Below are 72089 nucleotides of genomic sequence, written 5' to 3' on the forward strand. Positions count from 1 at the left end.
TAAGTAGGAAAAGAAATCCGCAACTACACAGCTATACCATTGATGACAAGCACCTGGAAATAGCATATGCCGTAAAATATCCGATAGGCGTAACTATCCAGAGCGACCTTAAGTGGTATGACCACGTAAAAGAAATAATGGGAAAAGCAGACACCAGACTCCTATTTCCTTACGATTCTTGCGATCAGTCTAACTCAGCAACGAACGAAGTGGTTTATAAGGCGCTTGTTCGCCCGATTCTTGAGTATTGTCCATCCATCTGGGATCCCTGTCAGTTAGGACAGAAGTTCCAACGAAGAGCGTCGCGTTTCGTCACGGGATCGTTTAGCTGGCGAGAGACCATCACGGAGATGCTAAACAAACTCCATTGGCAGACGTTACAAAAGAGGCGTTGTGCATCACGGAGAGATTTACTACTGAAATTTCGGGACAGCACTTTTCAGGAGGAGTCGGACAACATATTACTTCCCTCCACATACCACGCGGAGAAAATTACAGATCTTAGAGCCAATACAGAGGCTTACAGCCAATCATTCTGCCCACGCAGTATTCGCGAGTGGAACAGGGCTGGAGGGATCAGATAGTGGTACCGTAAGTACCCCCCGTCACACACAATTTGGTGGCTTGCGCAGTATGATGTAGACGTAGACGAAAATCTGAGTTTCTATCATTAAACACGATGTGAAGAGGAGCTGACATTTGCAGTTATTCTCATTTGTAATTAAAAATCAAGCACTCATTTTAACAACTGAACGAATTATATTAGTATTACTCTTGTAATACGTAGTTAGTGTAATTTTTACGAAATTCGTAGTTTTAATGCGATTATTAAAGTTTTTACATCTGGCCAGGTGAAACGTATTGACAGTCCTTTTTACAGGCGACACAGCTACAGTTCTACAATGATTTCCTGGTTCTTGTTTCATTATGGGCCATTAGTTCACTGCTTCCGCAACAGTAGAAGAGAGAATGTTAGTTTGGCAGGAAGAATAGTTTCCTGACGATTCCTGAAAAATGTTTTTCACCCTTTTGTAACAAATGAGTCTCCCTTTCTGTCCACAGCGTCTGGTTCTTACACAAAGAGAGCGTTTATGTTTTACGACTTTTACTTACTCCAATGCATACACGGAAACATTATCAAGACAAGGTCTTCATATAAGGGTTGATCAAAATGTTTCTGTTCGAAGGCCGTACAATCCAGAAACGATATTTCAATCCGGCGAAATCCCCGTCAGCATTGAGGTACTCGCCCCATCGGTGCACCATGTTGATGAAACACGGTGTCCTGCTGCGTGAAGAAGTCCGTTGCTGCGTGCTACACATCGTCCATCCTTCAGTGGCTTTTCTGAAGGGACGAAAGGTATGACAATCACATGGGGCAGAGATCAGTAGTTGGCACAAATGCGTCACGGCATGTGCAATGTGGAGACGTACGTTATCGTGAAGCACCAGCAGCCCTTAGCGCACGCATTCTTCATTCTCTGAAGGGCGTCTACCGCTGCTTATCCTTCGGCAGTGAAGGAAACAATAACAGCACGTTGGTCCCTTTTCGACGCATTTGGTAATATGCCACGTTTAGACATTTACCGAACACACGTCGGATAGAAAGGGATACCACACTAATCCCTTGCCTGCATCTTACTGTTTATATACCCACATATACGTCAAGTTACGTTATATATATGCTGCAGCAACGCCCTAAAACGGAACTTTTTGGTCGACTCATATTATACAGAGTGTTACAAAAAGGTAAGGCCAAACTTTCAGGAAACATTCCTCACACACAAATAAAGAAAAGATCTTATGTGGACATCTGTCCGGAAACGCTTAATTTCCATGTTAGAGTTCATTTTAGTTTCGTACTTCCTCTATTCACCGCCATGATTTCATATGGGATACTGTGCTGTTCGAACACGTGCCTTTACAAGTACGACACAACATGTGGTTCATGCAATATGGAGTTCCTGCACATTTCAGTCGAAGTGTTCGTACGCTTCTCAACAACAGATTCGGTGACCGATGGATTGGTAGAAGCGGACCAATTCCATGGCCTCCACGCTCTCCTGACCTCAACCCTCTTGACTTTCATTTATGGGGGCATTTGAAAGCTCTTGTCTACCAAATATACAGACTCTTCGTGCTCGAATTGCGGACGGATGTGATACAATACGCCATTCTCCAGGGCTGCATCAGCGCACCAGGGATTCCATGCGACGGAGGGTGGATGCATGTATCCTCGCTAACGGAGGTTATTTTGAACATTTCCTGTAACAAAGTGTTTGAAGGTACGCTGGTACGTTCTGTTGCTGTGTGTTTCCATTCCATGATTAATGTGATTTGAAGAGAAGTAATAAAATGAGCTCTAACATGGAAAGTAAGCGTTTCCGGACACATGTCCACATAATATATAATCTTTCTTTGTGTGTGATGAATGTTTCCTGAAAGTTTGGCCGTACCTTTTTGTAACACCCTGTATATATTATACAACGTTCGTTATGGAGCAAACCTTCTAATGAGTTACATATTAACATGTTGTTGTCTTACGATCCTCGTCATTCCCGGAGGTTTAGATCTGAGTACCAACATAGCAATCTCCAAGCCGTGTAAATATCTCTACAAGCACTGTGAAATACTGAAATTTATTCCTGAAATTCAACTTAACTGTAAAAGGTATAGATGTACTACCGATGCGACATTTGAAAATCTGATACCAGGGCCGGCATAAATTTGTTTACAAGGTGTACAACTTTGCTTCCCCCGTTTTTCCCCAACATTTGAGGCTTTAGAGACAAAAATTGATTACACTTGTATCATTCAAGGTATTTTCGACCGGTGGCCAATACGTTCTCCCATCTTTCGGGCACTGTACGAATCCAGCGTCGAAAAAGTTGTTCATCTTTTGAAACGTTCCAAGAATAGATCCAATTTCCTACTTCTTCACGAGTTCAGAACTTTTCGTCAGCCAGGCCATGCGCCATTGATCTAAACAGGTGATAGAGGGAGCAATGTGTGAAGAATACGGCGAGTGGGGTAGGACCTCCCATTTTAACGTTTCCAAGTACATTTTGACCTCCTTTACAACGTGGGTCGAGGGTTGTCGTGCTGCAAAATCACTTTATCGTGCCTCTCGCTCTATTGCGGCCGTTTCTCTTTAAATGCTCTGCTCAAACGCATTAACTGCGTTCGATAACGAGCACCTGTGATTGTTTCACTTGATTTTAACACCTCATACTGCACCACACGACGCCGAGCTGGTTCCACCAAATGCAGAGCATGATCTCGGAGTCGTGAATATTCGGTTTGGACGAGATATCCCCATGATTTTCTGCCTTTAGGTTATCGTAATGAACCCATTTTTCGTCCCCGGTCACAATGCGATGCAGATCCCTTCCGTTTTTGTCTCTGAAGCAACTATTCACACAAAAACGCCGTTCAACATCTCTCGGTTTCAGTTCACAGGGGATCCACGTTCTTTCTTTCTGAATCGTGCCCATAGCCTTGAGACGTTTTGAAATATCTTGCTGTGTCACTCCCACTAATCGTGCCAATTCTTCTTAAGTTTGACGAGAGTCTTCACTCAGCAATGCCTCCGATTCTGCATCTTCGAAAACATTCTCTATTCCACCACTATGCCGGTCTAAGACGTTAAAATCACCGCTCTTGAATCGTTGAAACCACTCACGCAACGTTCTTTCACTAATAGCGTCCTTACCATACGTGCTTGAGAACATTCGATGAGACTCGCCGCTGTTTTGTTCATATTGAAACAAAACAGTAACACCTCCCGCAAATGACGAGAATTAGGATCGTAAACTGACTTTATTACGCAGACACAAATCGACTAATGTCTGAATGAGGTTATGTTGACCGAGGTCAAGGCTAACTGCCTGACGTCTGCGATCTGTTTCTCTCGACCGCTACTTATCGTTGCCGCCACCTATCGGCAAACGGCGGAAGCAAAGTTGAACACCTTATATATTACAGTTAAGTTGAATTTAAGAACTAAGTTTCTGTGTTTGAAACTGTAGTTCGTCATCAAATATGAATTCAGAAATATTTTTGCTGCTTTGACGTTTAGCTTAAAATTATATTTTCAAAATAAGGGTCCAACCATTCCTTCGCACTTCAACTGTGGGAGAACCGTAACCAGAGTTAAGATTACTCAAGTGCGGTGAACAGGAAACAGTAAAAAAGAAAAGACCTTGTAATTTATTTTTCATATTTCATTAATATCTGCAGGTACTTTTACGAAATAGACATTTGATAACCCTTATCAATCAGTTTCCAATTGTAACTGCTAGGTTCCAGATTTTCATTGTGTGAGTATGTGATCCTTACGGAAGCTTGTACAAGACTCGAGAATAAACTATCGGTAGTAGACAGTGGGGAGCGAGATTGTCGCGCAGTGCGGATACTAGTTGAAAATAACATGTGGAGTGGATTCTGACCGACCGCAGGAGAACAGTGACATTGCATTGCATTGTACTGTATGTTAACCGGGAACCTAGAAACGACGGAGAGGCTCCGTCCCGGCCGCAGCCGCAGTGGTTCACAACCCCACGACGACTACCGCAGTCCACTTCAGCGCTCCGCCGCCCCACACCGAACCCAGGGTTATTGTGCGGTTCGGCCCCTGGTGGACCTCCCAGGGAACGTCTCGCACCAGACGAGTGTAGCCCCTATGTTTGCGTGGTAGAGTAATGGTGATGTACGCGTACGTGGAGAACTGTTTTGCGCAGTAATCGCCGACATAGTGTAGCTGAGGCGGAATAAGAGGAACCAGCCCGCATTCGCCGAGGCAGACGGAAAGCCGCCTGAAAACCATCCACAGACTGGCCGGCTCACCGGACCTCGACACAAGTCCGCCGGGCGGATTCGTGCCGCGGACCAGGCGCTCCTTCCCGCCCGAAGACGTGCGTTAGACCGCACGGCCAACCGGGCGGGCGAACACTGACATAGTCGGATTAAAGTTTACATTGTCACGGTGAATTAAATACGTTAGGTCGTCTACTCGCAGTTGAAACAATTTTGGAGTAATATTAATAATGACAGCACGAAACAGATTAGTAACTGCAATGCTGTCGGCAATAAAGCTAACATGACACAAATCGAAACTCAGAGTGAGTTTGATGGATATCAGAAATCAAACTTGACAGTGCCGCCCATGACTTGAGTTGGGAACTGTCGCAGAGCTCGAACTCTGGCTGTGTCGATTGGCTAGGGTATGAGAGAGTGCTGCAATTAGGTGCCAAACTGATTCTTATAAACCGGATCCAATCCCCGCGAGTAACCCTTTCGCTACGATGAACTTCTGTAGAAGTCGGGAGCGAATGTGGCGCTCAACCGGTGGACTGGTGCAGCAGTTCCGCTTCGCGTCATACTTCTCCGCTTCACTACGCTCGACTTGTGTGGAAGCTTGACCTATGCACCATCTAGCGGCTTTGTTCAACGTCTGTAGTTAACAACAGTCGCTAGATGCAGTTGCAATCACTTTCAAAGTGTTTGTTTCGCTCATTTCCCGCCTTGATTCTGATCTGAAGTGACGTGTTGTTAACTTCTGTTTCTACTAGAAGTGATATGGCAGGTAATCGATATACTGTGGATGAAACTCTTTCTCACATACTGGATAGTGACTCTGAAGGTGAAAGGGAATCATCGTCCGAATCTGACGATTAATATGGAACACTTATGAGTGATTTGTATAAATCTTGCCTAATAAATATATAGTACAAAGTCCAATAATGGCGACAGCACTACGAGTGTGAAAGCAGGACAGAGCAGAGCTGCAGGGCGCGCAAAAAATGCGGCGTGCAGCGGGCACTGGTGCTCGGCCACAGCGCACGGCGCCGGCATCAAAGGCTGAATATGAACTGCACTCACATAACGCACCAAACACACCACAAAGTTAATCCTTTTCTCAACATTCATTCCCACGGTACCATTTTTCTGGCAATTTTTGAAGCAGTACATATACACGTGAACTAATATTTAATGCGGATAACAAAACTGTCATGTTACAATTATGCATGTAATAGATATTTTTAACGGAATTCGTGTACGTCTCCAATGTAACAACACTTTTTAGTTTCTGTGATGTGTAAAGTGTAAAACTAACTTGCAGAGACGTTAATCAGCCACACTCAAACTAAATTGGAGGACCGAATAAAATAGTAGAAGTAGACGAATCTTATATATATTAGACGAAAGAACCAGAGAGGACGGCCTTCTAAAAGTGAAGTAGATCATATTTGGGTTATCGGTGGAACAGAAAGGGTGTCCAAATAAAATGGCTCTGAGCGCTATGGGACTTAACATCTATGGTCATCAGTCCCCTAGAACTTAGAACTACTTAAACCTAACTAACCTAAGGACATCACACAACACCCAGCCATCACGAGGCAGAGAAAATCCCTGACCCCGCCGGGAATCGAACCCGGGAACCCGGGCGTGGAAAGCGAGAACGCTACCGCACGACCACGAGATGCGGGCAAAGAGAGTACCGCAAGTGTTGTGAGGGTATTGTCCCGAGACAAGTTGAGTTTAATCGGTCTCATAAAACACTTCATACTGCCTCGAACAAAAGTAATCACACAAGATTTCAGTCGTACCAGACTCTGAAGGCTGAAGGGTTCTACCACGAATTTGTGAACCACTCTAGCGTCTTCCAAAGAGACAAACTCCACAGTGTCCACACCCAGAATATAGAATGGCTGTGGAAGTCTGTCAAGTCTCCCATAAAAAGAGAAGGGCGTCCAGGACAGAGGAACGGACTGTACTCCTTCCAGTACCTGTACTTCCACAACTTGGCGTTTGCAGGGAAAAGTCGATGCATGCGACACTCTTCCGATATTCCTGCGCGATATTGGCAGAGTTTATCCTGGCCACAGGAAAATGGAATTGCCCCTGTACTTTATACATCACACGTTCTGTTACAAGACGATAACACCAACGACGAGTAAGGTAAGTCGTCTCCTTTGAATTTACAAATGCTTCTCCAACACTTTTCTTTGGTCGTTTTTGTAGTGACAACTTGAAACATACTCATAACGCCCGCCACGAGACTTCCGTAATCGATTTACTATCGCACGTTCGATATGTATCGTTTGGACCCCACCAACTTCGATAGGCAATCATTCTTGGGAATTACCAAAATTTCAGTATCTGTGCACGTACCGGAGACGTCAATATATGAATCTATTTTATACACAAAAATTAGGGCTAACATCCTGAGCAGTGAATCTGACAGACTATATTTTATTTTTCAGATCAGCAAAATTTTATGGAGAAGGTCTGTACACGGCATATAATCTGATATAACAACTAGCATTTTTCTATTATTGCAGTTAATGGTGCCGAATTTAGCGCACGGTCTGTCAAAGATCATTATAAACAGTGAGCTACTCAGCGAGGAAGGCTTTCCGTTGAGATGTCAGTGAGGAAGAAGTTCACCTGAGAAAGTAAGTCGTCGTTCTTTTCGTTGTCTAAACAAAACTGTTGCACCCATCGTATGAAAAACAAAGAACAGATACGTAGATGCCCTACACAGAGTTATCATCAATTATCGAAAAGCTTACTGAAGGCTTACAATAAATATTAACTAGATGACGTGAAGTGTTAAAAGTACAACAAAAAAGACAGTTTCAACACAGGAATGTAGATCGTCACTATTGTGTTTTAATTTAACGGTATTTCTCGCAGCTGATACTGAGTAAATGATTTAGATTTATTTGATAATTCGCGTTACTCGACTCGAAGCTATCAATTTAATTTTGTGATTTTCTCGTGTTACATTAGTTGTGTGATGAAGGCGTTGTATGAGAGTTTGATTTATTGGTGACAGACAATGATAGTTCAGTCTAGCTAAACGAATCACGATGCACTGAAGTACGATTCTTTCCTTTTTTGGCAGTATAGACTTGGTGGATCGAATATTAACACTCGATTGCAGCCCAAGTTGCAAAGAAGACGTGTGTGAAGTATAAAAGCGTATGTATATTGAACAATTGTTACCAGTAAGCTGGTTTGTTAATCGTTTTAGTTCAAAATTAATTGTTGACAACTTAAATTTTGTTAAACTGTCTCGGGAGGGTGCAGTACATGAGTGGCAGAAGACGCAGTTGAACCAAAAATGGATCCATACCTGAGGCGAAAAAAATTAGTTAACAAGTTGAGAGACTGTGTAGATGATATAAACTGAAAACGGAAGAAAATTGACTCTTTAATAGTTTATAAGTTACATAGCCACTTTTGTATCGGAATATTTAAACAACTCCACAAAATATATAAAAGAGTGTATGTGTCGATGATTACACATTAACAATGAGCGTTTTAATAAAATACCAGCGCGAAAATAATGAGTAATGAAAGAGAGACTGACGACACACATGAAATACTTCCACTTTTAACTGAGTAAGCTTGGTGTCCGCCATTATAAGTGATGCGCGCTAACTTTCCATTACCTGTCATGTGTTCTTGTAGCTTTATAACTGCACCACGTGCTGCATTAGTTTGGCAGCCAGTGGACATCTTTTTTTATTTTTTTTACATTACGTGGGGTGTTTACGTTTACATAATAGGTATTTTCTCGTTAGCTAATATACATTAAACCATATTATCGATCCGTACTTGTACTGTATGCCTGTAGTCAACTAACTTCAATGCCACCTAATAATAATAAAATATATTTTGGGTTCTATGTTTTTATGGGTGATGGGCTGTTTAGGCTCTTTGAATAAGACCAGTGTACGACTAGCGCAATAATTTCATTTCTTTGTTATGTTATACGTGGAACTGTTTCATGTTTGACTAACATATTCAAACAGAAAGATTTTAAACAAAACGAGCTTTGGTCACCACTTTTATACTGTCAATCATACTATTAAAAAACTACATCGAACATGCCATTGTGTTAAAATCCTATATCGATCCTATGTGACAACATATAAAACTAACTGACAAGTTCATTTGTAAAATGAAATGAAATGTCGTGTGACGAGGTCCTCCAGTCGGGTAGACCGTTCGCCTGATGCAAGTCTTTCGATTTGACGCCACTTCGGCGACTTGCGCGTCGATGAGGATGAAATGATGATGATTAGGACAACACAATACCCAGTCCCTGAGCGGAGAAAATCTCCGACCCAGCCGGGAATCGAACCCGGGCCCTTTGGATTGACAGTCTGTCGCGCTGACCACTATTTTTTAATTTTTATTTTTATTTCTTTTAACAGTAAGGAACAGAAAACTAGTAAGTGCACTCGTTGCGTCGAGTTGGGGACGCACGTAACTAAAACCATACTAATAGTTGTAGAAAAGGGCATAAAGAAAGAGAGCAAAGTGCGGGGCGAAGGAAACCATGAAACAAAACTGAAGGGTGGAATCCATACCACCATTAACCAGTGCTACATCTTGCACCGGATGGGAAAACTAAAACTGCGAAGACCTTTTTGCACCGGGGACAAAAAGAGGAAATGGGACAAATACTGCTACAGAGTGTGAGGGTTCCCAACGAAACTCTCCATCTGCTGTATCATCCAGGTATGACTTCTCTTAATGATGAAAGTAGATCCCACCTTGTACCGTGTAGTGTTCTATTATCGTATTGTAATTTTAGCTTCTCTTACCCGTGATGTTCCAGCTACCTGGAGGGTCGTGGAACGCACTCCACAAAAAATTGGAAAAATATTGTCGATACTTTGGGTTACGGAGGATCTTGCAATGCCGTTCCTGCAAATAGTTCCAAAAGTCTAAAGTGTCCTTAGTGCCGTCTTGAAACAAATAGTGCACTGCATGTCCACGAAGCCACGTCGTTGCATTAGTTTTAGTGCGTGGGTAATACGTTTCATCCGGGTATAAGATAGTCTTGGGGTCGATATGATGCGGCGTTACCCGAAGGAAGTATGCTGACATTTGCCTCACTAAGTGCCACACTGCTGTAGACTCGCCACAGCTGAGACGGTGTTCATCGTTGTCTTGAACGCCACAGCTCGTGCACATGGGTGAGTCTACCATGTGGATCGCATGAAGCCTTGATCTGGTCACCTGCTTACCGTTGATAGTGATATACCACATCGCCGTGACGTCAGTGTCTAGTGTTACGTGGTGAATTGTCCTCAACACTACTCGCTAGTTGACGTTTGGGTGCTTCCTCTCCACGACGTTATCGGGTCGTCCACGTTGCAGGACCCTACAAAGAGTCTTTGCCGTCGCCAGTTGAGTCGCTGGTAAGGCAAGTCGAACGTAACTGAGTTCGAGGTAAAAGACACCGATGTAGAAGAGCGAAGAGGGGACGTGGTGTATTGGCACAGGCGGCAACAGGGAGGGCGGTGCTAGTTCTTCTATTAACAAACTGGTCAGACTGTCCGGACGGCGGTGCCATAGTTTGACTAATGTGCTGACAAATAGGGCGACCGCTTTGTCATAAACGTGATAAAGGCCAAGCCCTCCCCGATCCGGGGGAAGGGTGAGAGTCTCATATTTGATCTTGAAAAGCATTCCAGAACTCACGAAGGACCCAAAAGCCGCAAGTATACGGCGAGCTAACATCACCGGTATAGGTAATATCTGGGCGTAGTGCGGAATGCGTGACGCTAAATGTGTGTTGACATACTGGGTCCGTTGGACGATATCCAGGGCTCGTAGGCGGTTGTTGGCAATTCCAGTCCGAACATTTCGTAAAAGCCTTCGAAAGTTGTGAGCAGCGGTCCGTCGTATATCGTCTGTAAAATCAATGCCGAGACATTTCAAACTATCACTGAGCTGTAAGGGGGTGACACTGTTCTCAGACAATCCGACCCCGATGTTCATCGCCACCAATTTTGCGACGTTGATACGACTACCAGTGGCCATGCCATATTTCGCTATCCAAGTTAGTGCGCTAGCGGTGTCGTCACCGTTGCGGATGACAATCACCAGGTCGTCAGCGTACGCTTTACATCGGAAAGTGTGGCCTCGTAACGTCATACCCGTTAGTCGTTGGCGCAGGCCGCAGAGGAGAGGTTCTGTGGCCACAGCGTAAAGTATAAGTGGACAGAGGGCAGCTTTGGCGTATCGATCGAGAAATGGTGAGGGGCTGCGTAGGTCGGCCGTTGACTATCACCTTGGACGTCGCGCCGCGGAGTAGTCGCATGACGACAGTGACGAATGGCTGTGGGTACCGCATATGTTGGAGGACCGCTTCGAAATAGTTGTGGTCGAAAGCTTGACTAAAATCGATGGTCGCCAGTGCACCCTTCAGACTACATGCCCTCGCCAGTGAGATCAAGTCACGATATTCGCTGAGTGCCGTTTGAATATTATTGTCGCCTCCCAATGACGTCTGATCGGGTGAGATAACATTGCGTAGCGTCTGGCGTATCCGCGCCGCCAACAGTCGAGAAAAGATCTTAAAGTCGCAGTTCAATAGCGTCAACGGGCGGTAGTCCTGCAGTCGTGAGCCACCGGACGGTTTGTGAATAGGAATAATCATCCCTTCCACAAGGGCCGCAGGGAGCGGCACGTAAGGGGATAGTAGTTCGCGACAGATGTCCGTCCATCGGGAGGCTAATAAATATTGAAAAGTCCGGTAAAATTCCAAGGGGAGCCCATCAGGACCCGGAGACTTGTTGACAGCCCCTTTTCTAATGGCGTTGATCACTTCTTCTTCTGTAATTTCTTCCATCAAGGCCGCTTCTATTACCGGGGTGACGGTGCCGTAAATCGTCTGAGAGACGTCCTCCAGTGCTGTCGGATCAGGGGTCTGTGCGGAATTGAGCTGGGATTAATGATTGTAGAACGCTGTGTTTATGTCTTGTTGCGTGGTGAGGCGATGACCGTCCTCCGTGTCGATGAAGCGTATCAGCGCTCGTTGGCGTCGTTTACGTTCACGAAGGACGTGGAACATTGACGGGCGTTCGCTAGACATCCGATCCTACGTCCTCGAGCGGATGACTACCCCCCCTAGGTGGCGTCACATATGAACGAGAATATGAGCCTTGGCACGGTGGACCGCCGTTTGTCGTTCCGGAGACGGCGCCATAGTATCGCAGTCGCGCTGGACCCGGAAGTAAAAGTCGAGTGTATGTCTTCGCCAAGTAGCGTGGTCGCGACCGTAGGTTATCAACGTTCGCCTCAGTGACGGTATGGCGCAGTCCAACCACCAGCGGATCGTTGTGGGATATGCACGGAGGGGATTTTCACACGAATGCCACGTATCCTCAACGGCTTGGCGGCAATCCGGGTACGACAGGTGAGCGATGTTTAATTTCCACGGGCTGCGGCTTCTCCACACTTGTTGCCGCCGCAGGGTGACGGCACAAATGTAAGCTGAGTGGTCCGAGAATGCTGCAGGCCACAGTTCCGCATCTTGTGTTCCAGCGGCGAGAGAGCGTCAGACATAAATCCTGTCGATACGACTGGAAGAGTGACTCGTGAAGTGCGTGAATCCCGGTCGGTGGCTGTGAAGATGTTCCCAAGTGTCCACCATCTGCAGGTCTCGAATTAGCGTCTCCAGTTCCGGGCAAGGATTATGTCGTGGGAGTTGGTCTCTGGGCGCCAGTACGCAATTTTAGTCACCTCCAAACGACAGATGGACGTGGGGGCCTTGGAAGAGCGGGGCGACGTCTTCCGCAAAGAATCGTGAACGTTCGCGACGTTTGTCCGTCCCGGAAGGTGCGTAGATATTGATAAGGCGGACACCCAGTACTGTGAGTGCCGTTCCTCTTGCCCCAGGCAGAAACAGGATATCGTCTGCCACTACCCCTTCCCGAAGAAGTACAGCGACACCGCTGCCTTTTGGGGAAGCTGGAGAGACGCAAGCATCGTAACCGTACATGTCTGGGAAGTCGTCGACGTACACTTCCTGGAGGAGGGCTATGTCGATGGAAGCCGAGTTCAACATATCCTGAAGCAATGATAACTTAGCGCGCGTCCGTATAGTGTTGATGTTTATATTTGCAATGCGATAAGTTTGAGGTCTATCCACAGCATCTGTGTTGGCCATCAGTACCCCTGTAAGGCTGTCTCGTCACTCTACCTAATGGCGGGAAAGCGTCAGCACTGGTGGGATAAATTTCCCCCCGTGTCGTCCGACACGATGGGCAAGGAGTGTGCCTCACAGTCGTCTGCCCAGTCGCCATGAAATACCATCGGCTGTTGGTGGCTGTTAGTGGCTGCTGTGGCACTCGGCGCTGACTCCATCGGCTCTTCTGGCTGGGAATCGGCAGCGGCTGTCTGCTTGTGATCCTGCTGTTCTGTGGGGTCGGAGGGGCTGAAGCCGTCACCACGGCGATCTGTTGAGTTTAAAGTTACAGCGGCCTCTGTACCGCCGGTACCGTCGTCGGAATTTCCACAGTCCATGGCAGACGATTGCTGCAAACACTCGTCCGATGGAGCACGCCGCCGTCTCTTGTGTTTTCGCGGGGAACGCTGTTTACGGACGTGTGCTTCAGTATCTGAATGTGGGTAGATTTCTTCAGCTGCTCCGGTGTCTGGAAGAAAAGCTGCTGTCGGCACAACCCGTGGGTCAATGTCCATCCTGGCATCTACGCCTTCTTGCAAGGTCGGTCGGTGATTATCTTCAGGTGGGGGTGCCGGATCCTGTACTGCAGAAGCCATTATGTTCTCACCATCGAGGGCGGTTATCGGACTAATGTCGTCAGCAGCGGTAAAGGTTGCTGCCCGTGTAACTTCGGCGTAATTGAGAGGAAGGGTCGTCACCGTAGAAGGAGTCATAGATTCACCTGTCGGGATTTGAGTAAGCCGTCGTCGGAGTCAATCCGAACGGACGTGCCCTACTTGGCCACAACCAGAGCAAGTGCGTGGCTGACCGTCATACATAATGATCGCCCTACATCCGCCGATGACAGATATGACGGAACATGTTTGGTCAATTCAATTTTAATCTGTCGTACCCCGTTAAGAACGGGGTACGTTGTAAAGGTGGTCCATTTTTCGGCCATATGGCTGATTACTCTGCCGTTGGGCTGGAAAGCCGCGGTGACTACGTCCAGTGGTACTTCAAAAGGGAGTTCGAAGACGCGTATCGTACGTAGGCCAAGCCCAGCGTGATCGATAGAGACCGCCCGAATATGGCCATCAGAATGTTTGAATTTCAGACCGTTGGCATGTGCGCTCACGATTCTGTTGCACACCTCGTCACTTACTAGCTTGACGTAGACAACACTGCTCGTGATAGAGAGATGGATACCAATTACGTCTCGCGGGTCAATTTTAACATCGTCATGAAGGAAACGTTCCACTTCAAAAGCTCGCGGTCGTGCATTATCGGGTTGAAAACTGATCTTGATGGTGGTTTGTCTGTATGAATGTGCCATGTTCCGTCGGTAGTCATGGACGCTAAACTAGCGACAACGCAGTAGTAAACAACTACGAGCACTCGCGACCGCGCGGACGGGACGTAAACAAGACGTCCTCGCCACAGCGCTGCGGAAAGCAGACTGAATCAGCTACCGGGGGCGGACCATTTGTATAAGATTTAGTCATCACAAAATTTCTGATATATGTGCAACCTACACGACACTTGGTGAAATGCACATATGAGCATTCTGAGCATTCTTCGTTTTCTTTTATACACGCAAATGAATAACGCAAGTGGGTTATTCAGTAACAGGGAATGGTAGTGCAACCAGATGACATGATCACCACTAGAAATGTAAATAACAAAGTAAAAATTTATTCGAAGATTCGAAATATCTCTGACAGTAGATTATTATTTCAGCACTATCATCCCAAAATACCTTTAATAAAGATTCATATCATTGTCCAACTGAGACTCTATTCCGTTGGTGTAACTACTTAATCACCAATAGAGGGCTTCACCACGTTAGAAATCCCTGGGTTCGTAAATGACAGAAGTGGATTCAAATCTATGAACAGGGGTAACGATTTCTCTTACACCAACGTCCTCAAAACACAGACAAACTTAATTGATGTTCAGTTTTCATTCCCTTCAGCAATTTTACAGGAGGGCATATGACTCCGCTTTCGATGTATTAACAGAGAACTGTAAAGTTTTCACTCCAAGAAGCAGTTAACATATGTGCTGTTCCTTTACTTCGGTGACTGAACCTCTTCTTTATGTTGTCCGAAACACACAACCGCGGCCAGGGAATGTTTGTGGAGGCACAAGGACGACGACAGGACAAAGTGTCATGTTTGTCTGCAGATTGCTAATGTGGTTACTGCAGACAACTGGCGTCGCCCTCCCGTCACCCTACCGCTGAGTGACGTCTTATATAACGTCAAACAAACAAAGGCGGGCTGCCGCCACCCCTAGCCTCGCAGCAGGAGGTCACTTCTGGGAAAGCACCGGCCCTCCACAAAATGCAGCTCCAGATTTGTTTTGCGCCGAAGCTCTGAGGGCGCAGTTAAGAAAGCACACAAACACTGAGAAGGCTTACTTAGCGAGTGGCTACACGTGTTCGAGGCCCTTAGGCATGTTCGAAAAAGTTTGGGTTATAAACGTTATATTGTCCATGATCGACAGTAACTAGTAAACTATAAATGATGCATACAATAATCTTAGATGATTTTAAAGCTTAAGACCTTAGCTACGTAATCTCGCAATAATTTGTAGGCCATATCGTTTTCTCTGAGAGCGAGAGGAGGCAATATTTATGCCGGTCAACTGACGTGATAGGTGCTACAAATCGGTTCAGATCTTTGTTTATTATGATCAAACAACGTGAACTAATCACATACTGAGTATTATACTGACATACCCTTGTTGAGGTTACTAATGAGGTAAGTAAATCTGAAGAAATCATTATTGCACTCAACGAACAGCAAGACTAGACAGACTCAATAACTACAGTAATTTATTTATTCCCCAGACATAGGTTATCGATCTAAAATACAAGGTACGAAGTACAAAGCGGATCCTGCTTCGTATTTTTCTAACAATCCCACCAAGACATATACTTGCAGCCTTACAACTTCCCAATTTTATCGCCACATGTGATAGTCTAATTCGTTGACGAAAGCCGCCGTTCATATGTAAACGATCGTCCAAGTGTCGAGGAAAAAATAAATATGCATCCACGAAGATAAAGAAGACAGAGGAAAGGAGTCATAGAGAGAATAAATCTAATATGTTTACAAATCGATAACAAAACTGTATTCCAATATGATTCTTCCGATGTCTCTGTTGGTTGGTTGATTTGGGGAGGGGACCAGACAGCGAGGCCACCGGTCTCGTCGGCTTAGGGAAGGGAGCCGGCCGTGCCCTTTCAAGGGAACCATCCTGGCATTTGCCTGAAGCGATTTAGGGAAATCACAGAAAACCTAAATCAGAATTTGAACCGTCGTCCTCCCGAAAGCGAGTCCATTGTGCTAACCACTGCGCCTCCTCGCTAGTTCCGAAATGCCTCTAAGCCATTGTTTTAGAAGGTCTTCTGCTATTTCACTTTCTTCATTTGGAAATAATCTTTGATTGTTCATCATATTTTTCATACACTGATACCTTCCAAATTTCGTAGAAGCTATAAACGTTTATAGATACACATAGAACCTATACAGGGTGTTACAAAAAGGTACGGCCAAACTTTCAGGAAACATTCCGCAGACACATATAAAGAAAATATGTTATGTGGACATGTGTCCGGAAACGCTCAATTTCCATGTTAGAGCTCATTTTAGTTCCATCCGTGTGTACCGTACCTCATCGATTCACCGCCAGTTGGCCCAATTGAAGGAGGGTAAAGTTGACTTCGGTGCTTGTGTTGACATGCGACTCATTCCTCTACAGTACTAGCATCAAGCACGTCAGTACGTAGCATCAACAGGTTAGTGTTCATCACGAACGTGGTTTTGCAGTCAGTGCAATGTTTACAAATGCGGAGTTGGCAGATGCCCATTTGATGTATGGATTAGCACGGGGCAAAAGCCGTGGCGCGGTACGTTTGTATCGAGACAGATTTCCAGAACGAAGGGGTCCCGACAGGAAGACGTTCGAAGCGATTGATCGGCGTCTTAGGGAGCACGAAACATTCCAGCCTATGACTCGCGACTGGGGAAGACCTAGAACGACGAGGACACGTGCAATGGACGAGGCTGTTCTTCGTGCAGTTGACGATAACCCTAATTTCAATGTGAGAGAAGTTGTTGCTGTACAAGGCATTGACCACGTCACTGTATGGAGAAAGCTACGGGAGAACCAGTTGTTTCTGTACCATGTATCAGCAGCTGATTGGCATCCACAGGTACACTTCTGCGAATGGTTCATCCAACAATGTGTCAGTCCTCATTTCAGTGCAAATGTTCTCTTTACGTATGAGGCTTCATTCCAACGTGATCAAATTGTAAATTTTCACAATCGACATGTGTGGCCTGACGAGAATCCGCACGCAGTTGTGCAATCACGTCATCAACACAGATTTTCTGTGAACGTTTGGGGAAGGCATTGTTGGTGATGTCTTCATTTGGCCCCATGTTCTTCCACCTACGCTCAATGGAGCACGTAATCATGATTTCATACAGGATACTACCTGTGCTGCTAGAACATGTGCCTTTACAAGTGTGACACAACATGTGGTTCATGCACGATGAAGGTCCTGCACATTTTGGTTGGTTGGTTTGTGGGGGTTAAAGGGACCAGACTGCTACCGTCATCGGTCCCTTTTTCCAAATACTAAAAACACCCACTGAGAATAAAACGATCAACGGACGATAAGACAGACGATAAGACAGACGACACAGAACAAGAGAAACGTAGACAAAGACCAGACAAGACGAACTAAAATCACACAGAGTATGACGGTGGTTGGCCGACCATACAAACAAAAACGGAAAAGCCAACCATCGAGAAAGACATGAAAAAAAATCAGACAAATCGTAGGCCATAGGCCAGAATCAACACAAAAACTCACACACTTACATTAAGCGATAAAATCTCCCTGCCCGAATAAAACGCAGAACTACGTCCGCTATGGAAGAGTCGTCAGATAAAAGCGCAGAGAGCGTATCAGGCAGCGCAAAAGTCTGCCTGAGCACAGATAAAAGGGCGCACTAAAACAGAATATGGACCACCGTCAAGGACGCCCCACAACGAGAGAGAGGGGGATCTTGACAACACAGTAAATAAGTGTTCGTCAGTTAGGTGTGGCCAATGCGGAGCCGACAAAGGACGACTGATTCCCTGCAGTTAGCTCGCATGGATGACCGCCACACAGTAGTCGTCTCCTCGATACGGCGGAGTTTGTTAGGCACGGGCATGTTGCGCCAATCAGTGTCCCATAAATCGAAAACTTTGCGGCGTAATAGTGCCCGCAAATCAGTCGCCGGGAGGCCAATCTCCAGAGATGGTGCACTAGTGGCCTCTTTCGCCAGGCGGTCAACAGTTTTATTTCTGGGTATCCCAACATGACCCGGGGTCCAAACAAAGACCACATATCTGCCGCAACGGGTAAGAGTATGCAGGGACTCCTGGATAGCCATCACCAGACGAGAACGAGGGAAACACTGGTCGAGAGCTCGTAAACCGCTCAGGGAATCGCTACAGATAATGAAGGATTCATCTGAGCAGGAGCGGATATACTCTAGGGAGCTAAAGATGGTGACCAGCTCAGCAGTGTAAACACTGCAGCCAGCCGGCAACGAACGTTGTTCAGAATGGTCCCCTAGAGTTAGTGCATAACCGACACGACCAGGAACCATCGAACCGTCGGAATAGACAACGCCAGAGCCCTGATACGTGTCCAGGATGGAATAAAAGCGGCGTCGGAAGGCCACCGGAGAAACTGAGTCCTTTGGGCCCTGTGCCAAGTCGAGCCGAAGGCATGGGGGTGTACGCAGAGTGGCCCGGAAAGGAGGTGGTACAGGGAAACATCCAAGCCCGTAGAGAAGCTGTTTGACGCGTACGGCGATCGGACAACCCGACCTGGGCCGACGTTCTGGCAGATGGACGAGGGACTGCGGGAACAGGACACGATAATTTGGATGCTCGGGCAAGCTAAAAACAAGGGCAGCATAAGCAGCCAGTAATTGTTGGCGTCGTATCCGCAGTGGAGGGACACCTGCCTCCACAAGTATGCCGTCCACAGGACTGGTCCGGAAGGCACAAGTGGCAAGGCGTATCGCGTTGTGGAGGATTGGGTCCAGCACCCGCAGCGCAGATGGGGATGCTGAGCCATTAGCCAGACTCCCATAGTTCAGACGGGACTGGATTAACGCCTGGTAAAGCCGTAGGAGAGTAGATCGGTCGGCGCCCCACCTGGTGTGGCTCAGGCATCGCAGAGCATTTACATGCCGCCAACACGCCTGTTTAAGCTGCAGCCAAGTCAACCGGGCATCAAAAACCACCCCAAAAACATATGTAACTCCACCACTGTAAGAAGCTCGCCGTCGAGATAAAACCGCGGCTCTGGGTGAACAGTGCGTCGCCGGCAGAAATGCATGACGCAGGTCTTGGCTGCCGAAAACTGAAAACCGTGCGCTACAGCCCAAGACTGCGCCTTGCGGATTGCGCCCTGTAGCTGACGTTCAGCAACTGCAATGCCAATAGAGCTGTAGTAAAGGCAGAAGTCGACAGCATACAGGGAAGCGGAGACAGAATTTCCCACGGCCGCAGCGAGCCCGTTAATGGCTATTAAAAACAGACAGACACTTAGAACAGAACCCTGTTGCACACCGTTCTTCTGGACTTCGGAGGAACTACATGAGGCCGCGACGTGCACGCGGAAAGTACGATATGACAGAAAATTACGGGTATAGATCGGCAGAGGGACCCGAAGGCCCCATCCATAAAGCGTAGAAAGGATGTGATTACGCCATGTCGTATCATACGCCTTCCTCATGTCGAAAAAGACAGCGACCAGATGCTGATGGCGGGCAAAGGCAGTACGGATGGCCGACTCTAGGCTCACCAGATTGTCGGTGGTGGAGCGGCCTTTACGGAACCCACCCTGAGACGGAGCCAGAAGGCCACGAGACTCCAGTATCCAATTCAAGCGCCGGCTCACCATCCGTTCAAGAAACTTGCAAAGAACATTGGTGAGGCTAATGGGACGGTAGCTGTCCACCTCCAAAGGGTTCTTCCCCGGTTTCAGAATGGGGACAACAAGGCTTTCCCGCCATTGCGACAGAAACTCACACTCGACCCAAATGCAGTTGTAAAGGTCGAGGAGGTGTCGCTGGCAGTCCACTGAAAGATGTTTCAGCATCTGAGAGTGGATGCTATCTGGGCCAGGAGCGGTATCAGGACAAGCGGCGAGGTCACTGCGGAATTCCCACTCACTGAATGGAACATTGTACAATTCAGGATGCTGGGTGCGAAAAGAAAGACTCCGACATTCTATCCGCTCTTTAATGGAGCGGAAGCCCAAGGGGTAGTTGGCAGAAGCGGAATTCAGAGCAAAGAGCTCTGCCAAGCGGTTTGCAATGACGTCGGAGTCAGTACAAACTGCTCCATTCGGTGAGAGCGCAGGGACGCTGACAGGGGTCCGATAGCCATAGGGGCGGCGAATCTTGACCCAGACCTGCGATGGAGTGACATTGAGGCCAATGGTGGACACATACAGCTCCCAGCACTCCTGCTTGTGTTGGCGGATAATGCGGCGGGCTCGCGCACGCAGCCGTTTGAAGGCGATAAGGAGTTCGATTGAGGAATGTCGCTTGTAAAGCTGGAGCGCCCGCCGGCGAGCTTTAATCGCTTCAGCGATCTCAGGCGACCACCAAGGCACAGTCCGCAGCCGAGGGTACCCAGAAGAACGGGGAATGGCAGATTCGGCGGCAGTAACGATGCCGGTGGTGACCGATTGAACCACTGCATTACTGTCATCGTTAGAGAGAGGCTCAATAGCGGCAGTGGAGGAGAACAAGTCCCAGTCAGCCTTATTCACAGCCCATCTGCTAGGGCGCCCAGAAGACTGACGCTGTGGTAGTGACAGAAAGATCGGAAACTGGTCACTACCACAAAGGTCGTCATGCACTCTCCATTGGACAGACGGTAAGAGGCTAGGGCTACAGATCGAAAGGTCTTTGTCGGGGTATGTGCCATGCGCCACACTGAAGTGTGTGAAGGCACCATCATTTAATATCGAGAGATCAAGCTGCGCCAATAAATGCTCAACGATGGCGCCTCGACCTGTTGCCACTGACCAACCTCACAGATGGGTATGGGCGTTAAAGTCGCCCAGTAACAAGAAAGGTGGCGGCAATTGGGCTATCCGAGCAGCCAGGACATGCTGCACGAGATCACCATCCAGTGGAAGGTAAAGATTGCTGACGGTAACAGCCTGTGGCGTCCACACCCGAATAGCGACAGCATCTAAAAGTGTTTGGAGAGGTACAGACCCGCTGTGAAGAGAGTTCAGGACATATATGCAGACGCCACCAGACACCCTTTCATAAGCTGCCCAGTTCTTATAATAACCCTGGTAGCCATGGAGGGCGGGGGTTCGCATTGCCGGAAACCAAGTTTCCTGCAGAGCAATGCAGAGGAAAGGGTGAAGGTTGGTAAGTTGGTGGAGCTCAGCTAGATGGTGGAAGAAACCGCAGTTCCACTGGAGGATGGTGTGTCCATGGCTGAGAAAGGCGTGACGGGACTGGGAAGGGAGATTACGCCACTGGGTCACCTGCTGCCTCCGATTTAGCACCTGTGATAGTGCTTTCCATGGCGTCTGATGGACCGGCGAGATTGAGGTCCTCAGGGGACGCCAGAATCTCCACCTCATCCTCAGACGCAGAGCTGGAAGGTTGCGGTGGGATGGCTGCCACCACGAGTTCCTTGGGCTGAGAGCTCTTCTTGGATATCTCACGCCGTTCCTTGGGTCGCACCGGCTGGGAGGGCTTCACCGATTCAGTCTCCAGGACGGAGGAGGACCGTGAAGCCCTACGACCAGCGGATTGCGGGCACTTACGCCACTGTCAGTCGTCAGCCTTCTCGCTGGCGGAAACCTGGAAAGGGAGGGACCCCCAAGGGACCCCTTGCAAGCGTGAGAAGCCGAAGAAGTTGGACACTTCTCTGGCTTAGAAGTGGGGATGGACATCCCCGATGGGTGGGATGGTGTTTCTCCTGAGGTAGGTGGCGCAGGAGCAACCCGGTGGGTAGAGCCCCCACTGGCGAGGGGGCAGGAGGAGTTGTACTACTCGTCGATCCAGCCGCAATTGGAGAAACAGACAGGGCTAGCACAGGTGTTGTAGCAGCAGTGTAGGAAGATGTCATTCTCACAGGATGGAGTCGGTCGTATTTCCTTTTGGCCTCAGTATAGGTTAGTCTGCCCAGGGTCTTGTATTCCATGATTTTACGCTCTTTCTGGAAAATTCGGCAGTCTGGCGAGCAAGGTGAATGGTGCTCCCCGCAGTTTACACAGATGGGAGGCGGGGCAGATGGTGTATTGGGATGTGATGGCCGTCCACAATCTCGACATGTGAGGCTGGAAGTGCAGCAAGAAGACATATGGCCGAACTTCCAGCACTTAAAGAACCGCATCGGGGGAGGGATATAGGGCTTAACGTCACATCGGTAGACCATCACCTTGACCTTTTCCGGTAATGTATCCCCTTCTAAGGCCAAGATGAAGGCACCGGTAGCAATCTGATTTTCCTTCAGACCCCGATGAACGTGCCGGACGAAATGTACACCTCGGCGCTCTAAATTGGCGCGCAGCTCTTCATCAGACTGCAAAAGAAGATCCCTATGTTAAATAACTCCCTGGACCATATTTAAACTCTTATGGGGTGTGAACATAACGGCAACATCCCCCAACTTCTCACAAGCGAGTAACCATCGTGACTGGGCAGAGGATGCCGTTTATATCAGGACTGACCCAGAGCGCATTTTGACAAGCCCTCCACCTCCCCAAACTTGTCCTCTAAATGCTTGACGAAGAATTGAGGCTTTGTGGACAGCAAAGACTCCCCATCAGCCCTCATACAAACTAAGAAGCGGGGCGAATAACTGCTACTGCCATCCTGAGACATACGTTTCTCCCACACTGTGGCCAGGGAGGGAAACGTTTTCGGATCGTACTTCTGAGCGTTAAACTGAGCCCGAGAACGCTTAGAGACTGCTGGCGGCTGGCCACCAGCGAGAGACGATGTACCACGCTTCATTGCGGGTCATCCGCCCTGATGCCACCTACTCCGACCAAGGGCCCTCCCCACAGGTGCCACCCAGCCACGGCAAAAGCCACCTGGCAGGATGGCTGTTGCCGGGAGTCCCGATACCCCAGCAGGATAGGCATCTACTCCTTGGCATACGTGGGTAGTTAACGGCGCAGGCATCAGTAGAGCGATCCCTGTGTAGTCAGGGGGCTACAATCAATAGGGTACATGGCGGCCCCACCACAACAGCCTGGCTACCGTGCTGGATGTTAGGTAACATGTGGTCCATGGTCGCCGTCGGTGCAGAAACAGGCACTGCACAGTGCAAGGTGTAATCTGCACGGAGAAACAGAGTCATGCCCAAGAGATGGAGAGTGGAGAGGACTGCAATTCAACAGTGTATAAGCAAGCGAACGGTCTGATCGCAAGATGGACACAATGCACCAAGTAAAGCGCCCTTCCCCAATCGGCTCGCTCTTCGGAAAATTTTGAGAGATGGAGGTCAAACCCAACAGGGGACCATCATATAAGGCCCAAAAGTTTGAGACTCCTTTTAGTCGCCTCTTAGGACAGGCAGGAATACCGCGGACCTATTCTAACCCCCAAACCCGCACGGCGTCCTGCACATTTTAGTCGAAGTGTTTGTGCGCTTCTCAACAACAGATTCGGTGACCGATGCATTGGTAGAGGCTGACCAATTCCATGGCCTCCACGCTCTCCTGACCTCAACCCTCTTGACTTTCATTTATGGGGGCATTTGAAAGCCCTTGTCTACGCAACCCCGGTACCAAACGTAGAGACTCTTCGTGCTCGTATTGTGGACGGCTGTGATACAATACGCCATTCTCCAGGATTGCATCAGCGCATCAGGGATTCGATGCGACGGAGGGTGGATGCATGTATCCTCGGTAACGGAGGACATTTTGAACATTTCCTGTAACAAAGTGTTTGAAGTCACGCTGGTACGTTCTGTTGCTGTGTGTTTCTATTCCACGATTAATGTGAGTTGGAGAGAAGAAATAAAATGAGCTCTAACATGAAAGGTAAGCGTTTCCGGACACATGTCCACATAATATATCATCTTTCTTTGTGTGTGATGAATGTTTCGTGAAAGTTTGACCGTACCTTTTGTAACACCCTGTATAAATAAGAATGTCAGATGTCAATGATGCATAACTATTCCATTGAGCGGATTATGTGCGAAAATTTGTTAGCTGACAATGTTCAGGATAAGAAATTTGCCCACCAGCTGCTCAAGGTCATTATTCGTTTAACACAAAAAATGCATACACGTGAGTTTTTTCTAATTACTAGGAGTCTCAAATATTCTCTTCAACCTAATTTTACAAAGAACTTATATTTCATCTCTTGCGTTTGCTAACCTCATTTTCATAGAAACAAACAGTATAGAAAATTACTGAAAGCGAAATTTGTAGTGTGAGGAGCTCCTGAGAATACGTTGTCTTGTGTGTTTCACTCAACTGACAACTGTCCAGCAACTGATTTCGTTATCTTTTACATATCTTCCTGTTCTAATGTGGGTGATTATTTCAAACATCATACTGAATTACTGCTGCAAAGAGTCCATTTTCGTATATACTCTTTACACCTCCGCCCTCTAATTCTGGTCATCTTACGGCAGCCCTTCTAATTTCTTCTTAGTTACTCTAATACATTATCATCTGCATTTTGTGGTTCCATCACGTTTTAACATTCTCCTTCATGCTTCCATCCTCACTATCTGAAGAATTTCTATGGTCCATGTTACACTTTCAGACAACGATATATTGCTGCAAGACATAATATACCACCAAATCATGTTATGTGTCACGAATAATTTCCTGTTGTTAATGGACATTTTCGTGAAAAATATTTGCCAGCTCTTCATCATTGACTCAATTGGCCATAATAATTGAGGAGAGAAACTATCGTTCTAGAAACTTTTTTCAGTTTGTAATATAATCTTAGACAACTAAGTAAAATTTGAAATCACTGGGTAAGTTACCAAAAATTTTAGTTGCAATGTTGTGCACCCTTTTTTGTGATAACTAAACTTTAATGTGGAATAATGAATGTCATTTTTGTTCTGGTATTGTAATTTGTTCCTTTTGAACTGAACTGGATTATTTATAGTCAACTTCATGAGGTAATAAAAATACTGTGAAGAAGTAGTCAGAACGCCCAACTCCTTAAACAGATGTCAACAAGATGATTATGGGTGAGCACTATATATCATTCTTGCACGACATTTTTGACCAATGAAGACTTGCTTCCTTAATGATGAGTTATACCAGAACATTATTCCATAGAGGTTATTGAATGAAAATACATGTAAATGTCAACTTTCTGTTTTGTTTCTCCCTAAATTTACAATGATTCTAAGTGTGTTTACATGGACAAAGTTTTTTCGGGAGCAACGAAATGTGCTTTTGCAGTTTAAATTAACTTTAGTTTGGGCACCTAAGAATACTGAAGTTTCCACCCTACTTATTATTTCCCCACTATGTGCCTTACCCTGATCATTGATATAGTATCCCTAGATGTTCAAAACTGAGTATGTGTCTTTTTATAATAGACGGTAAGCCTGTAAGCAGAAAAACAATTATACTTTTAAGAATCTTGTTTACCATCTCATTTGTTAAGATATGTATGCTTGGAACGATTACCATACTAGTGTCATCCACAAAAATAACCAATTCCACTTGCTGTATATTAGACCAAAAATCGTTTACATATATGTGGAACCATAGCAGACGTAAGATTGAGCATTGGGAGACTCCCTATGTGATTATTATGAAAAACTTTTGTAATGTTCAATCACTGCAGGATCTCTACTTGTTCTTCCCAACATACACTCCTGGAAATTGAAATAAGAACGCCGTGAATGCATTCTCCCAGGAAGGGGAAACTTTATTGACACACTCCTGGGGTCAGATACATCACATGATCACACTGACAGAACCACAGGCACATAGACACAGGAAACAGACCATGCACAATGTCGGCACTAGTACAGTGTATATCCACCTTTAGCAGCAATGCAGGCTGCTATTCTCCCATGGAGACGATCGTAGAGATGCTGGATGTAATCCTGTGGAACGGCTTGCCAAGCCATTTCCACCTGGCGCCTCAGTTGGACCAGCGTTCGTGCTGGACGTGCAACCACGTGAGACGACGCTTCATCCAGTCCCAAACATGCTCAATGGGGGACAGATCCGGAGATCTTGCTGGCCAGGGTAGTTGACTTACACCTCCTAGAGCATGTTTGGTGGCACGGGATACATGCGGACGTGCATTGTCCTGTTGGAACAGCAAGTTCCCTTGCCGGTCTAGGAATGGTAGAACGATGGATTCGATGACGGTTTGGATGTACCGTGCACTATTCAGTGTCCCCTCGACGATCACCAGAGGTGTACGGCCAGTATAGGAGATCGCTCCCCACACCATGATGCAGGGTGTTGGCCCTGTGTGCCTCAGTCGTATGCAGTCCTGATTGTGGAGCTCACCTGCACGGCGCCAAACACGCATACGACCATCATTGGCACCAAGGCAGAAGCGACTCACATCGCTGTAGACGACACGTCTCCATTCGTCCCTCCATTCACGCCTGTCGCGACACCACTGGAGGCGGGCACCACGATGTTGGGGCGTGAGCGGAAGACGGCCTAACGGTGTATGGGTCCGTAGCCCAGCTTCATGGAGACGGTTGCGAATGGTCCTCGCCGATACCCCAGGAGCAACAGTGTCCCTAATTTGCTGTGAAGTGGCGGTGCGGTCCCCTACGGAACTGAGTAGGATCCTACAGTCTTGGCGTGCATCCGTGCGTCGCTGCGGCCCAGTCCCAGGTCGACGGGCACGTGCACCTTCCGCCGACCACTGACGACAACATCGATGTACTGTGGAGACCTCACGCCCCACGTGTTGAGCAATTCGGCGGTACGTCCACCCGGCCTCCCGCATGCCCACTATACGCCCTCGCTCAAAGTCCGTCAAATGCACATAAGGTTCACGTCCACGCTGTCGCGGCATGCTACTAGTGTTAAAGACTGCGATGGAGCTCCGTATGCCACGGCAAACTGGCTGACACTGACGGGGGCGGTGCACAAATGCTGCGCAGCTGGCGCCATTCGACGGCCAACACCGCTGTTCCTGGTGTGTCCGCTGTGCCATGCGTGTGATCATTGCTTGTACAGCCCTCTCGCAGTGTGCGGAGCAAGTATGGTGGGTCTGACACACCGGTGTCAATGTGTTCCTTTTTCCATTTCCAGGAGTGTATATATTTCCATTTTCCTTTCACAAAATGATTAAATTCCTCTAGTGATCCATGTGTTTTATACGCTTGTTAATGTTCTTTCTAATTTGCTTATGTTGAAAGCTGTCTTCTAATTCTGATATCAATTTATAGTTCCATAAATTAAATTTTAAGTCAACATTTGGCTCGTTATAAATTTTATCCCATGTCATTGCTTGTAAACCATTCTCAAAAATATTTGTCCTAGCGTCATTAATTACTCTAATTGGTATCGACTTAGACGTCTTATACAGTAAGGCAGTGTCTTATTTATCCTGAGTAACTGTGCATCATGAACTGAGAGAAAATTTATTATTAGTTATGCAGCTATTACCTGGCTTTGAGCTTCATCAAAGGAAACATTGTCAATATGAATCCCTCTGTCTTCTTAAACTATTTTCAAACAGTTATATGAATTTATCATAGAATAAATTAAATTTTGTGTTAGCATTTAGTTCATTATAAATTTCATCCCATGTTTTTTTTTCGTAAAGCATTCTAAGAAACATTTGTTCTTCAATCATTAATTATTCGGATTTTCACTGAGCAGAGGCACTGTCGTTTTTATTCTAACTGACTGTGCACCATGATCAGAGACAGCATTGTTAGTGAGTGCACAGTTATTTTCTTGCATTCAGCTTCATCAAAGGAAATATCATTAGTTGGGGTGCTACTTTTATCCACCCATGTTGGAAGATTAGTCACTGAGATCACACTGTAAGACCAAATATGGTTTCCACATCATACATTCCTGGAAATGGAAAAAAAGAACACATTGACACCGGTGTGTCAGACCCACCATACTTGCTCCGCACACTGCGAGAGGGCTGTACAAGCAATGATCACACGCACGGCACAGTGGACACACCAGGAACCGCGGTGTTGGCCGTCGAATGGCGCTAGCTGCGCAGCATTTGTGCACCGCCCCCGTCAGTGTCAGCCAGTTTTCCGTGGCATACGGAGCTCCATCGCAGTCTTTAACACTGGTAGCATGCCGCGACAGCGTGGACGTGAACCGTATGTGCAGTTGACGGACTTTGAGCGAAGGCGTATAGTGGGCATGCGGGAGGCCGGGTGGACGTACCGCCGAATTGTTCAACACGTGAGGCGTGACGTCTCCACAGTACATCGATGTTGTCGCCAGTGGTCGGCGGAAGGTGCACGTGCCCGTCGACCTGGGACCAGACCGCAGCGAAGCACGGATGCACGCAAAGACCGTTGGATCCTACGCAGTGCCGTAGGGGACCGCACCGCCACTTCACAGCAAATTAGGGACACTGTTGCTCCTGGGGTATCGGCGAGGACCATTCGCAACCGTCTCCATGAAGCTGGGCTACGGTCCCGCACACCGTTAGTCCGTCTTCCGCTCACGCCCCAACATCGTGCAGCCCGCCTCCAGTGGTGTCGCGACAGGCGTGAATGGAGGGACGAATGGAGACGTGTCGTCTTCAGCGATGAGAGTCGCTTCTGCCTTCGTGCCAATGATGGTCGTATGCGTGTTTGGCGCCGTGCAGGTGAGCGCCACAATCAGGACTGCATACGACCGAGGCACACAGGGCCAACACCCTGCATCATGGTGAGGGGAGCGATCTCCTACACTGGTCGTACACCTCTGGTGATCGTCGAGGGGACACTGAATAGTAGACGGTACATCCAAACCATCATCGAACCCATCGTTCTACCATTCCTAGACCGGCAAGGGAACTTGCTGTTCCAACTGGACAATGCACGTCCGCATGTATCCCGTGCCACCCAACGTGCTCTAGAAGGTGTAAGTCAACTATCCTGGCCAGCAAGATCTCCGGATCTGTCCCCCATTGAGCATGTTTGGGACTGGATGAAGCGTCGTCTCACGTGGTTGCACGTCCAGCACGAACGCTGGTCCAACTGAGGCGCCAGGTGGAAATGGCATGGCAAGCCGTTCCACATGACCACATCCGGCATCTCTACGATCGTCTCCATGGGAGAATAGCAGCCTGCATTGCTGCGAAAGGTGGATATACGCTGTACTAGTGCCGACATTGTGCATGCTCTGTTGCTTGTGTCTATGTGCCTGTGGTTCTGTCAGTGTGATCATGTGATGTATCTGACCCCAGGAATGTGTCAATAAAGTTTCCCCTTCCTGGGACAATGAATTCACGGTGTTCTTATTTCAATTTCCAGGAGTGTATGTTTTATCAGAACCCTTTAGTAAGTCCATGTTGAAGTCACCGCAGACCGTTAACGGCTTTCTGCTGTCTGGCAGACAGCATAATAAGGATTCGAAATTCCTCATAATCGATTCGAAATATCCCAATGGAGGATCTATATATAGTAAACAAGTAATTATGTAATGAGATTAGATTTTCCCTTTGTGCAGTAGAAACTCAGTAAGAGAATTGGAAGTCAAAACTTATCTGAACTGAGAAATTGATGCTCTACATTCCCAAATTTTTCTCACTGCAAGATTTAGAAACATACGTATTTCAGATTTGTGCCATGTAACAAGTAACTCTACCTTGAACTATTTCATAGTTCGCTAACGATGGGAAACCGTGTAGGTGAACTTTGTTCGTAAAAGAACGTGCTACATTTTTTTGCGAGGGAAATAATCACAACAGAATTTTCAGATTAACGGCGAAATAAATATCGTGACCTAAACAATCAGTTTGTATAGTAAGTTATTCTAACGCGAAGCGACTCTGCGAATGTGCATGCACGAAAATTAGACATGCCACGTATGAAACGCAGTAGACATTATGCCAGAAGAAGTCCAAAATAGTTTAAAGAGCTTAACATCTGACTATATCAAGACATAAATATCAGAAACATTATATACCTTTTTAAACACAAGTGCTTTATTAAGGATTGTGGTACTGTCATGCTCAAAAGTACCCGAACGACATAAATCGCGTTTCGCCTGATTTATATGCAATCCCCATAACGCAACTGTCTTGCATACCCTCTGTGGTCTTTTGGATACAGTTGTTTGACTAACTAAAATGGTTATTACAAGAGGCCTCAAAAAATAACTGCCCTTAATGGGTATCAATCCACATACAAATTAATACAGAAAACACGTTATTAGACATGACACGGCCATTACGCTTGCAAACTCAAATTTATTACAGTAAATAACATTTTAAAAAGCAAAATTCAACTTGAAATTATATTACGGACATTTTTGTACTGGAATGGGACTGAAGTCTCCAATCCAGCAATTCTTCTTCATGTTAAGTAACAACGAAAAATTTTAAACATGGTTCAGGTCAAAAGTAACAAGTGTGTGCAGGATTGAATTTGAAATGACATGGCATAAAGTTTGTGGGGGATTGGGATTCGAACCCAGTTGATACTGAATTGTTAATCGAGCACAATCAAATATTAGATCTGAAATCTTTTCAACACTAGCAAGACGACTAAAACTGAAATACCGAGGTGAAAAACTTTTGATTTACCGGGATTCGAAACCAGTACACCTTTTAGTGTTATACAGTCATGAACACATGTTAAAAAACATTTTATTTCACCAGTTGTGAGATGTACAGGTATTTGAACTGGAAATAACATGACGTAAAGCTGTGTGCTGATTGGAAGTCGAGCCCTGCAAATGTCTTCGTTTCGACTACACACGAAGAGGCATTGACTATGAAATACTTTTTCACCAAACTAAGCGACGATGATTGTATATGAAATTAATATGACGAATCGTTCTGATTGCGAGTCGAAACCGGCACCAATCAATAATGTTGAAAGGCACGGAGAGACGTTGAAAACTATAATTGTCACCTGCAGGCTGGTGTGCGCGTACTGCAGCTTGAAACGTCGTGATGGAAACTTTTTGCCAGACCAGTTGTCGAACCCAGATATGCGCCTTTCGGAGAGACTTTGAGAACTCAGAAATCCAGGGGAAACATTGAATCGTTGGAACTAAATCATCTGAAAGGGGTGAAGCCTGGCGAAGGGAAGGATGAGAGTTCGAATCTCAGTCCCAGACAAATATTTTCAACATCTCAGGTTCAAACACCGTAAGAAATAAGCGTCCTGCGACCTTACATGACGATTCGTTCATTAATTATAATAACTCTCGTATAAGGAAACTTACTGATAACAGAATCGCTATGTAGCGTGACATCAGCCTCTATTACGTCTCCAACAATTAGCGACTCTCCACCAGTAGACGGAGCGAGATGGCGCAGTGGTCAGCAAAGTGGACTCGCTTTCGGGAGGTCGACGGTTCAGTCCTGCGTCCGACCACCCTGATTTAATTTTTCTTGATTTTCCAAAATCGCTCCAGGCAAATGCTGGGACGGTTCCTGTCAAAAGACACTGCCGACTTCCTTCCCTATCCTTCCCTAATCCGATGAGATCGGTGACCTTGCTGTCTGGTCTTCTCCCCGAAACAACCCAATCCAACTCCACCAGTATGTAGCGACCGGTCGTCGCGTTTAACGTGGATATGGAAACACGGTGCAACACGGCACAGCTCAGCCGGCCTTACCACAGGTGAAGTGGGTCTTTTACTTGTTAAAAATGGTTGCCTGACGTGTGAATCCCACCCAGACCTTAAGCACACAGAGAATGTTCATTTGTTTGTTCCAGTTTGCGTCGTAAGTAAGGGTGCTCCACGTTGAAAGAGAATTCTGATTCCCTGTAGGTTTATTGCTACTTTTTCGACACATTCATTACCTTGTTCGTCCACATCGATATTCATTATCTACATTGACAACCACCGGCATTGTGGCCGAGCGGTTCTAGGCGCTTCAGTCCGGAACCGCGCTGCTGCTACGGTCGCAGGTTCGAATCCTGTCTCGGGCATGGAGGTGTGTCATGTCTTTACGTTAGTTAGGTTAAAGTAGTTCTAAGTTCTAGGGGACTGATGACCTCAGATGTTAACTCCCATAGTGCTTAGAGCCCATTTTATTTGCATTGACAACCAAAACTTGCATTTGACTTGATTCTATAATCTTTGAAATGAAATCACATAACTATCAGTTGCACATTCTGTCAACACGGTAGTATGCGGAAATTTTTGCTGGAAGTGTTACTTTCCGTCTGTGATTCTGTGTTGATGTATGTGTTCATGGTCTATTCAAAAATGACAGAGTGTAAACGCAAAAACCAGATCTCAAGTACACTCTCACCCTATGTTTATAAACCAAATTTCGTGTCATATAACTGAGTAGGTAAGGGCGTTGTGACCTTTTGTAATGCAGCACATTATTTGAGGAGGACTGACCTATGTAATCCACCTGGGCAAAATTTGCCAAAAACGACAGTACAACTAGGAGGATGACGGCGCTCTGAGGTTTCTGTACAAATTACTTATTTTTATAGATAATAATAATAATAATAATAATAATAATAATAATAATAATAATTTAGTGTGGCTCAGAGGCGTGAAACAAGTCTTCGTATTCAACGCCACCAGAGCGACTACCGTGTCCCTAACCTGCTTACGTTATCGAACCGGGTAAAGGCAACCTATATTTTTACGCGGAATCTGAACCACGTGTTGTTCCTCACGATTCCTCACATCGTTGAGATGTGAAGACTAGGTTAAAACGATGAATGAGAAATTGGTGGTCCGATCGAGAAACGATAACGACCTCTCGGTTTCTGCGCTATACGTGCACAGCGCCAGGCCCCAGGGTCGAGCTCTGATTTCATCAATAGGATTTGACGAGTGAGTTTGCAAGTAACGAAATATGTGACATATGTGGCCGTATCTTTTGACTACATTGACTTAGAACCTTAAATTATTTACATCGCAAAGGGATCGTTTACCATAGTATAGCTATTCTTGAGAACGGACAGACAGACGAACAACAAATGACTCTGTATGTTGATGTTACTAGTAGATTATTTTGTCAAGATCCAGTTAGCTGTTTTAACTTCTGCCAAAGATACAAAGACAACATACAAGACTATCTATAATATATGACCCTGTGGCTGACGGTATAATATACATCCTAAATGCAAACAAAGAATGTCATCTAGCTGGGTAAGAGTTTCTAATGACTGAGGAATATCATTTTAATAATTTTCATATTATGGAACATGCAACCTAAATACTGGATGTTACATTAGGGATAGAATACAGTTTCCACATCAGTGCTTTACTATTTCCTGTAGTTCGTAAATCTCCAAATACTGTAATGTCTATGTTGGAAGTACAAAATATGACATTGGTGCAAATATTAGCAATAATGGGAGCTTCATGAAGTTCAATTAAATGACACAGACATTTTACAATGATTGCAAGAAACGACAGTAATGTAGAAGCTTCAGTAATTGCAATATGAAATACTTATGCTTCCTTTCAAAGGGACCAAATTTAAACAACTAACAGTTACAAATGTGAATAATGATACATTTTTGGAACACAAAATATTTTGATGAGTGCTTCTGGATAAGAGACTCCAAGCACAGAAATTCTGATTTCAGTAACTACTTTGACAAATGCAAATTTATACTACTAATTCTAGTTATCAGAATGTAAACTTACATGAAATCTATTGTATTTTACGCAAACTTTTGAATAAATCTCATACAACTGTAATCGAGTGTGAACAAGTCATATCAAAACAGTGAAAATGTCAATAGAAATGTTTAAATGAGGAAACTATGGCTTCTTGAGCTAATAATTCTTTCCTCAGACAGGTGAGAGTAGTGAGAGGTTACTTTATTACAACTGTTTTCAGTCATTTCCCATCCTCACAGTACCAGTATTGTGTAAAAAAAAAAGACTGAAGAAAACTGAATAAAAAGGGTGCACATATTCTTGACGTATATATATGCCATAACGAGAAACGCAGTGTACGAACCCTGACTTGTGTAAACACACAAAACTGCAATGTCATAAGCAGCTCACTCACTATAGCTAGTTCCATTATAATTACATCATGTCAAGGAACATAAATGTATTACTATGTCTTATTTATGACGTCTAATATTATGAAGAGGTGGCAATCTGTGGGTCGATCAATCTTAAACAAGTGGCCACCCCTAAGCTTATACACGATCACAATAAACTGCCAGACAACACATACAATTAACTGCTTTGTAATGTAACAATACATCAACCTTTTTATTAGTCTGCTTAGGACAAGAGGTGGGATGTCAACAGTAACAGGCACTCAGCATTTCAGATCATATTACAAGCGTGTAATATTTCTATATGCACAGTTGTTCGCTTCAAAGAAAACAATTTACAACTGAATGGCAGTAGTGTGCACAAATATATATTTTCAGGAAAATGTATCATAAAAAGCCTATAACTTTGTGATGTAAGCTCTCCTAGAGAGAGATTAAAAAGCACAGGAGAAACAATACATTCTTGTGTAGCTGCACATGGAATAGTAGTTTGTAGACATACATACGTAGTAGAAAAATATGCTCTGATCTTCATGTACTTAATATAACCTATTTAATAGCATGACAGGAACGAGAGTCATATCGGATTACAGTTATTTCTATGTTCTCAATGCGCACAGTATGCAATAAAAACCTTGGATAGTGAAAAGGCTAAAGGACACAAAGCAGGAATGTAATACACATGTTGCTTTAAGTCTTAATTTCAAAAGCATGTGACAGAATTCAAAGGAAAGTGAAGTGTAGCAAACTGACACTGATAATATAGTTTTCATAAACCTGGATTTATTGTAGCTCAGCCAAACCTTGAAAATGTTATGGAAGGCCACAAAAAAAACTAAGGGAAATCGTTTGCTATTGGGTTTCTAATTGCTATTATTGCTTCTAATAACTGAGCTTCAAATTATCTGGAGTTGTTTTACACACTGCAGTTTCTTTGAACTTTTGTTACTTTGCAAATGGTGTTTTAAATGTCTGCTATTAGGAATTTTGAGAAGGTTTGAATTCATAATCAATGTTTTTGTTGGAAGCAGCTAAGTGCTCTCATTAAGAAACACTGGATTAGTATAGTGTGTGTTTTTTGTACATCTTTATCTCTACTGGCTGAAGACATGCACGCCATTTCTGAATACTGTTCTTCTTATGTTTAACCGCTGATTCAAGATCATACTTCTTACTGACTACATTCTGACAACAGTTCCATTTTCAGTATTTTTGTAATTACTACCTGCATTTTAAAAAGGAATATTTCTGTTGACCCTGGACACTGTCAGATAAGCAATATGAAACTGGTACTGCAGGCCATGAAGTTAGTCTTTTAGTAATAGCAATGGGATAGGGTTTGGGGGGAAAAAGGCCTTCTGTCCTGTGTCTGTCCTCTGATTTCTGATAATTATCTGCCAGCTATTGTGAATGGTGTTTAGTACAAATTTACCAAATTTACCATGTTTGCAGATGGTAGCAGTATTCCAATGGAATATCTGTTATGAGGACAAGTGGCACATCTGTGAATTATTGCCAACTTGAGCTGTACTGCTGGCGTCATGGGAATCAAAGGAGAGAAATGTGGAATCAAGTGATGGAGGCCAGTTCAGTAGGACAATGTCTGCAGTGTATGAGTAGTGCTTCCTTGTTTTGAGTGAATGGCACAGCCTTCATTTTGCTGATATACCAGTGCTTATCCGGAATGATGTTCTTAGTTGCATGGCAAGACTTGTTACAATTGGAATTGAGGGCAAGATTGCTTGGGATTATTAAACTTCCTTATGGAGTAATATGGTGTCATTTGTGGCTGGCAAAGGACTAATTCTGTAGCTCAGCGTGTGCATTCCAAGACATTTCTTTAAGGTAAGAGGAAGAAGTTGGCCAAGCCACTAAGAGGTTTAATTCCCTGGAGCTTGTTCCATGAAGGGAAGACCTGTATTAATCACAAAGAGACACCATTTGCTGACAGACAACAACACAAAGATCGGAGGGAATGGAAGAACTAGCAGGCCAAGGTAAGAGGACAGCTGCCTCAGCAGCAGTATCAGCTCCCTCATTTCCTCTCAGGTTGCCGTGACCAGGGACCCACAAATGCATCACAGTGGCTCCATAAAGGTTCAGCAAGTGAAAGATTTCTTGGATCTGTTTCACTAAGGGATGGACAACATACAGCACAGGCTCTGAAGGGTGTAGGCAGAGCAGATGATACGACTGAAAAGCCTGTGTCGCTATGTGGCCTGATACACAACAAAGAAAACCGCTCTAAATACTGAGCAATGTTTTGACAGCTGATGCTGGAAAGTCTGTACCAATAAAGAAGAGAGACCCAACACCAGTGAGAGCCATCCATTTTGACGAAGGTACTACTGCTAATTTCTGCATGAAGGTCGAGAAAGAGGTTAAAAAATCAGCCAGTAAGTCGCAAATACAAGGTGTGGATAAAAGTTTATTATCTCTTCACGATGGTTTTGCTATTTTTACAAATATCTTATTCAGAAGAGCCCAAAAGGGGATGGTGCACATTGAAGTGCAAAAAGTGAGGAAGTTGCCCAATAAGCTGAAGGATGTCTGCACTGGTAACACACAATGATGGAGAGACGTGGACAATGGAAACAGGAAAGATGAAGTGATGACTGCAACAGCTTCAGTCTGGTGTTCAGTGAGACAGAGTGACAATGAATGTGATTGCAGATGAGCAGTGTGACTCCTCAAATGGAATGCTATCCCCAGTTGGAAGGTGAAAGAGGACTGGAAAGAATACCAAGAGGTTTGAAGCAGTTGTGAGGGCAATTTTGTTTCCTGGAGGGAGAAAACAAGTGGACACTGCAATTGCAAGAGTAGCCATAATCCCTCCTTGTTGGATCTAGTGCTGCGACTGTTCCACTGAAGGGAAGTAACGGTGGGGAAATGGGAAGAGGTAAAGAAGTGACGGGTCGTCACCTCTGTCACCTGTAGTAATGAATCTTCAAAGGCTGGCACTTGGCAGCTACAGTCACTGTAGAGTCCTGCTCTATGTGAGCTACGTGTGTGTCAGCATTCTATCAGAGTCAGTGTGGAGATTCCGGAGTATCCAAATGGTTAGCAGCGTGCACTGGCAAAACTGAGGTTTGGTGGGTGAGGGTATTATTCAGTGAGACTACTGAGGAGGACCAGTGAGTCAGTGAAGAAGAAGACTGTTTGCCTTTGGTGTCTTGCAAGCTTTGCATTCAGTAGATGAAAGCTGAGAAGTTTGTTAGCTTGAAGGAAGTAGGAAGCCTCCACAGAAGCATTTCCTCTGTCCTTTCCATCCTGCTTATTATGTAGCACGTGATTTCGCTGCCAGAGGCAAAGATTTGGCGGCTTGCACAGGTAGAGGAGAAGGTGACACTATTGTTACACTGGGCAATTTTACAGCTGTAGTGATGAATTTGAGGTCACGTCTGCTTGGATATGTCCTTTGTGCAGCAAGGTGTAGCAAGAACAGTGCTGCAAGTGCCGGATGGTAAAATGCAAGGCTTTCAACTAGCCAACAACTTGCAAGCCTTCACTCAGATCTGATGCATGACTTTCTCATCTCAGGATGAGACTGCATGGTCGTCAGTGAAATTTATGCAGGAGGGAGGACAAGGCAGGCAATCACTCATGAGCATCCCTACCACAAGTACATTTTGCTGTGTTGCGACAGAAGTGTTGTTGTTACAGTAGCAGTGGTAACAGCTCGTCTGGCTTCAAATGTGTGGTTGGACTTTGATGACTTCATAACTTGGTCTATGTTTGACAGAGGCACTACTCTACCAAAAGTGCGAGTATGTACGGACTAAGGTTGCATCAACCTGTTTCATTAACCAATAGACTGCAGTGACACACTCATCAGAAAGGTATATTTCGATTTGTCCTTCATTCTGAGCATTGAGCAGCCTGGTGTAAATACCACCACATGAATTCAGGATTCGATGGGCCTTACCACTAACATGATAGCTTTGGAGGAGTGAAGCTGCAAGCAGTTGTTGGGCTTGAGGACCACACTTGGTCTCCAAAAGCAAAGTGCAATTACATAAATGAGAGCAGGATTTCACAGGGCCTGCAATTTTGTCAACACCTTTCTGAATAATATGTGGATTACCTGTAGCAAAGAAATGACAATGTCCAGTATGTTGTATGAGGAACCAATGTGAAAGCTGGAAGAGTCTGAATGTTTCACCTCATTCCCATTACGTTTAGTAGACACAGATTGGAATTGGCTCATTGTGACAGAATCCCCAAGACCGCCATCATCTCCAAAGGCATAGCATGTTCCTTCCTGCTGTGGGACCCTTTCTCAGAGGGGATCTCACACTAATTAGGCAATGGATCAAACCTCCCAAACTTCTGACAGAGGGACTACGTTTAGTAGACACAGATTGGAATTGGCTCATTGTGACAGAATCCCCAAGACCGCCATTATCTCCAAAGGCATAGCATGTTCCTTCCTGCTGTGGGACCCTTTCTCAGAGGGGATCTCACACTAATTAGGCGATGGATCAAACCTCCCAAACTTCTGACAGAGGGACTAAATGGCAATTTGGGAGGGTTACAGCTCAAACTACCACCCCTCCCTGGACCTGGCCTGTACCATGTATGTGGAAACCATACCTGCAGACCTGGGGATGGTCATTACGTGTTACCCCGTCACATGGTACACTTGGGCTGGCCTTCAGAACTGCACAGGGATGAAGAGGAAACAAAGCCAAACCTCAAACGCCAAAATGGAGAACGATAGATTACGAAAGAAGAAACTGTAGTCTGTGTGCTGAAGCTCTAGCACCTCAACGTCATTCACAAAACGTGTCCATGACATGTTCCAAAGGGAGGATAGACATGCAGCACGGAAGTGCAAAGGTGCTACAATGGCAGAGGTCCGATGGTAGCCAAGCCCAAACTCATTGAAAAGTGACAAGCGATTTAGGAGGTTGAATTTTTTGGGATTGATGTTTTGTTATTATGAATCATTTTTCATAACCTGTCTAAATGGTCGCAGTGCCAAATGAACAGGCAGCAACATTGGTACAAGCAGTAATTAACAATAGGGAACTTAATTGTACCAGAAATAACAAATCAAGGAGGTCATCCGTATCTTGGATTTATAGAAGGAATTTAAGCTGTAATGTGGGAAGAAATTGAGGACAAGTCATCTACATCGTCAGGCTAGTAGGACCATGTTAAGTGTGCATGAAGCAATAGAGAGCATGCTATAATACCATATAGCACACACATACCAATTGTGATGTCTGTTCAAGTTATCTTTGTCTGTGTACAAATCAAAACAGCAAAAACTACAGAATTTTAGCCATATGAGGTGGAATATGGTCAAAACCTATTGTCTTTCTCTTTTTGTTTTCCTATTTCAATAATTGAATGCATGTTAACGCATTTGTGAGGGTGGCAAGAGAAGAATTGAAAAGGTTGGTTAAGGTAAATAGACTGGCACTGTATAAACAAGAGGGAGCAGTGACTCACAGGGAAAGATCACACCAAGACAAAAATGGCCAATGTGAAATCTATCGAATTCACATACTACAAATAGTAAGACACTACTTTTTATGCAGTGTCATGGCCAATATCAGATTGTGAAACTGTCACCAGTGACTTTCAAAATGCAGTTGTCTACGAGAATTCTGCATGTGGAAATATGAAACATGTGACAAGTCCTTAGATTAACCAAAGAATTGGAGGGCTGAGCCAGAAAGAAAGTGGGAAACAAGTGATGAGTAGCAAACAAGAAGTTTTAAGTGAAACAGCTATAGTAGGTCTACACGGGAAGACCAAGGATGTAAGGGAGTTTTCTTTGTATGTTTGGTACAAGGAAGATTACCTGCTGTGCAGGAGCAGTGGATTTTTGCATTAGAGACACATGCACTGTCCTCAGATGAGCTATGCCAGGAGAGAAGATAAACCCAGTCTTAAGAGGACTATGGCTTGTCATTGCAGTGGCAGCATTGCAGAACGACCACGTTGACAGTGAGAACTGTTCACCAAGCACATCAACAAATGTGCTTATCAATGGGGGATACAGGTGTTATTTAATGAATGGTAGACATAGAATGAGGTAACATGGTTAGAAGAAGCCCTCGGTAATTTTAAACTGATGGTATGTGATCACAGAATGTTTGAAGGAGTTTCCAGGGTGTGTAGGAGGAAACATGGGAGGATTTGGGGGATGAGGTGACTTAGGCTTTGGGGAATATACCACATACCAGAAGTAGAGGTTGGATCACTGTGTTAGGATGACATGTGGAAACAGTGGGACAGCTGATGAGGTTGAAAGAGTGAATGATATAGTAGAAGTAATAAAACAACGGGTAGAATAAGGAAGGCAATAAGTGAGTGCTACAGCACAAAAACTCGTGTTTGCAGAAGGGTATGCTCTTACTGCACCAGCTGAATTGGAAGTGTTTATTACACAAAACAGCAGAAGAAATGGTGAATCTTAACTGAGATGCTGCTAAATGAAGCAGAAAGTTGGATAAAGAACTAATAATTTAGTTGCTACTGTCTTTGGAAGACAGCATGGGGAGAGGGGGGAGAGAGAGGGGGGACTGAGGGGGGATGAGATAGAGGGGGTGAGAGAGATAGAGGGGGTGTGAGAGAGAGGGGGGTGAGAGAGAGAGGGGGGTGTGAGAGAGAGGGGGGGTGAGAGAGAGAGGGGGGTGTGAGAGAGAGAGAGAGAGGGTGGAGAGAGGGGGAGAGAGAGGGGGAGAGAGAGGGGGTAGAGAGGGGAGAGCGGGGGGGAGAGAGGGGGAGAGAGTAGGGGTTAGAGAGGGGGAGAGAGTGGGGGTTAGAGAGGGGGAGAGGGAGAGGAGAGGGAGGGGGAGAGGGGGAGAGGGAGAGAGAGAGAGAGAGAGAGAGAGAGAGAGAGAGAGGGAGGGAGAGAGAGGGAGAGAGAGGGGGTAGAGAGGGGAGAGGGGAGAGCGGGGGGGAGAGGGGGGAGAGAGTAGGGGGTTAGAGAGGGGGAGAGGGAGAGGAGAGGGAGGGGGAGAGGGGGAGAGAGAGAGAGAGAGGGAGAGAGAGAGAGAGAGAGAGAGAGAGAGAGAGAGAGAGATACAGAGACAGAGAGAGAGACAGAGAGAGAGAATTACATGAATCTATGGAACAAGTGAGAAGCCAGCTAGAAGCGGAATTCCGATCACCAGACAATGCCTGGAGGTGCAATGTCAAGTGCAAAAGGAGCTATACCAGAGAGTGTTTGTCCTTTAGCATCATCGTAGCACCTAACCTTTTCATTTTAACCAAGCCACAGCAGAGGAAATGAGTAGCAGGGGAAAGTATGGATTTCAATTTCCTTTCCAGAAGCAGCAAGTATGCATAATACCTACATCATGCAGTTCACATGTATCCTCATAAGTGTGAGATGCTGAAGAACTTTCTTGGAGTAAAGGAATAAATCATTGGTTATGGAAGACAAACACAGATTGTCTATATGGAACTAGAAGTTACCGTAGTATTACAGTAGTGCCATTATGGTTTGTCCAAACAGACTAGGTGGAGAGGGTCAGAAATCCCACGCAGTTAATATTGAAGGAAGACGGGGGAAATTATAAATGAACAGGACACCATGTAAAACAATATTTATTTTTGCTCCACCTGCCACAGTTTCAGGCACAACCCACAGATTATATTGGGCAGGGGAACACATGGAAGTGCTACCAGCCACTAATTTGACTATGTTAAATAGAACTTTGGGGCCTGAGATTATATAGTCCACAGACAAATTCATTCTCTGTAAGGCTGGGCCCATCTCCATGGAGAGAGACATGGGTGCATCATGAAAGTCAGCACAGGGAGAGTCAGAACCAGAGGGAAATAGCATTGACCAATGTAATAATAGTTAATGCTGTGACACTACCAACTATAGTTCTTGTTTACACATGCTGGAAGTGGATCCCTAGACAAAGCTTGGATCCAGCCAATGTTCGATCTCTTGTGGACTCGATTCCGAGAGACTAGGAAGCAGCAGAGGGAGAGCTGTAGCAATAAACAATCAGGAAACAAGACTTGATATGAGTTGTGAGTAAGGTAACATGATGGTGAAAGAAATCCTTAAAAAGCTGACTGGAGCCATTTGTGGCAGCCAACAGGATCAGTCATTTTAGTGCAATGATGTTCTAAGTCATGATCCAGAGGGCCAGGTCTTGTCTAGGAGGAGGGCACTGTAGCACAGTAATCATATACTGTCTTCCAAAACACGCGAAGTAAGAAGTAGATCACAACTGAGCCTGCCACTGGTGAACACTTACGTTATGCCTTACATAACAGCAGTTGTGTTTGTGAGGTGAGCTGGTCAGGCACAGTGTTGAAATAGTTGACATAGCAGCATGTAACCTGAAATAAGAGATATCCTAACATATCCTTCCCACCTCTCCTGAAGTAGTCTTCCACGCCTGCACAACCTCCGAAGGATTCTAATCACCCCTTTGACACTCCTATCCCCCATCACCTCTCCATAGGGGTATTATCTCCATTCGAGAACAAGGTGCATAGCCTGTCCAATTCACCAAAACCATGTTTCTAGGTCTGACACAGGATTATGCCAACCTATTAGAGGAAAGGCTACAAGTGAAAACTGTGAAAACAGCTTTATCAGATACCAGCTCTCAGATGAATCAGACAAAGACAGACTATGATTTACTGAGGACCAATAACAAATTTGAAGAATCTCCGGGTCCACACACATTTCCCAAAGATTCACAGAGCGTCATGGATATTTCAGAATTATATATTGGGAAAGATCTGTTTGAGTACATTAGCAATGAAACCCATGAGTATTACAGTCAACATTGCAATAGAAGGAAACTGGATTAAAAATGTCATATTTGTCAGCATTATGGGATCCGTTTTTATAAAATAGTTTGGGCTTAGTATCCTTATGGGAATTTTCGAAACGCAAGGATCCATGATTACTGATCAACAAATCCATTGATAGACACATATTTCGCAAAGCGATGTCCACAAGATATTCAGACAAATATTATCATTTTTACATTTTTCTGACAACAATAAACCAGATAATGCCGACCGGCTTTTTGAAGTGAAATTTGCAGTTGATTATTTTTCCAAAAAGTATAAAGAAATGTTTAATCTAAGTCAAAATATCTCAACTGATGAAGGAATGAAACCATGGTGTGGACAGTTAAATTTTACAATCCATCAAAAATTACCAAATAAGGCATACTCATACGGATGCTGTGTGATTCGAGTACGGGATACATTTCTTCATTAAAGATATATCTCGGCTCTGAAGATCCCCCTGATAAAATGAACTTGCAAAACATGAATGTCCAGTGACTACTGACATTCCATGCTTTGACTCACAAATCTGTAGAAGTTCAATATGGTAAAGACGCTAGAAAATCTGAAGAGGAAATTTTAATGTTCACTCTGGATGTAGTGGCAGTCAGTGAAACGATATAGGAATAATATCATTTCTGGTAAGATGGATTTCTCACGAGCAGAAGTGTAGGGTAGAGTTTGAGTCATTGAATGTTCTAATCCTGCAAGAGAACACAATATAATGATGGACACAACAAACTAAATCTAAAACATAAATTATACCAGGTACAGAGACGTGCACAATAACAATGAGGTAACATGCATGTCAAGGTAAACATGACTGAGCTAGAGGTTGCTCATCCTATACCCAAAAGATGTCAGCTGGAAAGCAGAGTGCATGGATGAGAGGCTGTGTACATCCACAAGCACCATCTCCATCTGACTTGCACGGTACACACTGCAAACTGCTTACAAAGATTTTGGGAGTGTATGTGTGGGTCAGTACAGTGGCCAGTTCAGTAATAAGAATATTCTCATCAAAATTTGCACCAAAAAGCTAATGGTTATGTTTCAGGTATATCTGCCAATGTCACAATCTGACGAAGAGGGAGAAGTATATGCAAAATGTGTATGTAATGAGGATGTAAATCTAATAATCATGAGTGACTGGAATGCTGTAAAAGGCAATGTAATACATGGCAGAGTTTAGGAGAATGAGCTTGATAATAGAAGTGATGAGTAAAAAAGTTCCATTTCTCTATAAGTCTGTTATTAATTATGAATATGCTATTTTAAAGTTACTGGAGGAAGAGGTATATTTGGAAAAAGTCTGAGGGACATGAGGAGATTCTATCTGGATTACATCACTGAGACATTTTGTAAAATCTGATATTGGATAGCAGGGTATACTCAGGAACAGATATACATTCATGTCACAAGTTAGTAATGACCAAGAGCAGACCGAGGCGTAAGAGAATAGTCCATAACTGTTAGTGGTGAAGTAAGTGGGGTACTGAGAAGAATGGTGTGTGTTTAAAGTTATCTGAAGCAATAAATAGTGTGGTAATGAATACTGCAACACGCAGATCAGTTGAAGAGGGAAGGATTTATCTGAAAACGGCAGTCACAGATGTTGGACAGACAAATTTATGTATGCACGAGGTAACTGTAAAAGAACTCTTGTTACAGAATAAATACTGAAATTGATTCGTAAAGTAAGGAACTACAAAAATGTGCAATATATCACAGAAATACAGCGAAGTAAGTCACTTGTTTGAAACAGGAAAGCAAAGGAGGCAAAGTTAAATGACGCGAAAGTAATTCCAGTGTTGAACTCGGAGGACTAAGGTGGCATGTGGTAAGAGTGCATTAAGGCTTCTATGTGTGGTAGGATCTGTTTGATGACATGACAGAAGAAGAGTTTGAACACATAGGTGATGCAATGAAAATTAGGAGTTGAATAAATTATTGGGAGACCTGCAATCCAATAATGCTGGAGGCACACGAGGTCCTAAAACTCCTAGTGGAGGAGGGAGTGAAGCAGTTGGGGAGGGGAATTTTACTTTTGGAACACAAATTTATTTTTCTGGTTTATCACAATGTGTAATTGACTTTCATATAATTCTAAGTATTTGGCCTCTGGTTCTACAGAGGAATGACTAAAATTCAGTGAACTGCTGTGGTAAGAAATGAAGAGTTTCACCACAGGAACAGTGGCAAGAAGGGACAAAATGAAAGGGCATGCGTTAAGACACTAACAATTAACTTTCATCATACTTTGGGGAGCTACAGAGGTAATAATTTCAGGAGATGGCAGAGATTGGAATATGTCCAGAAAATAACTGGGTGTTATACTGTGAGGTTATGTAGTTGGGGTAGAGGAGTTCACAGTACGCCAAATCAAACCAGTCAGGAGACTGCTAAAACATCAGTATTTCTCATGAACTGTTCTGGATCATGTACAACAAATCTTATAAGAGAAAACTTTTACTGTAAATTTTTAGGTTGAATACCTAAAATCTTATTCAGCTGTCTAAAATACGATCATGGGAGAATACCACATTTATATGGCATCCTATTATACAATATATTGCCTTATGTGTAATTCTCTCATAGTCACTTCATTTAATTAGACTACATTCCATTACACTTTTCTTGCTCATCTTATGATCTCTCAAAGACACTATCCACTGTGTTCAACTGCTCTTCCAAGTCATGTGTCATCTGACAATTTCATAGCCAAGGTTTTCCTTTCATCTTTTTTAACTTCTTTGTTCAATGTACCGACTGAATAGCATTGTTGGTAAGCTCCAGCCCTCTCTCCCTACCTTAACACTATTCCCCTTATGCGTCTTTCAGCACTTAACTGCTGTGTGGCATCCATACAATTTATGAACAACTTTTCTCTCCATGTACAAAAGTCAAACCAAACACCTTTTAACCATCTACATTTCCAAATTGCTTTGTTATTGAGGAAACAGTTTTGGTGATATATTATGCTGTCTTCAGGCCCCACGCCCAATGTGTTTGAAGTTTTCCCACCTCTGGCCCAGTCACAATAGGGGCCAGTATTCAATGACTGGCATCTAGATTTTTGATACGACGCTCACTTTAAACATCACCTGCCGACTGCTCAATTGTCCGTATAAAATAGTCTGTACAGAAAAGCCAAGGTCCGACAACCATCTGTGAGAAGATGGGTCATTTGAGCTCAATAAAACACATGGAGCAAAATATGACCATCTTGTGTGTTACGTATATGTCATTCTTTATGGGGCTAGTTTTCGAAATAGCTCTTTAATGCCTACTTATTTTTCTTCACTGCAGTATATTTGTCCTATTCTCTAAGTAGCGAGTCATGTTTGTCAGTAACTATATATATTTAAAATTGGACCTCTCCCTACCTCCTAGAGCTCTGTAAAATGTTCTGCATGCCTCCATTAATGTGGTGAAGGCCTTCAAGATAGGTTCCTTAAACTAGACTGACTTCGGTACTCTCCACATATTACTTTTATCATATTCTAAAGGTGCTCTGTCTGGCCAACATTTTACAGTATATGCCCCTGTGTGTTTAAAGTATTCATCACGTCTTTTCCCTATTTCTGTAATTAACCTGGTGTGTAACTAGGCTGATACAGAAAATTTAACCTACAGATGAATGTCACCGATTCTTGTTTTCTAAGTAGTGAACCTACCGCATTTTTACGTACCTTCACTTTGCAAATGGATGTTTTTTTTCTTTTTGTGTTATGCAGTTTCTCTGGTGTCCGACTTTTAGTTGGCTGCTCTAAATTTTTAGAATTGATGGAATTACTGGGCTGCAGGTTAGATTATACATTTACATGGATGTCATACTTACGACCTGATTCATGATTCATTAAGTGATACGTATTTTAATGTACATTAATGTAGACTGGGCAACAGACCATGCTTCCTTGTCTGTCCCAATTCTACATAACTAGGTCTGCAATTCCAGCTTTACTTGTATGCATACTTCCTGTATCTGGTATACTCCTGTATCATAATACATTTCATACTATACACAAGTAGAGAGTCAAATGAACCATGAAAAAAAGGTCATATTGTATGGAACACACCTGAGGAACTACTTGTCAAACAAAATTATCCGACATAAGAACTTCACAACCAAGTCTGATACTTTCTGAAGGTAGTCTCACCTTGACTATTCATGTCTGGCCACAAAAAGTAACTTGTTTTTTGTTCTCCTCTTCCATTCACCAGGCAGGACCGACGGCAGTTTGTAACCTCCAAATGGATCTGGTAGCTCATATTTCATTCCAGCCATAATGACAACTAAACTTCAGATTAAAATGGGTGCCTGGTGCATCTTGTGGACAATTTGAATGTGTACAACATCTTAGAATCACAATTGTAAAGAAACACTCTACTGGACGATATCTGTCACCTAAATCTCTCCTTGGTTTCCTTTACTTCCATTAGATTACCACTCCTTAACATCCCCCCTGCCACATTAACATGTGTGTTTGATGTTTGTTATGTATCTGAAATAATTTACATTTTTTATTTTTATCATAAATAAACTCATTACTAAGTAACAGTACAGTACTAAAAAGTACCATTACGCAGAATGTGCTTTTGTCTTATAGCAAATGACAGTGTTTTCGTCCAGGCGACACAGCAAGCTAATGGCATTAGAACGAGCAAACGTGGCCGTCCTCAGATCCGGTGCATGAAACACTGGCTACGTAGTAACATTATTCTAATTTACATCTCTTTGTTGACTGTGAACAACTCTAATAGATATTAAGAGTTGTCAGTGGTTTACAACAATTACTTGTGAAAGAGAAAGATCAAGGAATTTCGTCAAAATATTACGTTGAATTACGTCAATTGAGGCATTACATTGAATTCTGCAGCTGGAATGAAATTAATAATACAAGAATGATATTTCTGGTAATATTGACATTTACATCTATAGTTTCCTACGGTTGTTACAAGGACGAGTGATATTTACCTGCAAGATTCTCTAACTGTTTTCCCTCGAACATAGCTCGTACAAAAGCAATTACAGAGATTGCCTTTACCTTATTTCCTCCATAATTTGCAGTACTATTCTTCTTTTGGAGCCATGGTAGTACAACCAACTGTCGCGCAATGAGCATTAACAGCGACTATTAGTGCCACAACAAAGGAATTGGATGTCAACTATTGAAGGAAAACAGGCTGTCCGCAGGAGCGAGCAATATCTGTTGAAACGAAACAAGTCAGTGACTTATTTGGTTTCACCAACATACAGCGTTAAATGCACTACTTGTTCTGCCATTTGTAGAAGTATGACTAGTTTCATTTCAACACCAAACGATACGCGACACTCTTAAATGACTATTCAGTGAAAAAAACGAAAATTGACAATTTGCGATTCAGTTTCCTGCCTCGCTGTTTTCGGTCAAAAATCTATCATCTTAAACTTATAACATACATCCTGGGAGATAATGCAACAGCCTTTACTGATTTTGAAAGTTTCAGTCAGGTGACCAAAGAGTTGTCTTCAAAACTGTCACATTCAAAAACGAGAATCTTGCCAAGATTAATGGAACGACAATTGGAATCTGAAGGACAGAAAGAATGTCCTCAAGAACGAGTCACTGGTTTATAATTTCCTTAAAGGGTTATCTGAGTGCTTTGGCGTTATCTCCAGGAACGAACTGGTCAGGCAAAGTTACGTTACTGGACCTCCGATTCAAACAAGGATTTTCAGCATGAAGGCTATTGCAGAGAAGTAAGCGTTGGTTGTTCAACAAGAACACAGCTCATTTCTGAACTATTTACCACTGTAATGCCAGAGCAACCTGGAATGAGTTTGGTGAAACCAAGAAAGGCACCACGTGCAAAATGCGGCAATTGTAGACTCGGATAAATATTTAGCGGAGGGATATTTGCCTAGAAACAGCGATCCCGTAAACTGGTGAGAAACAAGAAAATTACAATGGACGACGCTGTATCAATTTGTTCCAAAAGCGTTATGCATCGGAGCAACATCAGTGCCCTGTTAACGAATATTTTTAAAAGCACGACAAATATCCACTGAGGAGAGACATCGACTGAAGAGGGTCAGATTTTATTTATAAATTCCTTTTTGAATACACATATGGTAATACTGACTAAATGAAAGCAGACACACTATTTTACAGTTGTAATTTGTATACTGTACTTTTCCAATTGAGGTAGCAAGATATAAGAAGTATCACTTGATAAACATTTAGTATTATTTTCAACATTTGTAACTTTTACAGCAGACGATGTTTAAAACTTTAATATCTCACCATTAATAGGGCAGTAACAATTTTTACTATTTTTAAGTTCTTTAGAACTAGGATCAAACCAGATAAAAATTCAGGGTTAGTGACCTGAATTAAAAAGGCGATGTGACTTCCTTTCACTTATTGTGTGAGAGTGGTGAGTCATGAAAAAGAAAGTGTTCTTCCCGGTGGTTGACCAGTTGTGATCCGATTTCAGAGAAGAAGCTCTGCCCATCTCTAAATCTGCCGCAGCGATTTGCTTGGCTGGAAGAGTGGGCCTCCGACACAGAGACTTGAGCAAAATGCTCGGCAATCGCGTTTGCGTCGGTAAATAATACGCCATTTATCCTAACACTGAACACCTGTTAGGGTCTGGTACCCGAAAAGACGCTTGATATTTGCCCAGACTTGCGAAGGTGACACATGGCACCCAGTGGTCGAGATTTCTCTCTCCAAACACTCCTGCTTCCATCACTTGGTAAGTTGCTGAAAAAGGGCACAGAGCTGTTGTAAAGGCAATGAGGTGCTCCAGGAAGGATGCTGCTTATGCCACTGTAGAGCTCGCCGACGCTCCTTAACTGCTTTACAGAGTTCTGGCGACCACCAAGGGACTGCCTCACAACTCTGGCACCCTGAAGAGCGAGGGACCGCGTTTTTCTGCAGAGAAACAATTTTGTCACCTGCTCAACCATAAGATCGGTGTTACCATGTGGGGGAGAGTCAACGGTAACATCAGAGGTTAAAATTTTCCAGTCTGCCTTGTTTAAAGCCCATGTGGGCAGGCGTCTGTATGCCTGATGCTGGGGCAGTGACAGGAAGTTGGGGATGTGGTCACTACTATACAGGCCGTTATGTTCTCTCAGCATCGGATTACAGAAGGACGGGGAAGGAAGTCGGCAGTGCCTTTCAAAGAATCCATCCCGGCATTTGCCTAGAGCGATTTAGGGAAATCACGGAAAACCTAAATCAGGATGGACTGACGCGGGATTGAGACTTCGTCCTCCCGAATGCCAGTCCAGTGTGCTAGCCACTGCGCCACCTCACTCTGTCGTTAAGTGATCACCAGTGGATAGATGGGAGAGGTCCTGGGCTGCAAATTGATAAATCAATGGCCGAGTAACTACATCGAGCCACATTGAATTGTGTAGCGGCCCCAGTGTTTAAGAGGTAGAGGTCGAACTGAGACAGTAATGTTTCGATGTCTCTGACTCTGCCAGTAAGCACACTGCCACCTCAAGGGGTTATGGGCGTTCAAATCTCCCAGAAGTAGGAAAGGCTTAGGGAGTTGATCAATCAGTGCACCTAATACAATCAGGTGTACTGCACCATCTGGAGGAAGATATACATTGCACACAGTTATTTCCTGCGTCGCCCATATTCTGACAGCCACACCTTCAAGAGGGATTTTTTTGGGGGGTTTTAGGGGGCACAACTGCAATTGTAATTGTAATTAGCGCCCAGACTAAGTTAGGAATGCTCCGCGAGGCACAAGGTTAATACAGCAACTAAAAGGGACAATACTATACAAGACGGACAGGCAGAGGATTAAAAAAAACTGCATAATCAAATGTCAGACAGGTTTGTCAAGTTGACAAAACGAAGAACGTGTGCACCTTCTCCTGGGTCATCCGCTAAAATGGCATCCAGAGTACATGGCAGGCGAAGATCAACACGCAGTGTATTAAAATTTGGACGGAACTTTAATACGTGGCGGACCGTCAGCAGATGGCGATGGCTGAAGAGGCAGTGTCCAATTCGTAACCGGGCCAAAACGACCTCTTCCCACCGAGAAGGGCATGAAGAGGACGTCCAAGCCGCGGCAAGAGGTTTCAAGGGCGGAAGCTTGTTGTCCCTAAGTACAGCCCAATCGGCATGACACAGTGACAAAATGCGCTGTCAAATGACCCTGCTACAATCTGATGAAGGGACACAACAAGAAGCTGTCTGAGGCTGGAGGACCACAGCCTTGGCCACGGCATCTGCAGCTTCGTTCCCAGGGATACCGACATGGCCAGGAACCCACAAAGCTAACCGGAGAACCGTCGTCCACCAGCTACTGAAGAGAGCGTTGGACCCGGTGCACAAAAAGGTAAACCGGATATGGATCACTGAGGCTGTGGATAGCGCTCAGGGAATCGGAGCAGATGACATAAGCAGATTGTCGGTGGCGGCAGATGTAAAGAACAGCCTGGTAGAGAGGAAATAGCTCAGTTGCTAAGAGCGAACAATGGCTATGGAGCCGGTATTTGAAACTGTGTGCCCTGACAATAAAAGAACACCCGATACCGTCATTGGTCTTAGAGCCATCTGTATAAATGAAGGTCATATTAAAGAACTTCGAACGAAGTTCGACAAAACGGGAGCGGTATACCGAAGCTGGGGATATCTCCTTTGGGAACGAGCTGAGGCCAAGGTGAACGCGAACCTGAGTCTGGAGCCAAGGTGGCGTTTGGCTCTCGCCCACTCTAAAGGTTGCAGGGAGTGTATATTTAAGTTGCTGAAGGAGGCAACGAAAGCGTACTCCAGGGGGTATCAGGGCAGAGACATACAACCCGTATAGACGGTCGAGAGTGTCGTCAAAATAAGGACCTATAAGACGGGCGGTCCAGCATTGACAGTAGCCGACAGGCATAACGACAAATCGCGCAGGTAGGTTAGTGACAATTCACCGGCTTCAGCATGAGACTCTCGATGGGACTAGTATAAAACGTTCCTATCGCAAGACGTCAACACCGATGTTGTATGGAATTGAGGCGGCGTAAGATAGACGGCCGTGCAGAGGAGTATCCGAAGCTCCCAATAATCCAGCTTGGAGCGGACGATCGACCGATATATGCGAAGTTGGACGGTTCGATCCGCTCCCTACGACATAGCACTGAGAACACGGAGGAGTTTCCTGTCAAATGTAACACCTAAAAATTTTGTTGTCTCCACAAATGGGAGAGCAATGCTACCGACTCGTAAGGATGGTGGGAGAAACTCTTTGTAGCGCCAGAAGTTAATACAGACCGTCTTCTCGGCGACACTCCAGGAGTAAAGACGGTCAAGAGAACGCTAAAGACAGCGGTCCATGAAACATGTAAGCTGCGAGCTGCAGTAAATGGTAAAATCGTCCACGAAAAGGGAGCCTGATACATCAGCTGGGAGGCAATCCATTATTGGATTGATCGCTATGGCGAAGAGACCGACGCTCAAAACTGAGCCCTGTGGCACCCCATTCTCCTAGCGAAAGGCGACGGACATGACAGAACCCACACGTACCCTGAACTGTCCATCGATTAAAAATGCATGAATAAAATATGGTGCGGAGAATGCCCGCCCTCCAACAGGTGTCGTAAGCTTTCTCCAAATCAAAGAACTCATCCGCGGTCAGGCGCTTGCGCAAGAGGTTATTCATAACGAAGTTCGACAAGGTAACCAGATGGTCAACAGCAGAGCGGCGCCTACGAAATACACATTATACATTGGTAAGTAGGTGTCGAGATTCGAGCAGCCAAACCAAACGAGAGTTATCCATTCGCTTCATCACCTTACAGACACAGCTGGTAAGCGAGATGGGTCGATAACTGGAAGGCAAGTGCTTGTCCGTTCCAGGCGTAGGAATCGTGGCAATAGATTCGCGCCAGCATGTGGGAACACCACCCTCAATCCAGATGGGATTATAAGTACGAAGAAGGAAACCTTTACCCACAAGAGAAAGGTTCTTCAGCATTGGAATATGAATAGAATCAGGTCTTGGAGCGGAGGACCGTGACCGGGCAAGTGCATTTTCGAGTTCCCGCATGGTGAATGTGGCATTGTAACTTTCACGATTCGAGGAGCGGAAGTTAGGTGGCCTAGGCTCCTCTGCCTGTTTTCGGGGGAGGAAGGCAGGGTGGTAATGAGCAGTTCTCGAAACCTCAGCAATAAATCGGCCAAAGGCATTGCCGACATCCTTAGGGGCCACAAGGACGTCATTCGCGACCGTCAAGCGAGATGCTGGTGAGTGGACCTTAGTGCTAGATACCCGGCGCAGGCTACCCCAGACAACAGAAGAAGTAAAACTGTAAAGAGCTTGTGAAAGCAGCCCAGCTGTCTTTCTTGCATTCCTTAATAACACGACGGCACTGTGCACGTAATCGTTTATAATTAATACAATTCGCCATAGTATGGTGGCGTTTAAAGGTGCGTAAAGCATGTCGACGAGCACGTATAGCGTATCTACCTGCTGTGGTCCACCAATGGACCGGTGCTCGACGTGGAGAAGAAGCAGTGTGAGGAATGGAATATACAGCAGCAGTGAGAATGACTTCCGTGAGGTGTGCGACCTGACTATCGCAGCTTGCGAAGGTTTGATCCAGGAAGGTCGCCCTGGAAGAGAAGAGCCCCCAGTCTGCTTTGGAGATGTGCCAACTAGTTGAGCATGTAGATGGGGTATGATGCAGGAGATGGATAACACAAGGGAAGTGGTCACTCTAATATGTAGCAGAAAGTGCATACCACTCAAAACAGCGTGCAAGTTGGGTAGTACATATAGAGGAATAAATGGGGATAGGTGTGAGTTGTGTCCAAAAGAAAAGTAGGGGCGGCAGTATTGAGGCTGACAAGATTGAGCTGGTTCAAAACGTCTGCTAAAATAGAGAACCTCGGACAGGATGCTGGAGAGCCCCAAAGAGGATGGTGAGCATAGAAGTCTCCAGTTAACAAAAATGGTGCAGGTAGCTGAGCAATAATTTGCATCATGTCTGCCCCAGTAGCAGCAGATGACGAAGGAGTGTAAACGGTACAAACGGAAAAAGTGAAAGTGGGGAGAGTAATTCAGACGGCAACTGCCTGCAGGCCCGTGTTCAATGTGATGGGATCGTAGTAAATATCATCCTGGACCAGCAACATAACCACTCCATTAGCTGAAATACCTGCAGCAGTGGGTAGGTCAAAACGCACAGGATATAGTGTGCCAAGGCAATTTGATCGATTCATTTCCTGGAGAGCTATGACGAGCGGACAGTGCAAGTGGAGCAGCACCTTTAAGTCCTCTCGGTAGGAGCGAATGCCGCGAATATTCCAGTGAATAAGTGCAATCATGAGAAGAAAAAGAAGATGCAAGAAGGGGGTCACCTCAAAGGCCGCTGAGGGCCTGGCTTTGAGCGAGCACTGCCGCCGCTATCAATAGGCGGATTGTCATTGTCCATTGGTTCAATAGGTTCATCGGCCATCTTGTTAAGATGGCTGGGAGGGGGAGCTTCCTCCAACGGTGAACGGCCAGATGTTGGGCTACCAGCGGTGCGGCCAGGGGAAACGGATGACGGCTTGGAGCGGCAACCGCTGGGTGCAGCAGGAAAAGAAATGCGCCGTGGCGGAGAAGGAGAACATTGCTTCCTATGAGCCTTCTTGGAAGGTCGTTTAGTGGTAGTACTGGTCGATAGCTGGGAGTTCGAGGTTCGTAGGAAGTCTGCACTGGACGGTTCCTTCTTGAAGGCCCGTGCATCTGACTTCTGGGTTTTCGTCTTGGCAGAAGCTGATGAAGGTGCTTGTGTCTGAGGGGTGACGGGAGGAAGAGGAGACGTCGACCGGGCGGTCTTAGCACTGGCCGAACGGACGACCGTAGTGCTGAAGATCAGATCGCGTGTGTGCATCGATAACTCCCTGGTAGTCCGAGGAGCGGCGAGGACGGTACTATATTTCCCCGCTGGCAGCAGCGTGGGCTTCCTAATAGCAAATAGCTTGCGAGGAGCTGAGGTGGATAGTTTCTCTTTGACCCGAATTTCCTGTATACAGCGTTCTTCCTTGTAGATGGGACAGTCGTGGGAGGATGCTGCATGGTCACTCTTGACAGTTCACAGAATGATGAGATGGAGGTGGACGGTCACCCTCATGGACATCCCTGCCACAAGTGACATTTAGCCGCGTTAAAACAAGACTGGCGAGTGTGATTAAAACGCTTACACTGGTAGCAGCGCGTAGGTGTCGGGACTTTGGGGCGAAAAGAAATAACCTCGTAGCCCGCTCTGATGCACAGCAGCTGTTGAACACTATCAATGGTCAAGAAAAGTGTTCGGGTTGGTACAAGGTCATTGTTGACCTTTTCCATGACCCTATGGACAGCCGTCATGCCCTGCTCAGCGAGGAAATACTGAATCTCGTCAGTCAGTCCGTCGATCTAGTGTATACCACACCATGAGACGAATTTAAAGTGCGGTGAGCCTCCACCCAGACAGGGAACGTTTAGGAGTGTGGCCCGAAGCAGTTTTTGTGCCTGGAAGGTGCTCTCAGTTTCTAGTAACAGGGTACCGTTACGCATCCTGGTACAAGATTTTACACATCCAGCTTTGGCATCTACGCTCTTCTGGACAACTAAAGGGTTGAAAGATGAAAAATCTTGTCCATCCACAGATCTAGAAACTACGAGGAACTTTGTGGCAGGCGGTAGTACTTTTGTAACTGGTGGCTGGTCAAGTTTCCGTTTTTTGGCAGAAGTCGAGAGAGAAGAAGAGATATCCATTGCGGAGTAATCCCCTTATGATTGCCAACGTCTCCAATGGCGCGTTCCTTCCTTGTGGGGACCCTCTCAAAGGGCACTCCCACCTCATGTCACACCTCCCAAGAAACGGACAGAGGGAACAATAGGCATGGTCGGAAGGTTTCCCTGGGCCCGGCCTATACCAGGGGGTATGTGCGTGCCTTACTTGTCTACCCAGCGCGGTGAATTACGCGTTACCCCGTCACCGAATACGCGTGTGAACGTGTGGGTCGGCCTTCAGGCACACAGGGAGGAAAGAAGGAGAGGAAAATGTAGGGAGAGAGGGAGAGAGAGGGCAGACTGTCTCAAACGCCAAGGCGGAGGCCAGGGAAGGAGGAGCAGGAGAAGGAGCGGAGAAGGAGGGGGGAAGGAAGAGGATCAGTAGGAAGAGGTGGAGGGGGAGAGGGGAAGGAAGAGGATCAGTAGGAAGAGGAGGAGGGGGAGGGGGGAAGGAGGAAGTGGAGGAGGAGGAGGAGGAGGAGGTGGAGGGGGAAGGAGGATGAGCACGAGGAGGAGTGGGGAAGGAGTGGGGAAATGAGGGGGAAAGGAGGGGGAGGGGGGAAAGGAGGAGGGGGAGGGGGGGAACAGAGGAGGGGGCTGAGGGGGGAAGGATGGGGGAAGGGTGCAGGGGTGGAAGGAGGGAAAAGTAGGGCGGAAGGATGGGGTAAGGTGGAGGAGGAAGGAATGTCGGGGGAGAAGGCTGAGGAGGAAGGGGCGGGGGAGAAGGCAGAGGAGGAAGGAAGAGGGGGGAGGAAGAGGGGGACGGAGGAGGAAGAGGGGGAAGGAAAAGGAGGGAAGACAGTAAGAGGGAGGAGGATAATGAAAGGAACCAAACAAAGGAAGGAAGAAACCATAATAAGTGAAAAACCAAATGACCACAAATATAAGTAGTGGAACCGTTTCTGGATGCAGGCTCAATCTACCCTCTTGAGGGAGAGGGACTCTTTTTAGTCGCCACTTAGGACGGGCAGGAATACCATTGGCCTATTCTTGCCCTGGACCCACAGGGGGAAGAGGAATTTGAAAGGGCACAGGTTCACTAGAGAGTTTAGGACAAACATGAACACCACCTGACACTGATATAGACGCTACGGTTCCTGTCATATGCCTTATAACCGCGTAAATGGCCTTCAACAATGCGATCTCACGAGCGCAATCACCAACTATACCAAAAGCTCTTTTGATAGCGTTTTGGTATTCCTGTGGGGTGAGTGGCCCAGTTATCCTCTGTTTGTTGCCGCCTTATATTGTTAACAAACCTCAGTGCATAAGCCAAAATCCTTTGAGTTTCCTTTCAAGGGGAATACTTACACTACGATTCAGCATTAAGCTCAATAACAGACATCAAAGACACCTACACCCCTTTCTTGCGCATCTCCTATCACAAGTGAAGGACAAGTGCTGTAGTCCAGGTCACTACTGAATAGCCATGATGGGGCAGAGCACCACTGCAAAAGTGAATCCATATGTGCTGCGCTGATGCCACGTGATAAGCAATCAGTGGGAGTGTCTTCTGATTTGATGTGTCTCCAGTTGGAAACAACTCATTTCCTGAATTTCAGAGACTCTGTTGACAACAAAGGTTTTCCCGTGAGACTACGTTGCAGCCAGCTGAGAACTATTGGAGAATCCGTCCAAATATGGATATCACTACTGTTTACAATGTCTAAGTCACTGGCCAAATTATGAATGAGCCGAGCAAGACGAAAAGCATCTCATAATTCCAGTCACAGAACAGATAGTTCTGTGACAGGGGCTAAACGAGATTCGGCCACAGCCAATGAAACTACAATCTTGTTGTTGGGAAGAACACATATGATGTATACACAGGCATCATATGCCAACTGTGAAACATCACAGAAACATGGAATTTCGAATTTAACGTATTGAGGACAGGGAATGACATGCCTGCTAATAAAAATATCAGTTCGTTAAGGCAGTTACATATAAAGGACATTCCATTCATCAGCTAGGTTGGATAGAAGGACTTAATACAAGTCAAGGCTTAGTTGACACAAGCGCTGCAAGAACAGTTCCATCTTGTGACTAATGGGTCAAAAAGGCCTAGTTGGTCAAAAATGAATGCTGTTGTAGACAGGCGATCTTTGAGCACCGATGATTCTTCAGCTTCGAGTGGCACTGGAAAGGATAAGAGCTGTGGTACCGTAAGATTCCTAATGTTTTTATTACTTCTCCATCAATGAGAATACAAGGTACAAACGTTTCTGTGTGCTGCACTGGAATTTGTTCCACAACCTTGTGGCTACTGAAGTTCCATTTCCTCAGTAGAAACCATCCAGAAGCTGATAGCTTAGTCACCTGGGTTTCTGAGTTTCAGATTCCATATCTAACTCGCCTATGAAGTCGCCCACATAGAAACTAATCAACGAAGTTTAGGCTGCCACTGAAAACTTGTCTTGATTTTCGAAGCCTAACTGTTGGAGACATGTAGTCGCAATAAAGGCAGCAGGAGCAGTTCCATAAGTGGCTGTGGACAATCCATATTCTTGTATCAGCTCACACGTTAATTCTCACCACAGAATTCTCTGAAAGTTACTACTATCAGGATGGAGAGACAGTGATACCTGGCCTCGTAACTGAATGATAGAAAGAGCTCGAAAAACTAGATTTCGAAGCAGCAGATTCCGACATCTCGTAACAAGTTTCTTACTTAAGTGTTTCAATACTATACCTTACCAATTATGTAGTATATCGATGCGAAAATTACGACAGATCACTGGCGACACCCAATGGGAAGTTACTGGCAATGCTTGAGGGAAGTTCGCTTGAGCGGCTGACCACGATTTCTCGTTGAGGTTTGTTTGTAAGCTCAGGATCGTTCCTCGAAACTACTATGAAATTATCGAGCAAGGTAACGCAGTAGTTAGCAAAATGTACTCGTATTCGGGAGGTTGACAGTGCAAACCTGCGTCCGGCCAGTTAAGTATAGGTTTTCTGTAATTTCCCTTAACTATTTACTGCGAATGCCATGTTGGTTCTCTTGAAAGGGCATGGCCGATTTCCTACTCCATCCTTCCATGAATATGCTCCTCCTCGTTGTCAACAGGACGTTAAACTTTAACCTGCTACTCCTCCAGCTACGAAATAGGAGTTAATATTTGCCTATATCTATGGATACCACAATTTGCACACGGAATGTGGCGTCACTAAAAACCTGTGTGCCATACTTTGCGAACGATTCTTTTGTTCATCAGCAAGTAATTAAAATTGGTGCCATAGCGAAAACATTTATCCGGCTGTGTTGGCTATCGTCAGACGAGGCAAAGGAAGCAGAGGCAGCTCAGCGTCGGAAAGCAGGGAAGTCGCATTTATCATTAGTTTGAGTATAAATGAACTTTATTTGCGTTAATTAGGGCGTATATAACACCCCTGCACACCCACCAATTTACTGGCTGACAGACGACCAATTCCATGACAGCCTACACACGTCCCGACCGACTAAACTCTGTGATTACTATGCGGGCCTGCTGTCGTAGTTTCTTTATTTTATGTTTAGTTCATTGTGTTTGCCCTATGGGATCCCGCTCGGTTTTTCACAAAAGCAAAAACAGGTGAATCATGCATTACGAAACAGCTGAACATCATAAAACCATTCTTAAGCGAAAATACTGCAGTGCTGACAGAGGTTGTAAACTTCGAGGAGAGACTGTTAGCTACGTATATTACGATTTGTCGCCAATGGCAGGAGACGTAAGATTCAGTGTTCTTCTGCTGCCACAATTATTAACTAAAGTTGTTCCTGAAATGTGCAACGTGATTTATAGTTGACTGAGAAAATACATCGTGGTACAGCAAAATAAATAAAACAAAAGTCATTCGTGAAAACATTATTGATTTATTTGTGGATGTAGCACAACAAGATTACCTGTAAATTTCAGAGACCCATATTCGAAGAAGAAAGATTACACATGGTGGAGGCGCGCATCATCTAATAAATACAACAGATGAATAAGAAATGAAGCATTTAGCGACTGTTAGAACTGAAAAAAACTACATGGCAGATGGCATGGATATAGGCTGGAATTTTTCAGTACTTACAACAGTGAGGCAAGTACATTTTATGAATTAACGTCCATGGAATGTCGATACTTCAGTTTTAGATTTCATTTCCGATAAGTATCGGAAATAAAACCTAAAAAGAGAAAGAAGGTCGACAGACTTAACCTCGTGTTGCATAAAGAGAAACCAATATGTATTCGTTAAAAAATGAAACAGGTGCCTCATTTCTTGCATCTCTATTGTTAATACTCCTCGCACGATGTGCCGCAAATACATCAGCAGTCTTTAAATTTCTTTAAAAACTCAGTCCTTAAAGTATCTTCTCCTCGGACGTCGACATGTATATTAGAATACTATTTAATTCCGTCGGCTGTGACAAAACATGAATTTTAGTCGGGCGGTTGGCACGATCACGCACACTCGACACAATCTGTTGGGTCGGCTGTCCAGTGGTGCGTCGCGCCCGACAGTGAAAGTTGGTCGGTCGGTCGGTCGAAACACCGACACACAACCAATTTGTCAGACGGACAGTGGTTGAGGCGCCACGAGAGGCGCTGCTGGCGAGTCACGTGATCAGGCTGACGGCTGCGACAGACGAAAGGAAGAGCTGTGAATCATTCTTCCTGCATTGCTCGTTGAGATAAAGTTCGAAGTGCTTTTTTTGAGTTGTTTGATGGAGTTGGTGTTGTTGGTGGAGTAGTTTTCGCTGTTGTTGGAGTTTTACAATAACGTGACCAGTTCTATGTGTGTAATGATTTACAAGCTTTAATTCCTTCTGAACAGAGACCGAAAACCATGAGAAGGGGTTTGCTGGAGACAAATCTTGTGCAGAATTAAGAACAATTTGAGGTGGCTTCAAGAGCTACCCTGACAACACTGAGAAGAGCGAAGAGGAAGTATATCAAGGACATCATCGTGGAGGCAGAAACAGGCGAGAGCAGACAGTGTCACAGTAATGCTTATAACGTTCACAGGCTACAAAGGATATTGTCGAAGATGTAAAATAGTTGCAAACGACTGAAATCGCCAGAAGATGGAAGGAGTACTTCTACCATCTCCAATTGTAATGAAACCAAAGTAGGATTCTATTTCCAATTCTAACTACGGCTGACCCACACCACTGTCGTCCCTCCTCCCTCCCCCCCTTTCCCAATGCACACAGCATGATTTCCAAACGAATCAAATAGCTTAAGAAGGGAAGCCCAGGTGAAAACAGAATACAAGCCAAATTGATCCAGACTGGAGGTGAGAAACTTACTTGCAGCAGACTACACCAGCAGATAATTGTAAGGACCAAAGAAGAAATACCAGAAAGGAAAACGCTGCTAATCTATGCAGTCCATAAACGAGGATGATTGACTAAGGAGGGCCACTCAACAATAACACACATTTGTCTAAGATACGTCATCTTGTCCAGCTGCTCGTATAGAGAACTCAACTCTTGAAAATTAGTAATTGATGAATTCAGAGAGGTTTGCAGCCAAGGTTCTGAACAGTAGATCAGATCTTCGTTCTTTGGTAATTCACTGAAAAACAGATGACACAGTAAGGAACTAGATTTAATCTGTTGATTTCACGAAGTTCTATGATTGCAAACACCACAGAAGCCTGTTCATTAGCACTCGTCGACAGGGTCAATATACTGGTCAAGTTGTTACTGTGGGTGGAAGACCAGTCCTGCAACTGAGTTTCTCAATGGGAACCCTTCATATCGAATAGAGATCAGCTCCGTGATCTATGCAGGGAACCTGTCCTACAGCCCAATGAATCTGTTTTGGTCGAGGTGAATGTCGAGACCATTAAGGATTCAGCTATAAAAAATATTGATCCTAGAAATAGTGCTATATTCCTGAGACGAGTCGAGTATCGACTGGACATAGTGGGGAAGGTAACTTTTAGCCACATGCTGTCCTTTGGGTCTGACTGCATGGAACTGAATTAAGGAAGAACATATTCGCGTTTTTGCATTGAGAGAGTAGCAGAGAGACACTGTGGAACAGAGGCGACAGTGGCAGTGGTAGAGATAACTGGTGGAGACCGCTGCTGAGAGTGAGTGGAGCCTAGATTTTTCCAGGCATCGTCACGGTGGGGGGTAGGGGGGGGTGGTAGGGGGAATTATTTTCATGTTTTCCACACCCCTATAGCCATCTTTTTGTTCCCCATTTTAGTGGAGTATGAATACTTAACTCAGAGAGATGGGATAAAAGATGTGCAATGTTCCATGTTACAACAGCGTACGTTCATGCGCCAAAATGTTTGATGAAGAAACGAAAATGAGACTGTGCAGCTGGTTCCCCACTTTTCTGTCATTGTTTTACAGAGAAACATTTTCACCTGTTTGTTCTCAGGGGAGCATTTTTAAACTGCTGGTATACTACAAAAATGTCAGTGTAGGGGTGACAACCTATTACATGAATGAATACATACATTTGACTGTGGAGGGGGGGGGGGGTGACATCTGTAGCCAGTAGCTGGTCTAATAAAAACATTGAAGTAACAAGTGAAAACGCAGTGCCAGTAACTCAAGGTTCAATATGTTAAAGTCACTATGCAGGCAGTCAGAGCATACTGTAAATCTGACTTTGCCTTCTTGTTATGTGAGCACTTTGGTTACAACGATTATAACAATTGTTCCTGTAACTGGTATTCAATCATGTCTTCCATGTCCCTGGTTGTCACTAAGATGGCGACACTGGTACCGGGCTCTGGGATGGTTATCAATTTCAGGTTGCCTACATTACAGCTTCCAAGGACAACAGAAATTTTATAATTATTATCTCACATAATTGACCAAATTCAGACATTCATAAAGCCATAATTTACTCATTTAGATGTGTAATATAGTGGAAGTTCAACGGAATAACACAAATAGTTAGGAACTTGAGGAACCAAGTGCTTTTCGACTCCCCGTAGATTGTGTGCGTATACATGGACTTTATCCATTCATTGTTGCGAAAGAGCGCTTACCAACTTCCAAACTTGACACTCAACTTCAAAACTGTCCAGAACTTTTCGTTTTTACATGTTTCAAGTCAATTAACACAATTTACAGAGTGATGAGTCCTCTACTCTCATGCGTGGGAATCTTTAGAAATTCAAGTTACACTGGTACATTTTTAAGACCTGTGTCTTTTACATTCAAAATTACATAGCCCCACATAGTAACTTTTAACAAACTTCTTTGTTCTTTATGAGAGAATTAAAGTGTCTTGCAAACCAGTATTTGCATAATTCATCACTTCGTTCTTAAATATTATCAGAGTGTTCATACTACTGTGAAGAAACTAATTGTATTGTTCACATCCATAAGCCGTAAAGTCATTGGTTTAATTCGCATGGGGAACTTTGCTATTAATTTTACAGACTTTGTCCAGGTTTCATTGTAGAAATATTACCAGAGAATTTTATGGGCATCATAGAATAACAAGGTATTTCTATTACTGCACACTGATGTTCATTAAGGAAGATTGAAGGAAAGCTTGTGAAGTGGAAGGAAGTTTATTCACGCAAAATTTCTCTCCAACAAAAACCCCATCATTTACAACTCTCCAAACTTAGTTCATTACGTTAGCTATGTTAACTTTCCAATGAACAATGAACTTCCAAAGACCCCAACTGGTAACACTGGAAGAAACATAGCAATTAGACGTTAACTTCATAATTTTGTGTGTAATAATTGGACGTAATTCCACTTGCTACATAGTAGCAGATGCTGCAAAACTAGATATATAAGACACTTTCATACTGACGCTCAATAAACTGTGCAAAGCATCTGCCATCAATCTGATCACTAATAAATGCAGGGCATTTCACGTTTCCTGTTACACTTTTTGATAGAAAGCTTAGTAGACGAAGTTTTGGTAATGAGCTCATGTCCAGAAATGTACAAAGTCTCCTCTACAAACCATGAAGGCCTGTGTTAGGAATTGTGAAACACACTGGACACGGACAACAGCGAGAGCAAACTGCAGATTTTGTATCTTGTTTGTGGTGGCGAGGAGACAAAGTTAATTCACATCACCTGCAGTGCATAAAACAATGAACAGTAAGACATCCTTACTGAACAGATGCAACATCTAAATTGGCAGTCTCAATTTATGAGAAGCTGTTCATAGTTTACTTCAATGTAACTGATGTATACACTCAAAACTGCAAGTCTTCAGTTCTTGTATAGCTTGGCATTATAACAAGTCTCTTGACTGTAGTGATAAAACTAACGAGTGCATTACGGTGGATGTTCACATTCCAGGATACAATTTTTGTAACTAAAAAATGAGCAGATAACTGCAATAACGAATTTTATCCAAGTCTCTTAATTATCACGTTACAATGAAGTATTACACAGGAGCTCTAAATTCATATAAATTACTGTATTAAAGAAACGTCATTATTCCACTAGCGCTGTCGTCTGTTAAGTTTATCATTGGCCACCCAAATATGACAATGAAAGACACAGTAACAGAAAGTACACACACACACAAAAACCAAAGTTCTGCTGCACAGACTGCATAAAACCCCTTTCGGTGCGAAATAAACACACCAAGGTAGCTGCACAGTAAATATAGATGTATTTTGTAGTAAAAGGACGATACCAAGCTGTTAAACGTTGTTCTATTAATGTATTTATCAGCACTGAACATGTTATATAGTCAAAAACGCTGAACAGTTTATTGCTCATAAGTAAATAGCCAAAATGGTGCTAAATTACTTTCTGTACATTTAATTCATAAATCATGGAATTCTGCCACTTATTATTTGCAAAATATTCATGGGTTTTGTTATCTTATAGATGCCAATTTACCTCACTTATCCAGTGCATTCATTTCAATATGCACATTACACACAACGAAGTCATCTTTCTTGAAATGTTAACCATTTCCTACGTGGTGCAGAACAGATGTAGAGAATAATGCTCAGCTAACATTTATTTACACTGTATTGTATGATTAAATACAATGAATAAGAAAAAAGGTAATAGCAACGCTGCAGGCGAGGCACATACATAAACAGCTTGTGAAGAATACATGAAGTGAAACAACCAACAGGCTCTTTTTTCCAATACTACTCCTCGTCAGAACTAATGTTGCAACAGCGCATCACACCTGTGGGAACTGTGGCTGATGTTACACTGAAGCCAGGTTAACAGAAGTGACTGGGACACAATTTTCTCCTCACAATAACATGTTTCTTCGTACCTTGTTACCTTATATCCCAAGTTCTGGATGGTCTTCTTTGTTGCTGTAGTTCAGTGCGAAGTCAACACAGATATTGGAGAACAGGTGGCAGTTTCTTGTGCCACGTAGCACATTGCACTCTTCCGGTTATCCTATCTCCCTCAAGAAATGTTCTGATGTAAAGCCAGAGACAGGCCAACTTAGGAACAGCGACCCATAGAGTTACCACGGTCCTTTGGCATTTTATAGAGCACCCACAGTACTACCACATCTCACAAATTGGTCCGTGAAACATCGGGATGGTACATCTACTAAGATTGGCATCTCGCACTTTATTCATTCTAAGCTGTCCACTTCCACGCCAGATGAAAGTAGCAGTGCACTGGTATTTAAAATTGCATTCAGCTGAAGATTCTGAGATGCAACGATGTGTTCCGAGTGACTGAGGTACAAGCATGTCAGAATCTCACAACATGTAGCCACAGGCAGTCGTCGTCAACTGCTCTGTGTATATTGGTTTCTTGGCTCTTATGCTGGACTTTCCAGCAAAGGTGAGACAAGTACACAACAGGAAGAAACGTGCTGGCTGGTTGGCAGGTAGAGCTTATTTGTCAGAATTTTAAGTTTTGTGGAATGATGTTGGCCTACAGGCATCTTATGTCCCTCTTCCAAATAGAAAACAGCAGGTGAAGATTCTTCAGGCCCCTTATCAAGCTGACTGTACATCATGTCATCTTCCTGTTAAAGATGCAGAACCGTCTTCTTCAGTAACTGTCGTATTTCTCCTAGTAGTGGTCACCAGGTTCCAAATGAAGACTATTAGTGCAGACATCCGTTAGATCTGGGGTGACTGACAATCGGGAACATTACATTTTTTGAGATGCTGTGCAATGAACTGTTTTAGGTTGAAGTAACTGTCGAAACATTGTGGGGCACTGTTGCTGAAATTGAGGAAGCACTTTCACTTCAGTCTTCACATTTCGCACCAGCAACATAACTTTAGTTCTATCCTTCAGTAATGACCAACCCAGTGCATAACGTCTCAGTAATTTTGGAACACCAACCTCATCTGTCTCATTTGTTCATTTCTCTCGGTGCAGTGTTGAAGTGCTAAGCTTCTCTCTAGGATTGTCCCTCTAGTAATGGCTCCTGGAGGGGGTTACCATTATTCTCATTTACTTCTTTTGGCGATGATACAAATGCAGCAACTGTTACCATTTTATGTGGTTTATGTCTCAACTCCTTCAGTTTTGATACAGAGGGACGTCATCAACCACAGGCCACATTGTTCCCAAATGATAGTAGTAGAGGGTGCATGATGTCTACACACCCATTATGGTATGATCTCGCCATCTTTTCATCAACCTTCATATCTGGGGCTTGTTCTGAAGCTTGTGAGTACTACGATTCTAGCACAGATTACCAGTATTGTCATATTACCCTCAGTTTGGAGGGCGACATTTTGTCTTACAGGTTGGCATTCCTAGCAGGGCTGACTTCACATCTATGGAGGCTCTCCTCCATATGGAATGTAAGATTAGAGAAAGAGAATGAGGGACACCCTCGGGCTCGCAACCTAATACCGTTGGGGTCGAAAAATCAAGAGTTGACCAAGAGAGGCCGACAGGAAAGGAAACCAAAAGTCAAAGTTAGTGGAAGTGGTGTCAGAGCGCTAGGTCATCTAAGGCTATTTGACACAAAGAGAAGGAAGATTTGTGAATTGTTACTTAATGCATAGTACACTCAATACATGCAAGCAAACCGTAAGTAATAAACATTATTTTCTATGCACTGACAGGAAAGTGCTTTTAACAGGAACAGCACTTACTGAATAAATATAATTTTTACATGTGGACACTTCATAGAGATTTGTTACATGTACCATTCAATTAGACATTGAAAACTGTTTAACTGGTACACACAGGTCACTCCTTAGCTAATAATTAAAGCTGCTTGGCATGAAAGTATTTTCCTCATTTTAATAATAGTGGAAATAATTACACATATTGTTTGATCTGGTACAGAAGTTAAAATTCCTCATAATTAAATTGAAATTGTTCCACTGAAATGTTACAATCTTTGTCTAAAATACTAACTTAGATAGTTATTGTGTATCTATAGGAAAGCATCATACAGCAATAACACACTACATGTTCAGCACAAAGCTAATCTTTAAGAGAGCTGATATGTCTGTCAGTTGAAATACTTTGCAGTGGAATTTATTGTCATGATGATAGCCCATGCATGTTCAGATAACGACTGACTTCAACCAAGACAAAATATATAGACTTTTTAATATGTAGATTATAGAACAGAATAAATTTCTTTTTCGAAAGTCCCCATGTATTTCTATAAGACTTATAGAGGAAGTAATGGGTTTTACTAATTAAAATGTTTAAAAAATCCAATTTACAAGCTTAATTTCAGTTAGCATTATTGGCTATTATTTAAAAATATGTTAACAGTATGTATGATGTCCCCCAAAATGTAGAGCACACATTATCAGTCCACATATACAGGGTGTTAACAAAAAGGTATGGCCAAACTTTCAGGAAACATTCCTCACACACATGTCCACGTAACATATTTACTTTCTTTGTGTCTGGAAACGCTTACTTTCCATGTTATAGCTCATTTTATTACTTCTCTTCAAATCACATTCATCATGGAATGGAAACACAGCAACAGCACGTACCAGCGTGACTTCAAACACTTTGTTACAGGAAATGTTCAAAATATCTTCCGTTAGCTAGGAAACATGCATCCACCCTCCATCGCATGGAATCCCTGATGCTCTGATGCAGCTCTGGAGAATGGCGTATTGTATCACAGACGTCCACAATGCGAGCACGAAGAGTCTCTACATTTGGCGGAGTTGCGTAGACCAGAGCTTTCAAATGCCCCCATAAATGAGAGTCAAGAGGGTTGAGGTCAGGAGAGCGTGGAGGCCATGGAATTGGTCCGCCTCTACCAATCCATCGGTAACTGAATCTGTTGTTGAGAAGCATACGAACACTTCTACTGAAATCTGCAGGAGCTCCATCGTGCATGAACCACATGTTGTGTCGTACTTGTAAAGGCACATGTTCTAGCAGCACATGTAGTATCCCGTATGAAATCATGGCGGTGAATCAATACATAATGGCGAAACTAAAATGAGCTCTTACATGGAAATTAAGCGTTTCTGGACACATGTCGACATAACATCATCTTCCCTTTATTTGTGTGTGAGGAATGTTTCCTGAAAATTTGGCCGTACCTTTTTGTAACACCCTGTATAACAATAAATGCATAATAGTACGCATTATACCAAACAGCAACAGAAGAGCATTTAACAATGTGAAGAACAGTAGACAATAAAATGTTATGATTTAAATTCTGTCCTTTTACTTCAGAACCACACTCTGTAGTGTGAAAACCATAACTGATCTAGTAACAACAGAGAGTCAAGATATTTTTAGCTGTTCAAACTTCTGCCTAAGATACACTTAACACAATATACAAGTCAATCGACATTGTAAGCACCTGTAAGAGAAGGTATAATATACATCCTTCAGGATAATCAGGTAGATGTAACACATCCTTTGTTAAGGATGCCGGTTAAGTGAGCAATAACATTTTAAAATTGTGGAGCATGCAAAGTAAGTAATAGCTGTATGTTACATGAAGAGTAATTAACATTTCTACATCAGCCATCTACAATCTCGTGTAGTATTAATCTGAAAATATTGTTCCATCCACATTGGAAGTACTAAACATGACACTGCATCATCTAACTGAACCACATGTAGTTCTGATCGTTGCAAATGTTTGTACCAGACTTTTTTTACAGTGCTCGCAAGAACCAACACTAATAGGGACTTCCGATTGCCATTACCGAAACTATGTTTCCTTTCAAAGCGAACTAATTTCAAAGACTAATAGTACAAACTTAAACTATGATATATTTGTGGAATACAACTATTTTGGGGAGAGAGTATGGATAACGAAACCATCTCCAAGCACACAAACACCAATTTCATTAATTACTTTGAAACTGGAATTTGGAGTCTACACCTGCAGTTTTAAGACTGTAAATTAATCCAAAAAGTAATTTTACACGAATTGTTGAATACATATGTGAATAACAGTGGCCGGCCGTTGTGGCCGAGCAGTTCTAGGCGCTTTAGTCTGGAACCATGCTGCTGCTACAGTCACAGGTTCGAATCCTGCCTCGGGCATGGATGTGTGTGCTGCCCTTACGTTAGTTAGGTTTAAATAGTTCTATGTCTAGGGAACTGATGACGTCAGATGTTAAGTCCCATAGTGCTCTGAGCCAGTTTTTTAAAAAGCTTTAAGGTCGTATGATTATGGTAACAGAAAAATTTAACTGCGAACACTATGGCTTCAACTAATAATTCCTTTCACAGAGAGGTAAGTGTAGTGAGAGGTTACTTTTTATTATGACTGGTTTTGGTCATTTACCATTTATGTAAAAGACCAAACAGAAGGAAATGGAATCTAACATCAAAATGGTTCAAATGGCTCTGAGCAATATGGGACTTAACTTCTGAGATCATCAGTCCCCTAGACCTTAGAGCTACTTAAACCTAACTAACCTAAGGACATCCAGGCCCAAGGCAGAATTAGAACTGCGACAGTAGCAGTCGCGCGGTTCCAGACTGTAGCGCCTAGAACCGCTTGGCCAATCTGGCCAGCAATCTGACATCGAAACTGAACAGAGGACCCAGTAAGATTACTAAATAGAGTTTCTTTTCGAGAAAATTACCATCATATGATCAGAATTCATACCTTTCATCGTACACGAAAAACGATTATCATAATGAAAATATATGAAACAGTGAACGTAGTGTTGGAATTCTAAAGTAAAAAACTGTCTGTGAGGTACACAGCTAAGATATGAAGTGTCGAAGTTAACAGTTCGAAGATCATGCAAACAAAGAGCGTGAATGTGCATAATACATAACATTAGGTAAAAACACTTCTATGTCAAGTTTGTACGAATGTATAACAGTAACAAAGCTGTGTTCAACAAAGGCATTTTAAAAAATCAACCAAATGGCAAACATACGTACAGGGGCACATGATGTATACATGCCATACAAACGTAATAAAAACAGTGTACAAACCATAACGTGTAGAAAGCAGAAAACACCCATGTCATAAGCAGCTGACTCTCTAAACATACTGGAGTCAGATATAATTAAATTACATCAAGGAACGTAGATGCAGTACTACATCTAGTATTTATGAAGTATAATAATATGAAGAGATGGCAATGTGTATATCAAACTATCGTATCAAAAACTATCTCTCTATAAGCTTCTGCATAATCACATTAAACTAACAAAAAACACACAACAACAATAAATCCTTAATAATGTAACCATACATCGTTCATATTAGTCGTACTTGAGACAAGGTGTGGGGAGTCAACAACAGGCAACCAGTATTACCGATCATACTGAGTGCGCTTGTGACATTTCTCTTTCCACAATTACTAATTATAAAGGAAACTATTCGCAACTGAATCACAGTAGTGTGTACAAATATCTACAAGGAAATATTATACTAAGAGCACACATTTGTGATGCAAGCACTCTTACAGAGAGAGGCTCATAAGCGCTAGAGTAACAATGAATTACTTTGTAGCTGCACACACTTTCCAGGTAACACTCTAGATATTACAGTTATTAATAGGAAACCAAGCTCAAACTAACATGTTGTGTACGAGGGTTGACTGAAAGGTAATGCCTTCACCTCCGTAACATTTCAACTGTTGACAGCATTGGTATGTGGCAGGTACTGGCTTGTTCTGTAGCCTCTCCTCTACAGCTCCAGGTGGCAGGAAGCCTAAGCATTGAACTGTTGTAGTGTTACAGTGTAAAGTATGGAACCCTACAGACGGTAGGGCAATGCATTTAAGCAACGTGTAGTCATTTGATTCTTGACAGCAGAATGTGTCACTCCAAAGGAGATTCATCAGAGAATGTAAGCATTTTATGGTGAATGTGTTGATGTGAGTACTGTCCGTCATTGGGCGTGTAAGTTTAAAGGTGTTGATGCGAGAACATCTGACTGGCGTGACAGAGTTGGATGTCCTGGAACAGCAACCACTGAGTTTCACAAGCAAACCGATGACTGATTCAGAACGATCGTCTTATCAGTCAGAGAGAAATTTCAAGCACAATCAGCATTTCACAAGAATGTGTGGGTCACATTATTGCTTCACGTGTAACCACAGAAGAATTTCAGGGACAATCTCACCACCATGTATCGAAGCAGGGTTGCCCACTGCTATCCTGCTTTGGTCTTACGCTACTTCAGTAACCTAATTAAGCAATGAACGTTTAATTTTTTTTTTTCATTTTCACTACTCAGATCCCGACTACAGATTCTGTGGCCTTCAGCCTCATAGCACAGAATTCAGAAATAGTTTAAATAAAATTCCCCTAGTAAAACCTATTATTTCAGTACATTCTAGTATATATTCTAAAAGCAATGAGGTAATCAGTTTTATTGGAAATGCATACTATTAACAGTTATTGACGATGACATATTGTGCAATATATATTAAGTAACATTCGAGTGAGCTAATAGATCAAATTCAGCTATAAGACTGCATCCAAAAGAAAGCCTAAATTTTACTGATTCCAGCAAAGTGTTTAAATTTACCCAAAGTCTGTTAGTTCAATAGATATTAAGACTTAAAATCTGTTGCCTGTATGACTTTCAGTGCCAATTGTGACCAAACTACTAAATAATTCCGACATCTGTTTTGATATTTTTGATATCTTTATTTTCCTACGTAAAGTGACTCCAGTCTCAACTTTGTAAGTGCATTAATTAAGAATTAAGTAAATTTGAATATGTAAAAATTATTGTTCTAAAGTGCTACCGTGGTTACAAGTCGGGAATTCCCACGGCGGATGCATAAGTTAGTTTCGCGTATTTAAATTGATACAGCTTACTAATGTTAGTTAAATAATAAACCCAATAGTTAACTTAAAAACCAGTTAGAAAGGATCATTTTAACCCTGGGAAATTATAAACTATAATATATTAACAGAATAGTCAAACATTCAAGCGCTCGTCTATTTAAGGTCGGAGCTAGTGCAGCTCTAGTTAGTTCTCGGTCAGATTCTCTTGGAGCAAAAGTGCAGCAA

The sequence above is a fragment of the Schistocerca gregaria genome, unplaced genomic scaffold (assembly GCF_023897955.1).
Source record: "Schistocerca gregaria isolate iqSchGreg1 unplaced genomic scaffold, iqSchGreg1.2 ptg000362l, whole genome shotgun sequence".
In the NCBI taxonomy this organism is placed as follows: domain Eukaryota; kingdom Metazoa; phylum Arthropoda; class Insecta; order Orthoptera; family Acrididae; genus Schistocerca; species Schistocerca gregaria.